Consider the following 72,089-nt stretch of genomic DNA (forward strand, 5'->3'; position numbering starts at 1 on the left):
TGGTGCGAATTTGTTAGTGATGGACTCCAAAGGGATAGAAATCATATTGGGAACGAATTGGCTCACTAAGAACGAGGCAGTCATGGATTGTGCTCAGTGGACTATCACCCTTAATGGTTTATCCGGGACCGAGCTCATTTGAAGATTGAAGACGTTGATCCTTTTCTTTATGCGCTAAAGGTCGTCACCACCACAGATCTCATGAATATCCTAGTGGTGTGTAAATTTCCTAATATCTTTCCAAATGAGTTGTCTGGGATGCCACCCGACCAAGCGGTGGAATTCTCGATTGATCTTTTGCCTAGAATGGCCCCGATTTTGAAGAGGTCTTACAAGAAGCCGCCAAATGAATTGGCGGAACTGAAGAAGCAGTCAAAGGAGTTGCTAGAGAAGGGGTTTATTCATCTGAGCTCCTCACCTTGGGGATGCTTAATATTATTTGTGAAAAAGAAGGATGGTACCCTACGGATGTGTGTTAATTACCGCCCGCTGAATGAGGTCACTATCAAGAATAAGTATCTGCTTCCCAGGATCGATATTTTGTTCGATCAGTTGATCAACGCCCAGGTTTTCTCAAAGATTGACTTGAGACTGGGCTATCATCAAATCAAGGTTCGATCGGAGGATATTCCAAATATGGCTTTCTCGACTCGTAATGGTCTTTATGAGTTTACCGTCATGTCCTTTGGCTTGACGAATGCCCCGTTGTTCTTCATGTACTTGATGAACACTGTGTTCATGGAGCAACTTGACAAGTTTGTCATGATTTTCATTGATGACATTCTTATATACTCTAATACTAAGGAAGAGCATGCAAATCATCTCTGTGTTGTTCTTGGCCACCTTAGAGATCATCAACGATATGCCAAGTTCAACAAGTGCGAGTTCTAGCTTAAGGAGGTTGCTTTTCTGGGACATGTATTGTCTGAAAATGGTGTCGCAGTTGACCCGAGCAAGGTGCAAGATGTGCTAAATTGGGTGCAGCCCAAGAATGTCACCGACATTCGGAGTTTTCTTGGACTTGCGGGTTATTACCGCCGGTTCATTGAAAACTTTTCTAAGATTGCTAAGCCCATGACTGAGTTGTTGAAGTAGGGAAGTGTATTCGAGTGGTCACGTGAATGTGAGTCATCTTTCTAGACCTTGAGGACACTGCTCATGACTGCTCCCATTCTCGCTCAGCCTGATGTGGGCAATGGTTTCGGCGTCTATTGATTCTTCCTGCTTAGGCCTCAGATGTGTCCTCATGCAGGAGGGCAGGTTCTTGGTTATGCCTCATGACAGTTGAAGCACCATGAAGAGAACTATCCAACTCATGACTTAGAGCTTGCGGTGGTTGTGCATGCTCTGAAGATTTGGCACCATTATCTGCTAGGGAATCTATGTCGTATCTATACGGATCACAAAAGCCTCAAGTATATATTTACTCAGGCAGATCTAAACATGAGGTAGCAAAGATGGCTCAAATTGGTCAAAGACTACGAGCTGAAAGTTCATTATCATCCTAGCAAGGTGAATGTGGTCATCAATGCCTTAAGCCGAAAGGCTAGACATAATTGCCTTGTGGTCAAGCCTGGAAATGTCACACTTTGTGACGAATTCCACCGACTTGGACTTGAAATGGTTCCGGATGGTTTTCTTGCTCACCTGGAGATAAAGTCCACCCTTCTGGATGAAATCAAGCAAGCTCATAATGGGATTAGGGCATGGCCTGAATTAGAGACAAGATGAAGGAAGGCAAGGCCATGTGCTTTTCTAAAGATGGCTAGGGTGTTATGTGGTTTGGGAACCGGCTAGTGGTTCTAAAGGTCGAAGCATTAAGGAAGAAGATTCTTGATGAAGCTCATTACTCGTTGTTGTCCATTCATCCGGGGAGCAAGAAAATGTATCAAGTCCTCAAGCCACGGTTTTGGTGGACTCGCATGAAGCAAAAAATCACTCAATATGTTGCTGAGTACGACGTTTGCCGAAGAGTCAAGGCTGAGCATCTCAAGCCGGCTAGTATGCTCCAGCCTTTGCCAATCCCCTCTTGGAAATGGGAGGAAATCAACATGAATTTCACTACTGGTTTGCCGAAGACTTCTCAAGGGTATGACTCGATTTGGGTCATCATTGACCGTCTTACCAAGTCAGCACATTTCCTTTCGATGAAAACTCGGTACGGTGCCAAGGACTATGTCAAGTTGTATCTCACTAGAATTGTTTGCCTCCATGGGATTCTAAAGAACATCATTTTTGATCGAGGGACGTAGTTCAGTTCCTGTTTTTGGAGAAGCCTTCATGAAGCATTGGAAACCAAGCTCTTCCACAGCACTGCTTACCACCCTTAGACCAATGGTCAAACATAACGGGTAAATTAAATCCTAGAGGATATGTTGTGAGCTTGTGTTCTTACCTATGGAAAGAGGTGGGGCATTTGCTTGACATTTTCTGAGTTCTCCTACAACAACAGCTACCAAGTGAGCATTGAAATGTCGTTGTTTGAGCCTCTTTATGGTGGAAGATGCCGAATGCCATTGAATTGGTCCAAATCTGGCGAACGGGCTTTTCTAGGCTTGGATTTGGTCAAAGAGGCTGAAGAGCATATTCTTTTTATTCAGAAGTGTCTTCTCATGACACAATCATGACAAAAAAGCTATGTGGATCACCGCCACCGAGACCTCGAGTTTGCAATTGGAGATTTTGTGTATCTCAAAGTGTCTCCTCTCAAAGGTGTTCAACGCTTTCAAGTCCAAGGCAAGCTAGCACCTCGATATGTGGGCCCTTTCCAAATTGTTGCTTAGTGTGGGGAGGTGGCTTATCAATTGGACTTGCCCCCGTCCCTCTCTGCGGTGCACAACGTGTTCCATGTGTCTCAGCTAAAGAAATGTCTGCGAGTCCCAACCGATGTGGTCAAAGTTTCAAACCAAGAGTTATAGCCGGATCTTATATATTGTGAGTAACCGATCCGGATATTGGATGTAGAGGAATGCAAAACTTGGCATCATTCAATAAAATTCATCAAAGTCCAATTGAGCAACCACACCAAAGATGAGGTGACTTAGGAGCATGTGGATAAACCCCTCCGAATGTCCCAAACTCTTTGATAATTTTTTAATACCATTGTAATATTTGCACATTGGAACCTCACATGTATATGTTCATCACTATGTTGAATGGAAATTGTGATTCCAAGGTGTTGCACTTGGAAACCTTTCAACCAGGAGAGTCTGATCTTGGCAGTCTGAACATTGTGGATCTACCAGTCTGACCACAAGAGGCGCTAAGACTTACAAAGCTCTATGTTGGCTCACGGTCTGACCGGTGCCTCAGCCGGTCTGACCATTGGTGGGCGGTCTGACCGCCATGAGACTTGCGGTCCCACCGCCAGAGCCCAAAACTCTCTATATAGATTTTGGTCTAACTACCATTTTTGTAGTCCAACCAAGCTATGGTCTGATCGAGCCTAGCTCCGGTCGGACCGCCGGTTCACATGAGGGCCCGATGGCGATCTTTTCATTTCCATCGATGAAGGTTGATGCGATTCTTTCCCATCTGCAGAGAATTCTTTCCCAGTCTGTCCCTGTTACCTTCTCCCAAGGATTTTCGAATCTTAAGAGGGGGTGGGGGGGGAAGATTTGCCACGTCCCAAAAATGACAAACCATAATTAAGCATCGCTTAACCATTATCGCATGTGTTATCACATGTGTTGTTACGTAATTGTCCAACAAGTTTAGTTCAAAGGTGTTTCAAACAACCTAGAGATGGTTTAAAGCTCCTTAGAAAAGCCCTAGATCCTTTGGAGAAGAAAAGGAAGGGAAAGCAGGAATATTTAGAAAGATTCAGCACAAAACCCCTCTCGTGGTCTGACCGGGATCACATGCAATCTGACTGCCAGGTGGTAGCCACATGGGCTTGCCACGTGTGCTTATTGCGGTCTGACCGGCACCCTACGCGGTCTGACCACCAGCACACAGAGGCTCGACTTAAGGTGGTTGTTGCCTCTCTCACTCTGTCATTTGCTCTCTCTCTCTCACTCTCTCCACCCAAAACTAGAAGGGAGAGGGATTCCTTTGTCATCACGTTCAAGGGTCATAGATCGGAGGAGGGGACTCTCACGAGCTCCCGAAGGACTTCCCCAAGCGTCTTGCCCTCTTCTCCCTTGCCGGAGACCCATCGTTCACCTAAAGCTGCACCACCACCGCGGGAGCTGATTCGCAAATTGAAGGCTTCCTGAAGTAAACCCATCCGCTAGAAAGCTTCCATGAACTAAGGTGATGCTTCCCCTACCATTTTTCCGTTATTTATAAGCTTGATTCAACCCCTCGTGTCGTTTATGCCCAAAAATCAACCTAGCCTAGGTGCAATCCATGTTGCATTTTGAGTTTACCTCGGTGAATGTAGTCCAAGTCACTTTAGAAACACTCCACTAGTCCCATAGAGCATTTAGGTACCCTTCATGGTCGAGAGTCTCGCCGGAGCTCTTGCCGACAACCCCACAAGGGTGTTGCTGGCAAGGCTAGGTGGTCTGATTGCCGCTAGGGCCGGTCTGACCGCTAGTTGGGACCAGAAGGTCTAATGTGACTGCTCTATATAGGGGTCAGACCACCGCTAGGGTTGGTTTGACCATTCGTGGCCGGATTTATTGCCGGATCAATGTTGGTTCGACTGCCAGCCCCCAAAACTCTTTGCAAGCCACCGGTCTGACTGCCACCCCAGGGTCGGTCTGACCGCCAACCACTGAAGGCTTGGTGCACTTTAAGTTGGCTTATCCGGGGTTTCACTCATTGAAGCCCTACTCCATTAGCGGTCTTTTGCGAATGTTTTCGAGTCTCATTGCTGCACTATTACTTGAGCATGCATTTTATGCATCCTTTTTGCATTGTTCATTTATTTATGCATTGCACCCATGTTTCTTTTAGAGAGTGTCGATCCAACAGTTCAAGCGAGCGAGGGCGACACTTCTGTGAATTATGTGCAGGTAGCATCAAGCAACTGGCAGAGTAGCAAGTTAAGCATCTAAGCATATTGAACCCTTGTGTTGTATTGAATGAAGTCAAAATTTGATAAATTATGCTTATGTATGTTTGCATCAGTAGCGAGCTGATGTCGGGAAAAAATGGGTAGAACCTATGTTTTATTGCATATCCTCTACCATGAATTGTTGATTATCCTCATCCTTGTCACCTCAATAATATTGTTGATGTCTAGCCTAAGAGTTATTCGATATGCTTAGCAATGCATAGGTCCTTGGTAAAGTTGAGTGACGGTGATGCTGTTGTTTGAGAGCTTAGAGCTTACTTAATGTTTCACACTATTGATTATGTTGTTGAGATGGTTGAGATGTGAGAATGAGATGAGATGTGGGCGGTGTTAGGGGTATTATTTTCCCGGGAGGAGGTTCCGATGGTAGTTCAGAAAGGGAGTCCGATACTGTAGACCGCCTTGCATTGGTTAAGCGTTGACTGCTGGTGCCCTTGGCTTTGGCACTTACCATACTCACCACATGCTGATCTAATGGTAAGGTAAGCCGAATGCCTCTGTAGCTATTGTGAGGAACCGTCCAATCAGTATTCAAATTAATCATCCGGAGGATCATTATTCATAATCCAACCTCGATGATTAACCCAAATACCATTCCGATAGTCCCGGCATGTGTTTTGTGCCCAAGGATCGGAACACATGCCTCCAACATAGTACATCACAACATAGCTTAATAAAGAGCAAGTAATAAACATTTATATTACAAATATTAAGCATGCAACTAATTCGAACAATTTATAACAAAAGCGAGCTAGGAGGAGACAAAAACCCCTCAACTCCTAACTACCCAAAGATCTACGCAGCGGAAGAAAACTATACAACAAAAGGATATGGAGCCACATGCCCTTAGGCTCCATACCAAAACACTGAGTTCGGAGTAGAGTGTGCTACTCCTGCCCGCCACCCTGATTGGCAGGCACAAAGTAGCCAAACACCACCTCTTCCTCGCCGACCTTTGAACCTGCATCAACTTAAGGGCAGTACACTGAGTACGAAGGTACTCGCAAGTCTTACACAATATAGAGCACATATACATAACTCGACTCCAAGGATCATGCATTAGCTGGTAGCAAGGATTAAACATGCAGTTAAGTGAATTAAAGCGGTAAGCAACCTAGACATATGTGTGTGCAACTAACTTGACCAACATATATGAAACTACCCTGCATCATCAACTGAACATAAGTAATTGTAATCAACATGTGTATCAAAAGTATAACAAGTACCATCTCTAGGCTACAAGGAAATTACTTAAACAATTGACCAAGGTAGAAAGATGCAATCGGCATAGGTTCTACCCAAGAGTACCCGACACATGCATACATACATAAGCATATTCATCAATTGAGACTTCCAAATTTGACATGGGTGAAATATGTTAGTTGCTTGCCTTGATGCACTGGCTCACAAAGGTGGGATGCCTCCAGATCGCCCTCGCTTGTCGGGATCGTCGGTTCGGTGATCTCTAAAAAGGATCAACGCATGGAATGCAACGAGTACGAATAAAGTGCAAATATATGCCACAATATGCATATAATAGATGAAATTATTTTTCCTAGATAGAACAAGCCATAATAAGACTAGCAAAATTGGTTTGATCCATTTTGGACTTGTAAAGAATTAATGGTGAATTAATGAAGCTTTAACCTAATTAATTAATCTCAGAAATTCAATTCATTATTTCATAGCTGAAGATATTTTTAATAGGTAGAGTAGGTTATTATGAAACCAAAAAAATTTGTTTCATAATTTTTGGAGCTACAAAGAATTTATTATGAATTTTACAAGTTTCAGTAAGCAGTAACTATGTTGTCTGGGTATACAGCGGTCAGACCGTAGGTATACTGGCGGTCAGATCGCCAAAAGTCGCGATCAGACCACCGGAAACGCGGTCAGACTGCCCCCATGCAGAGGGTTTTGGCCCCTGCCGGTCTGACCGACCTTTGGGTGGCGGTCAGACCGCTGGGAGTTGCCGGGGGCACTTTGGGAACTTACCGGCGACGATTCTGGCGACATTTGGAGTGGGGACTTGGACCTAGAGCATCACATTGACTTCCTCTACCGCATAGGACAACATGCATATGCCGAAATCGACCTAAACTCGGCTATTGCTTCTAATTCATCAAGAACTCATGAACTTCAAACCCGTAGCTCAAAATTCAAAATCCAACCATCCAAAAGGTGGATTCTTTCCATGGGAGTTTAGGGGACTTACCCAATGGCCTTTTACCGAGATTGTGGACCATCGATTGAAGGAGGAAAGCGGAGACGGATAGGTACAGGAGTAGTCCTTCGCCGGGGAGGGGCATCGCAAGTGTTTCGAGATGGGAAAGGTGTGCCTTTAGGGCCTCGAATGCCGCTTGGCAGTTCGGCGTCCAGCTAAATGGCATGGAGCCCCTCAGCATTTTAAAGAAAGGGAGGTTGTGCTCAGCAGATTTTGCGAGGAAACAGCTGAGCGCCACGTGGTGGCTGGCTAGGCGTTGTACTTCTTTCGGATTGGCGGGAGGCAACATTTTTGCGATGGCACGAATCTTGCCCGGATTGGCCTCGATGCCTCTTCGGGAGACGAGATATCCTAGCATCTTTCCACCCCTAGCGCCAAATACGCATTTTTCTGGAGAATACACTTCCTTGCTTCAATAGCTTAGGCATTGGCTTGGCAATCTTGGAGAACTTCTCGTTGAACCGGCAGTAATAACCTGCAAGTCCAAGAAAACTCCAAATGCTAGTGACATTCTTGGGTTCAGCTCAATTGAGGACTTCTTGCACTTTTCTTAGATCAACGACAACACCATTCCTGGATAGAACATGACCCAGAAAAAGTGATTTCATTGAGCCAGAACTCACCCTTGCTGAACTTGGCATAGAGTTGATGATCTTGAAGTCGGCCAAGAACAATACAAAGGTGCTTTGCATGCTCTTCCTAAATCTTGGAGTATATGAGAATATCATCGATAAAAACCACAACAAATTTGTCAAGTTCCTCCATTAAGATTGTGTCCATCAAGTACATGAAGAACACTGGTGCGTTGGTAAGGTCGAAGGACACGACGGTGAATTCATAAAGCTCGTAATGGGTAGAGAAAGCCATCTTTCAAATATCCTTTGGTCGAACCCTTATCTGGTGATAGCCGAACCTCAAGTCAATCTTGGAGAAAACCCAGGCAGCACTCAGTTGATTGAACAAAATATCAATCTAAAGAATTAGATATTTGTTCTTGATAGTGACCTCATTCAACAAATGGTAATCAACACACATCCAAAGAGTTTGGTTCTTCTTCTAAACAAAGAGCGTCGAGCATCCCCAGGGTCAGGAGCTCGGGTGAATGATACCCTTTGAGAGCAACTCCTAAATCTGCTTCTTCAACTTCACTAATTTATTTGGAGGCATCTTGTGAGGAACCGTCCAAATAGTATTCTAATTAATTATCAGGAGGATCATTATTCATAATCACAACCTCGACGATTAACCAGAATACCATTCCGGTAGTCCCGGCACGTGTTTTGTGCCCAGGATCGGAACACATGCCTTCCAACTCAAATATCACAACACAGTTTAATAGAGAGCAAATAATTAAACTGGGTTACCACCATTATTAAACATGCAACTACTTCCACAATTTACAACAAAAGAGGAACAACAACAACTATGCAGCGGAAGAAAAACCTATACAATAAAAGAGTATGGAGCCGTATGCCCTTAGGCTCCATACCAAAAGTGCCGGAGTTCGGAGTAGAAGGTGCTACTCCTGCCCGCCACCCTGATCGGCAGGCACAAAGTAGCCGAACACAGCCTCTTCCTCGCCAACCTGCGAACCTGAAAGCAACTTAAGGGCAGCACCCCTTAGTACAAAGGTACTAGCAAGTCTTACACAGTATGAGTATATATATTCTCGACTCCAAGGATCATGCATTTAAAGCTGTAGCAAGGATTAAGACATGTTTAAGTTCATTAAGCGGTAAGCAACCTAGACTCTAGGTGTAAGCAACTGACTTAACCAACCACCGACTCAAACCCTGCCAACAAACTGATCAGAACAGATATATGAACAACAAGTGTATAAAAGCAAACCATTCCCACCAAACCACCAACCACATACCGACCAAACCACCCCAATCCAACCATGCCACAACCCACATCGAAACTCTACGACCAAAACATGGTCGCTTGGTGGAGATAAGAGATAGCGATGCTCATGACCGAGAGCGCGGCAGTTCGAACTGATTATACACCCTGCAGGGGGATACTCCTAGACCCACACGACACAGGGACCATACGGCTTGTGCCACCCGCTAAGATGCACACAAGGGGGTACCTGTGACAACCTTTCCCAACCAGGCCCAACCATGTGGATCAACCATAGCTCGGCACGGCGGTATTAGAACTACTCCCCGAGCAAACTAATACCGCTAAAAGCCCGGACACAAACCGGACTCACACCGTCTATGACGAGGCCCACATGACCACGTCTGCGAAGGTAATCGGCTCGCCTACCATTATATCAGCATGTGGTGAGTAAGGTATGTGCTAAAGCCGACTACACTGACGGTCGGTGCTTAACCGGTGCAAGCGGTCTACGGTGTCCGGGTTCCCTCCCCGAACTGCCTGAGGACTCCTCGTGAGCAGATGACACCCCTAACACCGCCCACACCTCGTCTCAACTCACCACTCACCAAACCGACTCATCATCAATACAACCATAAGTGTGAACAAGTAATAAGCCCTAGGCTCGCGACAACGGTGGACGCCGTCGTCGACTTCTACCGCAAAGCCTAAGTACCACTAAGCATAGCGAACTATAATTAGACCTCGACGACACCACTAGGCTCCAAGGAATAACACATGACACGTGACCGAAATGGAGAATGCATCGGCATAGGTTCTACCCAACTCGGTACCCGACACATGCAATGTATACATAAGCGTAGATAACATATTAAATTTTCAAGTAGATACGGTGCAATATGAACGATGCTTGCCTTGCTGCCCTGGATCAGAAAGGTGGGACGCCTCACGATCGCCCACGGCCTCCGGGATCGACGGATCGGCGTTCACTATAGAGAGCAACGTGTGCAATGTAATGAGCATGTATGAAATGCGACCATATAAGAAAAATATGTTCCACAATACATGACAATATTTTTCCTAGATCACACTATGCAAAATAAGAGTTTTCCCAGTGGTCTCACGACTTTTGAACATGGCATTGACTATTTGTGCTTTAACTAAGCTGAAACACATTTAATCAATACATAAATTCTCAGAACGTATTTAATGAGTTTCAACATTTTTAACATGTAGTTCATATTCCGAAACGAAGCCAACGCAACTGGTCTCATGAAGTTTGGAGTTCGTACGAATTAACTATGAATTTTACCAGCTACCAGCTTCAAAGAAAGCCTGATAACCGCCCTGCGACCACTGCTATAGTGCTCGGGGTACCGGGGTGATCAGTGCTCGGGGTACCCGGGATGAACCGTGCTCGGGTCCTCGGGGGTGAACAGTACCCGAAAGTACTCGGGATGAACAGTGCTCGAGTGCTCGGTGAACAGTACCCGTGGAGTGCTCGGAGTGAACCGTGTTCGGGTGGTCGGTGAACAGTACCCGTGGAGTGCTCGGGGCGACTGTGCTCCTGTGCTCGGGGGTGAACAGTACCCGGGGTGCTACAGTAAAAATCAGCCCCGTGCTGCTCCAGAACAGCAGCCATTACGAAGGGAAAAACTAGGCTAAACTAACCTGGGAGTCTCTCTAAATCAAAAGTAAAAATACCTAGAAGGATGTACAGGGTCTAGACTTTGCTCAACCGCCTAGCAACATGATTCCTAACTCAAATCCACATAAATCCTCATTTGTTCCCAGACTGAAGAACTTTAAGAACTTTGCCACCCTAGTTCCAGATTCAAGGTCTATCCAACCAAAAATGAGCATACTTGCTATGGGAGCCTAGCAGACTCACCCAAGGTCCTTTGCTGAGGTTGGTGACTGCCAGTTGAAGGAGGAAACGACGGAAAGTGGCTCGGAGAAGAGAGGAAAAACTGCTGCTTCCTTGCTTCTCCCAAAGAACACCAAACAAGTTTAGAACCAGCTCGAATTCCTTCGGGGAAATTGAAAACGAATTGGATGGACAAGTAATCCTTGAGCTGGTGGTCACGTGAGTACCACATACGTACCTTGATCTTGCTCCCAGAGGTAGGGATCCAAAGGGGGGAAAAGGGAGCCTAAGAGAGAGAGTGAGAGACAGTCAACTCCAACTTGCTTCCTCAAAAAGCCTTATCTGGTGGAGTGGGTGAGTAGTACGTATGGGCGAGCTTTTTAGGGGGAGAGAGAGTGTTGTTTCCCACCTATAGAGAGATATTTTCTACCCAAGTGGGCCCCATTTACCTAGAGGAAACTCCAGACTTGCTTCTAGCTCCTTTATTTCTCTTAGTTTTTCCTTCTCCCACCTCATTGATTCAAAGTGAGGTGCTCCAGTGACCCAAACTGGAACATGAAGCTGAAATTGCATGTTTTAGGATTAAAACACACAATTACGGATTTCAGGACGTGACAAACCTCCCCCCCCCCCTAAAAAGAATCTTGTCCCGAGATTCAGTACGAGTCGGGGAGAGAACGATGAGCACACTCATGTGAGAGATTCCAAATATGCCATATTACGACATCTTTCATAAGTCCTCAAAGAACTCAGGATACTCGGAGCGGAGCTTATCTTCCCGCTCCCATGTCGCTTCGGCTTCTGTATGGTTGCTCCATTGGACTTTCAGGAATTTGATAGAATGGCGCCGTGTCTTGCGCTCGGCTTCATCCAAGATACAAATTGGTCGCTCACAATATGTCAAATCCGGTTGCAACTCTTGGGGTGCAACATCAACAACTTCCATCGGGACTCGGAGACACTTCTTCAATTGTGACACATGGAACACATTGTGTACGGCGGAGAGAGACGGAGGCAAGTCCAACTGGTACGCGACCTCTCCACGCCGAGCAAGAATCTGAAATGGGCCAACATACCGAGGCGCCAATTTGCCTCGGACTTGGAATCGACGAACGCCTTTGAGAGGTGAGACCTTCAGGTACACGTGATCCCCCACCTCAAATGTGAGCTCTCGGCGACGTCGATCCGCATAGCTCTTCTGCCTAGACTGGGCCGTGAGAATACTCTTGCGGATATTCTGGACATGGTCTTCTGCCTCCTTGACCAAATCCGGACCCAGAAAAGCCCGCTCACCGGATTCAGACCAATTCAGCAGTGTACGGCACCTCCGACCATAAAGGGCCTCGAATGGCGCCATCTCAATACTAGCCTGGAAACTGTTGTTATACAAAAATTCCGCGAACGGCAGGCATATGTCCCACTTCTTCCCATAAGTGAGCACACAAGCACGGAGCATATCTTCGAGAATCTGATTTACCCTCTCTGTCTGACCATCCGTCTGCGGGTGATACGCCGTGCTGTGGAACAACTCAGTTTCCATAGCCTCCTGGAAACTTCTCCAGAAATGAGAAGTAAACTGTGTACCCCGATCAGAAACGATCTTCTTCGGCACTCCATGGAGACAAACAATTCTAGTGAGGTACAACTCCGCATACTGCTTAGCAGAATAAGTGGTCCTGATAGGAAGGAAATGCGCGGACTTTGTCAACCGGTCCACGATGACCCAAATAGAGTCATACCCACTCGAAGTCTTCGGTAAGCCGGTAATGAAATCCATCCCAACTTCTTCCCACTTCCAAGATGGAATGGGCAAAGGCTGGAGTGTGCCGGCAGGCTTGATGTGTTCAGCCTTCACCCTTCGGCAGACGTCGCACTCAGACACATACCTAGCAATCTCCCGCTTCATGCGAGTCCACCAAAAACAGGGTTTCAAATCCTGATACATCTTCGTACTGCCAGGGTGAATGGAAAGCAACGAATCATGAGCCTCATCAAGGATCTTCTTCCTCAGCGCCTCGACCCTCGGAACCACTAGACGGTCCCCAAACCAGATAACGCCTTGATCATCTTCAGTAAAGCACAAGGCCTGCCCGTTCTTCCTCTTCTCTCGAATTCGGGCCATACCCTTATCATTCCTCTGTGCAGCCTCAATCTCATCAATGAGCGTGGACTTGATTTCGAGATTGGCAATAAAACCATCCGGCACCATATCAAGCCCAAGACGCCGGAAATCGTCGCATAACGTGGAATCCATCGGCGAGGCTACAAGACAGTGACAATGAGCCCTTCGACTCAAAGCATCGGCGACCACATTCGCCTTGCTAGGATGGTAGTGAACCTCCAGTTCGTAGTCTTTGATCAACTCAAGCCACCTCAAATCTGACTACGTGAAGATGTACTTCAGGCTCTTGTGATCCATGTAGATACGGCACAAGTTGCCCATCAAGTAGTGGCGCCACATCTTCAGAGCGTGCACGACAGCTACAAGTTCAAGATCATGTGTCGGATAGTTCTCCTCGTGACGCTTCAGCTGTCGGGATGCATATGCAACGACTCGGTCCTCCTGCATCAAAACACAGCCGAGACCGATGCCGGACGCATCGCAATACACATCAAACCCTCTGGTCACATCAGGCTGAGCAAGCACTGGAGCGGTCGTGAGCAGCTTCTTCAATGTCTGGAAGGCAGACTCATAGGCATCTGACCACTCAAACACGCTGCCTTGCTTCAACAACTTAGTCATCGGCTTCGCAACCTTGGAGAAGTTCTCGATGAACCGACGGTAATAGCCTGCAAGTCCAAGAAAACTCCGGATCTCACTGACATTCTGGGGCTGAACCCAGTCGAGCACATCCTGCACCTTGCTCGGGTCAACTGCCACCCCGTTCTCTGATAGAACATGTCCCAGAAAAGCCACCTCCCTGAGCCAGAACTAACACTTGCTGAACTTGGCATACAGCTGATGCTCTCGGAGCCTGCCCAGAACAATACGGAGGTGCCCAATGTGCTCTTGTTCAGTCTTGGAGTATATCAGAATGTCGTCGATGAAAACAATGACAAACTTGTCCAACTCCTCCATGAATACCGAGTTCATGAGGTACATAAAGAAAGCCGGCGCATTAGTCAAGCCAAACGACATAACAGTGAACTCATACAAGCCGTATCGAGTAGAGAACGCTGTCTTTGGAATATCCTCTGGTCGGACCTTGATCTGGTGATAGCCCAGCCTCAAGTCAATCTTTGAGAAGACTCGGGCTCCAGTCAACTGATCAAACAAGATGTCAATCCTAGGAAGCGGATACACATTCTTCACCGTGACTGCATTCAGCGGACGATAATCAACACACATCCGAAGAGTGTCGTCCTTCTTCTTCACGAATAGAGCCGAGCATCCCCAAGGTGAGGAACTAGGACGAATGAAACCCTTCACCAGCAGCTCCTGGATCTGCTTCTTCAGCTCAACTAGCTCAACTGGCGACATCTTGTACATCTTCTTCGAAACCGGGGCCGCACCGGGCACGAGATCAATAGAGAACTCCACTGCCCTACCAGGCGGCATTCCAGGCAACTCATCCGGAAAGACATCCGGAAATTCCCACACCACAGGAATGGTCTCCATAATCCTGGTGGGGATAGCCTTTACGGCGAACAGGCAGGATTTGACATCCTCTAGCTTTAACTGGACCCGAGTACCTGACAGACCATTGAGGGTGACGGTCCACCGAGCACAGTCCAACACAGCCTTGTTCTTGGAGAGCCAATTCATTCCCAGAATAACATCAATTCCCTTCGAGTTCATCACTAACAGATTGACAAAGAAGGGAACTCCGTTGACAATTACCGCCGCTTTATTCACACACTGGTTGATTAAAACTTTGGCCCCTGGGGCGTCTATAAGGTATGGCGTGTGGGTAGCACTGACTCTCAACCCACTTTTCCAAACATAATCCGAAGATATAAAGGAGTGAGAGGCTCCTGAATCAAACAAAACCACTGCAGAAAAGATGTCAGAGTTGAAACTCATATCCAACGTACCCATTAGGACGGTGTCACCCTCCTGAACCTCGTCGGCGGTAGTGCATGGCCAGAAAGCCAGACCACCACGCACCCGCCGGGCCCTGAAGCTGATGGGCAGCGAAGAGCGCCTTCTCGTGATCCTCACAACGAAGAAGGGCGAGCTTCTGCTCGATCGTCCGGAGCCAGTGATCAGCATCGAGAGGATCCTCAGCTCGCGAGAAGACCGGCGGCTGAGTCCGCAAAAAGTCCGAGAAGTCGTCTCGGCGCACGGCCCTACCTCCTCCATGAGGAGCCGCGTTGCGCACGAGAGCCTCCAGGAGCGCTTGGTTCGTCTGGAGGAGAGCGTGATTCGCTTGGCGGTTCTGCTCGATTTGCATGAGCACATCCGCCATGGTCGGCGATGGAGGAGGGTTGTTCTGACCGGAACCCTCCGGAACCTCCCCACCACGCCGAGTGACAACCATTCTGAAATGTAAAACTAAAAGGGGAAACGTCAAATTCCGACTCAGCACAATGCATTCACCGGATATATTGTTAGAATCCCGTAATACATGTATAAACATGAATGCATGCATGAATGCCATGAAATGATGCATGCTCGAACCTAGCTATCGCTTCTTTCTCAAAATAAGAACCGCACCTGCAAGCATCCAAATCACAGGCAGTTTATAACATCCAGAACGTACCCTTCACGCTAGAAAGAGTAAGAGCGCGAACGGCCCTTGTACCACATGCTGTACAAGCGACAATCCATACGTCGACAACGACGTATTCACTTCCCGTAGACCCTACGGGACATCTCGTGTAAATGCCACACGAGTAGACGACCATGTCTCCCATCGCATGGTGGATGTTCATACGCTATTGCTAGCGTATTCACTTCCCGTACGGATCACCGTACGGAACATGCCGGGCCCCTGCCTCGCATCCGGCTGAGCCCTCGGTGATTAACCGCCACGGAGCGTCATACCTTACCTTCCGACGACGCAAAGCCGAAGATGTAATGCTCAACAAGAATCAATGCAGGGTCGAAAGCAAAACAATGTGGTATAAGACATATAAACGTCACTCATAATACGCATTTTAACTTAGGGGCATAAACGATAGCAGTTTAATACATATTAAACATGAAGAGGCATAAACATAAATTATGGGTTGTTTAGGTGAAGTTATCGACTTACTAAACAACGCACTAATTATGTTTAGGCTACTAAATTAAACCAGGCTCTGATACCAAGCTGTGAGGAACCGTCCAAATAGTATTCTAATTAATCATCAGGAGGATCATTATTCATAATCACAATCTCGACGATTAACCAGAATACCATTCCGGTAGTCCCGGCACGTGTTTTGTGCCCAGGATCGGAACACATGCCTTCCAACTCAAATATCACAACACAGTTTAATAGAGAGCAAATAATTAAACTGGGTTACCACCATTATTAAACATGCAACTGCTTCCACAATTTACAACAAAAGAGAAACAACAACAACTATGCAGCGGAAGAAAAACCTATACAACAAAAGAGTATGGAGCCGTATGCCCTTAGGCTCCATACCAAAAGCGCCGGAGTTCGGAGTAGAAGGTGCTACTCCTGCCTGCCACCCTGATCGGCAGGCACAAAGTAGCCGAACACAGCCTCTTCCTCGCCAACCTGCGAACCTGAAAGCAACTTAAGGGCAGCACCCCTTAGTACGAAGGTACTAGCAAGTCTTACACAGTATGAGTATATATATTCTCGACTCCAAGGATCATGCATTTAAAGCTGTAGCAAGGATTAAGACATGTTTAAGTTCATTAAGCGGTAAGCAACCTAGACTCTAGGTGTAAGCAACTGACTTAACCAACCACCGACTCAAACCCTGCCAACAAACTGATCAGAACAGATATATGAACAACAAGTGTATAAAAGCAAACCATTCCCACCAAACCACCAACCACATACCGACCAAACCACCCAATCCAACCATGCCACAACCCACATCGAAACTCTACGACCAAAACATGGTCGCTCGGTGGAGATAAGCGATAGCGATGCTCATGACCGAGAGCGCAGCAGTTCGAACTAATTATACACCCTGCAGGGGGATACTCCTGGACCCACACGACACAGGGACCATACGGCTTGTGCCACCCGCTAAGATGCACACAAGGGGGTACCTGTGACAACCTTTCCCAACCAGGCCCAACCATGTGGATCAACCATAGCTCGGCACGGCGGTATTAGAACTACTCCCCGAGCAAACTAATACCGCTAAAAGCCCGGACACAAACCGGACTCACACCGTCTATGACGAGGCCCACATGACCACGTCTGCGAAGGTAATCGGCTCGCCTACCATTATATCAGCATGTGGTGAGTAAGGTATGTGCTAAAGCCGACTACACCGACGGTCGGTGCTTAACCGGTGCAAGCGGTCTACGGTGTCCGGGTTCCCTCCCCGTACTGCCTGAGGACTCCTCGTGAGCAGATGACACCCCTAACACCGCCCACACCTCGTCTCAACTCACCACTCACCAAACCGACTCATCATCAATACAACCATAAGTGTGAACAAGTAATAAGCCCTAGGCTCGCGACAACGGTGGACGCCGTCGTCGACTTCTACCGCAAAGCCTAAGTACCACTAAGCATAGCGAACTATAATTAGACCTCGACGACACCACTAGGCTCCAAGGAATAACACATGACACGTGACCGAAATGGGAGAATGCATCGGCATAGGTTCTACCCAACTCGGTACCCGACACATGCAATGTATACATAAGCGTAGATAACATATTAAATTTTCAAGTAGACACGGTGCAATATGAACGATGCTTGCCTTGCTGCCCTGGATCAGAAAGGTGGGACACCTCACGATCGCCCACGGCCTCCGGGATCGACGGATCGGCGTTCACTATAGAGAGCAACGTGTGCAATGTAATGAGCATGTATGAAATGCGACCATATAAGAAAAATATGTTCCACAATACATGACAATATTTTTCCTAGATCACACTATGCAAAATAAGAGTTTTCCCAGTGGTCTCACGACTTTTGAACATGGCATTGACTATTTGTGCTTTAACTAAGCTGAAACACATTTAATCAATAGATAAATTCTCAGAACGTATTTAATGAGTTTCAACATTTTTAACATGTAGTTCATATTCCGAAACGAAGCCAACGCAACTGGTCTCATGAAGTTTGGAGTTCGTACGAATTAACTATGAATTTTACCAGCTACCAGCTTCAAGGAAAGCCTGATAACCGCCCTGCGACCACTGCTACAGTGCTCAGGGTACCGGGGTGATCAGTGCTCGGGGTACCCGGGATGAACCGTGCTCGGGTCCTCGGGGTGAACAGTACCCGGGAGTACTCGGGATGAACAGTGCTCGGGTGCTCGGTGAACAGTACCCGGGAGTGCTCGGGGTGAACCGTGCTCGGGTTGAACCGTGAACAGTACCTTAGGCTCCACCAAAAAGCATGCCACACGAGTTGGTTGCACTACTCATTCCTGCCACCTACATCGGTAGGTGTGAAGTAGCCAAACACGAGCTCCTCCTCACCAGTAGAACCTAAAAGAGCAACGTGAGTACGAAGGTACTCGCAAGATTTAATCCATAATAGGCACATATAAATAATCCGACTCCAAGGATTATGCATTCAGTCATTAGCAAGGAATAGGCCACAATGTTAAGTAAATTCACATGCGTAAACAACCTTAACACATATGTGTGAGCACCTATACTTAACCACATATACTTTTCTACTCTATAACCCTCGACTTGCATATAAACGTAAATGGAACCATCTCATGAACATAATTGTAAATCGAACCATCTCAAACTCATCCCTTCTAACCATACTACACATCCAACATTTGTAACTCTATGACTACTACAAATGGACAGAAGTATGCTCATAACCAAGAGCATGGCAATTCAAATTGTTCTTACACCCTGCAAGGGGTATAACTTTACCCACACGACTCGAGGACCATTCAGCTTGAGTGGCCACACAGACCCACACAAGGCGGTACTCATGTTAACCTTTCTCATACTCAGAACTACACACTTGCATATGCCCCTATGGCACCGGGGTTACCCCGAGCGTGTCTCGGACACATCTGGCTCCCTGCCACCTTGATTCTTCTTTTCTTTTTTCTCTTACACGTCATAAGGATGCATGGCAAGCGTCAGCATAGAGTATGGTAATCGGCTTTTCTTACCATTAAATCAACATATGGTTAGTAGGGAAAGTGCTAGAACCAATTGCCACAACTGACAATGCTTAAATGATGCAAGCGGTTTATGGCATCTTGGTTTCTCTCCTGATCTACATTGAGGAACTCCTCCTAGTGAAGAAGATAACCCTAGCACTGCCCACATCCTGCCTCATACTCACAACTCATACAACCCACATCATTATCATTGCGTTGTGAACAATAAGTGAGCCCTAAGCTTGCAAACAATGTTGCACCATCGCTTGACTTCTATCAGGGACCTAAGCATTTTGAATAACTCTTAAGTTAGGCATTGATAACATTAACAAGGCTACAAGGATATTTATAATCAACAACTCAATGTAGAGGTAATGCAATTCAATATAGGTTATACCCATATGAAGCCAACATCGACTAGCTAACCATGCAAAGGTACATAAGCGACAACTTATCAATTTAGACTCCATTCAATTCAAACAAAAGTGCAACATGCTTAGATGCTTTCCTTGTTGCTTTGGTGTTTGACTGATACTCTCGGTGCAACGCTCACAAAACTTGGGTAGATTGGTATCGCCTTCACTCGCGTACCGTCGATTCAACGCTCTCTAAACAAATCTAGAACGCATTGCCTAAACAAATGAATGATGGAAAAATGTGTAAATGATGCATGCTTGGATAATAAAAGAGCGTTGTGTTTCAAAAATATTTGCAAAAGACCACCAAAAGATTAAGGTTCTGAAGTTTGAAACACAGGATGAGATAACCTAAGTGCACAAAGCCTTAAAGAGCTAGCGGTCAGACCGACGTGTAACTGGCGGTCATACTGTGAGCGTGTAGAGAGTTTAGGGCCCTAATGGTTATACCAAAGGCATGGTGGTGGTCAGACCATCGACCAATGGTCAGATGGGTCCTAACGGCGGTCTGACTCCTACATTCAAATATTTTGAATCGACCTACCAGCAGCCAGACCAGCCCAAGAGGCGGTCAGACCACCAGACCGTGCTGGTAGCACCTTCGCGGGGTCACCGGTGAGGACTTCAGTGAAACCTTCAATGATGAAGGGCACCAAAATACTCTATAGGACTAGGGGAACATATTCTATGATTGTTCGGACGACATGCACAGTCTGAACACATAAAACCCAAAAAATGAGATCTAGACCCAATATTCACCAGGGTTTCACGGCAATCAAAACAGCAATTGGCTAGGGGCTAGGAAACGATGGGAAAAATGGTAGGGGGTTGTTTACCTCGGCATAAAGGAACTTTGTATTGCATCAGAGTCCTCTAGTAAAGTTTCGATTCACCGATTGGACACCTGAAGGGTGAATGAACTTGCGGAGTTAGAAATAGTGAGGAAACCCCTCCGATAGGGAGGAAACGGGGAAGACATTCGGGGAAGTCATCTGAAAGCTTGTGGGAGTCCTCTTCTCCGATCTCCAGCCATCGACACATCGATTTCGGGCTCTCTCTCTGTCTCTAGGGTTTATTGGAGTGAGAGAGTAAGAGAGTGAATGAGAGGGAGAGAAGGAGTGAGAGAGGTGATTGACCACTTAAGAGAGCCTATGTGCGCTGGCAGTCAGACTGCAAGAAGGGTCGGTCAGACTATGCGAAGCCCACATTGCAAGCCTACGTGGTTGTTCACCTGGCGGTCAGACCACGGTTGAGCTCGGTCAGACCGCGAGAAGGGTTTTTGATGAATTTTGTTCTAATTTCCCCCTCTTTTCTTTCTTCTTTCTTTTCTTCTTTTCTCTAAGGTATTTAGGGTCTTCCTATCTATTACTATACAATTTTCACTCCCGAAATATCCAAAATAATAACTAATCGCATAAAACATACCACCATGATGATTATGCATGCTTAGTCCCGTAATTAGTGTTTTGGGATGTGACAAGAAGTGAACTATGATGGTGCCCATGAATGTGTGTGTTAATAAAGAAAGTTGGCGAGACACTAAGATAAAAAGACTATATTTATGATGCCAATATTACCTCAGAAATATGAAAATTTTAAAGCAAAGTCACCGAGAATGGATAGGAGGCTAATGTTAAACCTATTGGAAGTTTTCCATCGGTACTAAATTATGCTTTAACCCTCCATTCTAATGATGTGGTTCACGTTCCTATCATTAGTAGTAAGTTTACTTGTATTACTTTATGATATGGATAATTTGGGGAGCATTAAGCATGTTGCCAACTCGATTGACTTCACTTAGAGTGAAATGTTTATGAGAGTTCATTGAAATTGTGGCATTGATGCTTCTACTACATTTCAAGGGGAGGAATGAAACATCTCATTGAGAAAGAAGTTCTTCATTATGTGAGACATACTCATGACTAAATTTATTTAGTGTATTGTCTCAACCTCTAGTGAACTTGCACACTTATGTTAACACTCCCGTTTGCCAATGAGTTTTATGGATGGAAGTATTAAGCACAACTGTGCATACATTTAGTCAGTATCCCAACAAATCAATATCAACATCATATGTTCTGAGAAAATATAGAGCTTAATATACTTATGTGCATGGGATTGACAAGCTTCCATCCAGACTAAAGGGTGCTATTATTATTGTCTAAGCCATACTACTGAGTTTGTAGAAATGTTGATTCCAATGGGAGCTCTGAGGCAAGGAAAACTCTATTTGAGGACTACTGGTCTTATATTCCAATACTGAAAGTCTGAGAGATTAGCAATCGTTCGTCTCCAAAAGTTTTTCTTCCAGTTGATTCAAGAGTTTATAAATAATGGAAGCCTCACATAAAGATATCTTAAGATGAATGGGAGTAAGTTTAACCAGTAAGTTAATCTCTTAGCTGTTTATATCGACGATATCTTGTTGACTGTCAGCAATATGAATATTAATATTTAAGACCCAACGTATTCTTTTCTCTTTTGGGTATTAAGATTGTCTTGATGATGTCTATCATATTTTGACTATTAAGATTCATCAAGATAGGTCCAATATTAAGGGAGTTTACTCCGATTATTGAGTGCGATAAAAGTTTTTCTTACGCTATCACTGTCATGAACATTATGTATACTTAAGTTTTTATATGCCCTTAATTAATGTTTGTAACTGGGACACTTGGCAGATATTGGTCCAGGACTGAACCACCGAAAAATTACTAAAGATAGCTCTACGTTATACGTAGGATACTAATAATTGCATGCTCACATATAAGAGTTCTCATAACCACAAAGTTGTGTGTTATTTAGATGTCAATTGTGCAAGGTGTTTTGATATTAAAAAATCCATATCAAGTCAAATCTTCACCCTTGCAAGAAGAGCTATATCGTGGAATGGCTCTAACTAATCTTTTAATGCATCATTAATAATGCAAGCTGATTTGTTTCATGTTATAAAGCTATTAGATAATAAATCCACAATAGGCTGTTGTGATTTAAGAATAAGAAAATTTTCTTTTGGATTAAGATTCTATCCCCGAAATTTATGATGCAAGAGTGCAATTTCGTTTCGAGTAACATGTCAAGTGGTGTTGCCAAACACATGGCATTGTGAAAGATGTAATCAAGAATCAAAATTACTGATGTTTAGCTTATAAGAATTAATTATCATGTTCAACATATAAGTTTATGCATCATGTTCAACTTAATGATTCTCTAGTAAAGGCTTGTCCCAAAATTAGTTTGGCATAAGACTTATTGATAGTCTATACTTCTGGGACAAATTGAGATCTCAAATTTTGATTCTGGATCTACAAAGTTTTTTTTCACCTTTTTAATGTGCACATAATGACAAATGAAAACAAACTACACAGAAGGACCATAAGTATATAAGCCATCTTCCAAATAAGTATAAGTAACTATCCTATCAAGATAGAATAGTACACTATAGATGATGAGGTTTCGGCAGTATCCTATTAACTATTGTAACACTATATCCTGATGTGTTGTCTTTATTGAGTGTGGAAACTTATGGTGTCAGTCATTCGATCAACTAGGAGAATGTTGGTGTAGTGATCTCGGCTAGTCAAAGTGACCGAGTCTTCAGGAGACTAACCACCCACCCATGCATGTTGATCGGGAGTGCGCCTAACGCTACACCACCCAACGGTTTTGGTCCCAATTGCACAACACTATAGTAAACAAGGGAGTTAGGTACCTACGGTGTGGCCTAAGTGATGTCACTACCCTAATTCAATCATTAGATGTGCTGCTGGAAGTCGAAGGCCATCACCACCGTCGGTCACCGTCAGTGCTGACGTCACCCCGACGACATCGACTATCTACATCAACATCGGTAATAATCTTACACTGACAACACATGCCTGCAACAAGTATGCACGAGGTCTTCACGGCCCTTAGAGGCATCTTCAATTCGGTTAGTCACGATTCCATAATACGATTAGGTATTCATGTTCATTAGGCTATTGGATTCTATGGGATTTCAATGTATTAGGCCTAACACTAACGCCGCACTGCAATGAAATCTCTTCTATATTTTTGAATCATCACATTACAGTATAAGGCGCTAGAGCCTGAACTCTTCTAGGCGGGAGAAAGAATCTTCATGTTCTCCCACTTTTTCTGATTTCTAGTTACTAAGCAAATGCTCACCCTCATTTTTTGTAAGTTTCTGAACTCTGCCTTTTCTGATTTCTGAACTTTCATTTTTGGTAAGAATGTATCATCATGAAGTTGCTGTCTTGTCTGAATGAACTGAAAGACTTGTGGTGTTACTAGTGTTATAAGTTTCAGTTCTGAAAATGATTGCAAGGTCCTGGAGTCTGATGCAATCTTCATGCCTCTGCGTTTCTCTGTTTTACTGCCTTTTCCAGGTTTTGGCCTGCCGTAGTGCACTGGTATTTCGGAGGAATTTTGTCGTACTTTGGTCAACTTTCACTCAGTTTTGGTCAAAAATCAGTCCAATATTTCAAAATTTGTGAAATTTCATCCAAAATTCAGAATGATAAAACTGAAATTCCAAATTTCTTTCAGTCTGTTGACGAACAGGAAGAAAAGTCGTGATCTGGAATATGAATCCCTGGTAAATCAGTTAACCTTGGAGGGGTGGGGGGGGGGGAGCTGATTGTGAAGTCTAGAATTTTTTTTCTTTAAGGAGAGGAAGACTGTATCTGGAGCCTCCATTTATAATCCAATGGTCTGGAAACATTCAAGTGAAGCCATCAAAATTTGAAGACTAGTGACATTCAGCCGGAAGCATAAGAGCTATGCTGTATTACAGCTGTACAGTAATTAGAAGAACCTCATGAAAAAAATATGGATACCTATACATGTATAAGCCCACTCAGTGTTGCCCGCGTGACAGCTGTTCTACATGGTCCCATTACGTAATAGGATATTGCCTTGTGTTTTGTAAGGTGCAAAATATCACTTCATCATCTCTGCAATACAACATTCTCATCGGTGGTCCATTTTTCAGGTATAAAAGATATCCATCCCAATGGTAACAATGCAGCCAAACTTTGCAGCAAAATACCAAAAGGCAAGCTTGAGTAATCCACAGAAGACACCCCAATTAGAGTGGACATTCCGACTCCGAAGACTCCACTTAGTATTGCTGAAAACACCAATCCAGATGTGAAGAAGGCGAACAGAGAACCTTCGCAGTCAGGCGGGCAGAGACTTGACAACAGAACCGAGAACGGCAGGACCTTGAACTGAGTGATTGCTTCAGCTAGAGCTGAGAAACAAAGCACATGGATCTCATTTGATATCCCTAGCATAAGGTTTATTTGTTTCACAAGGACCAAATCTGACAGAACCGCCAAAGCATACGTTATCTGAACTCCAGTAATAAGGCGCCTCAGCGGGAATCTTTTAAGATATCGATTATAGAGGACAGTTAGAGAAAGGACCATGAGCTGTCCCATGACTTTTGACAGACCGATAATCGATGGATCCAGCTTCAGATACTGTGTTTGATAGCAGAACATCGTGCCAGAAAGGATAGGCACAACAGCAATCGATGTCATGATCCATGTAAGAGGGTACAAGATCCTCTCCTTGGTGACTGCCGTGATCAAGTTTGAGAATTGCTTGCGAAGATTGGTTGCCAAAGAGCTACTGACAAGACGACTGCTGGAGTTTCGTGGAGAGCTTGGCAATGTCTCTTTTGTACTTAGGGATAGTGCTAGTTGGAAGCCAAGGAGGAGTGAGAATGCCGTGAACATGATCTTTGGTTCCTGTGTTTTGAGCAGAACGTAACCACCAGACAGGTTGCCCAGTAGGGATCCTGCAGCTAGGGCTATGAATGCGTATGACTGTAGTACACCAACCTTCTGTGTTCTACTGAACTCCGTGACAACAGCATCACTTACAACTTCTGTGACAGATGCTCCCAAATTTCCAATGAGAATGCATGCCATTTGTGTTGGAAATGTGTCACCTGTAGCTGGAATGATAGCAAGTGTTCCCCAAGCAATAAGCTGCAGTAATGCTGAAAGTAGCCAACATTAGTTGAAGTCAGTTGAACAACATATCGCTTCGACAATCATTCAGTTTACCAATATAAACTGCAGGACAAACACAATCATCATAAATTAATTATCTTAATAATTCTTTGTGTCATAATTGCCATCGAATGATTAAAGCTGATCTTAGCTTGGTAGAGAACTCCTGAAGCAGCGGGTTTGCACTTTTTTATTGTAGAAATTAGTCCATTGGACCACTGATTGTTTCATAGTTTCCATTGAATGACTAACACTGATATTAGCAACATGAAATAGTTGGCACTTTTTGATTGTACCAATCATTAGTTCCTTGAAGCAAAAAATGAAAAACTGAAGTGGCATGCAAAATTGAAATTATCATGATATCGAGACAATGAAACACAAACAAGAACAGCAAATAAATGACGGACATGTCCAGAAAGTCTAGTTAATATGGGCAAAGAATATAACAGTATTTCACTTGGATTGCCATCTTTTGTGTTAGGAGATGCATCTCAAAAAGCTGCTCATATCATAGTATGGCAAGGACAATATCCTGATGTACAAATTCCAAATGGGTTGGGTAGTGTTGATGGGACACCCAAGGTAAATGTAAGGTATGTAGCTTTCAGTTATTAGTGGTCCTGAAGATAGTCCCATCTGCATATTCTCATAGGAACCACAGAATAACAATATGAAAGTAGAAATTTACCAAAGCTCATATTGTGCGACAAGCAATATGAGCAAAGGACACGCCATTGCATCACGCACCAAAGAATAAGGGTAACCTGTGGGATCAACCAACTTGGCAGGGCTTGAAATGTGTGACTAGCAACAAAAGCGGAGCACGCATCAGGCAGGAAAGTGTACTTCTCGATCCCCCAGATGCACATGGCACTTCGCAAAACGCAGCTTTTACTAGAATAGGTGCAACAGCAAGTAAAGGCGCTGGGCATGATGCCATTGCCGATCGAACACGGAAGCCATGTTTATGTACTATAAATACTGAAGTCTCTTAAGACAGCAGTAGCTTGCAATTGCTTCAAATCGCCATCTGATAATCAGCTGGCTAGAGCCACAGCGGCATTCCAATGAGAAATTGGCTGCAGTTATCGAACTCCAATGTCCTGGACGTTTCAAATTCCAGAAAGAGACGTACAATAGTTGTCGCTCTAAAAATATTTGAGTGGCTCCGAATTTTTCAATTTTCATAGCTAATTCTTACTTTCTTAGAACATATCAAGGGAACACTGGATTATGAAGTACGATAAACATACATACGAGGAAAGCAGCCATATTTCCTATTTTCGTCCCTCAACGAGATTGCAATTATTCTTGTTAATTCAGATTTTAACACCGATGGAGATTCAGAAAATTATATCCCATTAAGAAAAGGAATGAACACAAGTTCACAAGAACGCATCACTCACATAACAGAATAAGAACTATCAACAAGTACAAACATTGTTCGTGCCGCAAGAACACCAATGAAAAAATAAACGAAATGAACGCTAGAACGAAGAAGAACGACTGATCAGCTTTGTACCTCCGACGGAAATGTATGGGAGGCGGTGCGCGCGGCCGATGTAGACGGCGTCGGAAAGGACCCCGAAGAGCGGCTTGGCGACGAGCGGGAGGTTTCCGGCGTTCTGCACTAGCTGCAGCGCGGTGGGGCTGAGCCCCATGCCCCGGGCGAGGTGGAAGTTGAGCGCCAGCCACGGGAAGCAGCGGAACCCCTGCACCCAGTACCCGACCCCGCACACCCACCACACCCGCCGCATCTCCCGCAGCGACCCGCGCCGCTCGGCCGCCGGCGTCATCGGCCGCTCCGGAACGGGCACCTGCACCGGCACGGGGGCGGGGGCAGGCGTCTTCAGGGCCGGCGCCGCCGAGGTGTCCTGGATGGCCAGCCGCCGCAGCCGCAGCCGCGTCCGCCCCTCCTCCGGCATCCTTGGCATACCGAGGCACAGCGTTACGCCGCACGCGTTCTTGGCGGCGGTGCCTGGCATAAGCGGTCGATGGTGGTGGAGGTGCGGCGCGCACGGCGAGAGGCAGAGCATTCTGCTAGCTCCCGTCCCTGCGGCGGCGGTTGGGAGGGAATGCGGAAGCGAGGAGAGCGGAGGTGCGTGCAGTACGGAGCAAGATTAAGGTGGTGGAGCCGTGGAGTGAAGCAGGGGGCGGGAGGGGCGGAGAGCGTTCTGGAAGGGGAAGAAGCAGACGAGAGTCGGAGCGAGGCTGCGCCCGACGCTTCGGTGGCTTCTTCGCGTCCCATCTGCTCCGACGCGGAATTTATTACATATATTACAGAACTACGAATCGAAATACAACTAAAGATCAAATTAATAAAGCTATGTACATAAATATATATACATATGTATACATATGTATAATATTATTTTTATAAATATATGTATATGTATAATATAATTTCCACTTTCAAAAAATTCTAGAAAATTTTCAAAATAAATATCAGTTATATTGATAAATTAGCTAAAATAATCTAAAATGCAAAGAAAAATATACAAAACTCAAAAAAATATGAAACAAATTTTTAGGTTCGTATTACTGTCATCTACATATTAAAACTATGTGCGTGTATGAAAGTACTATTGTTTCTCTTATAATTAAATGAATGTGTTAAATATTGATATAAATAAATATTAAGATATCCAAAAATAGTAAACCCAATTTTTCAGTTCTTTTATCATACTCTGTGAAAAAAAAATAGGCACAACGTAGGCCCACTAATCCGCCTAATTTTACATGGATTTTCATCAATATCTGGTTTATTCTCTCTGGGAGTAATTGTAATAGCCGTTGTAGTTAGGTTCTATCTCCAAAATTTTACTTTAAATAGTTTTATTTAAATAAAGTTAAATTGCCAGGAGTCTGCAACTCCAGGAGAGTCCTGGTTGATGTGCCCTGACAGGGTCCTGAAGGCTACTCCTTGCAAAGGCAGGCCCGTGCGGGTCTTCAAGATAATACTGCTCTTATAAATCTCCTTGATCTAATGGTTACCTGGTGACACTGGATCCTCAGACTTAGAAGACAAAAGTCACCCGTGACTGTAGCTGTGACTTACCTATGATACAGTATTGCTACTGTAGAGGGAACAGATCTGCTGTAGTTCTTTTGTTATAGTAAGGTCAGTATATTAATTTATGAACAGTAACTACGCTACAATATGGCTATATTGTTTTACGGTAGATTATTGAATTTATTCTTTCACGAATTACAGTTTATTCTACCGTTTATGGATAACTTTTCTCTATAAGTCAGAGGATCAATGTGAGAAATACTATAAATAGTGTAATAGATAATAAGGGTCATGATCGTTCTTTGTATATGGCCATGCATATGCATATAAATACTCCGTATAACCTTCACATTGGGGAACTTATTCTCTCAAAATATAGTATATTCACAAGGGCAACCTTTAGAGCATACTTTGACGTAGGGTGCTCACGGCTTTGAACCAGTATAAATCATATGTCTTACTTCAACTCTCAGACATAAGCCCGTCAAACGACTAACCGTCTTCCGTGACTCATGTTTGTTTCCTAGTGTCAGCTTAACAACGCTTCCTAGCCGCTAGCTCGAATTGGACGCATCCCAAACGATGCATGTCCTAGCGGATTGACGGAGGGGCTGTCATCTGAAAAAGCTGAGGCAGGCAAGTTGGCCGCTTTGGAGCTTTCGTGCTAAAGAAATGTGCGTTCGCGAGCAGAAGACGGGAGCGGAGAGCTTTCTTCTGCCTTCTTTGGTCCGTTGCGATGCCTTTCTTGCGCTAGGGGCTCTCCAACTGCATCCGCTCATTCACCGGTTGAGGCGCTGCGAGAAGGATCCGGGCGGGCATGCGTTGTGCGCTGCGAGAAGGATCCGGGCCTCTGTCGACTAGTACGATTGTTGCGTCGCTGGTCCATTCGATGTCCTGTCCGTGGCATGTGGGCTCCGCTGTCAGTGGCACGGCGGTACTCCGGGCGCACAACGTTGTCGCCAATCGACGACGATGGCGGTCGAATCTTGCAATTGGGCCAGAACTAGAAAGAAGCGTAGGGAGCATGAAGTAAAAGTAGAAATAGGAACAAATAGGGTAGAGATGGGAATTTCCATTTCTCTTCGATAGACTGGATGGTAGATTAATGATTTCGAATAAACCCTCGCTATTACACTATCCTCAATTACAGTGCATTTTAAGCCGCTCACACAACCTGGCCCACATGTAAATCGTACACGCATTTCTATTCATTTCCCGCCAAGGTCGAGCTGTGTTTGCGAGAGAGCTGTGTAGCACCTGGGCATGGATGCGGGTCTAGATTTACAAAACCGTATGAGCACGAAAATCGAGATCTGGCGGTAATCGAAAAATCGTAGTTATCGTGATAACTGCTTGAAATTCGGTGAGAATTCACTCAAAATTCACTCGGTCAAATTTAAAATTCGGTGAGAATTCAGACCGAACGGTAACCGCTCGGTTTGCACCGGCTACAGAGCGGTTTCGCCGATTATCAAGCGTATTTTCCGTATTTTAGGTAACCGTTTGGTTTTGTCGCTAACCGTTCGGTTTTAACGATTTATCAAGCAGTTTTCTCGATTTTCAGTGATGTTCAACCAAAAAAAAATAGCTCAACATTGTAAAATCAATAACTAATTTATTTGAGCCTCAAATCAAGTGAAACAAAAAAATTTTCCTTGTAACATGGTCTACAAGATCAAAGTATTTATACTCATAAAAAAGTTAAATATTTTCTGTGAAAAAATGTATTTGCTAAACCAAGTTAAATGCATAGTTTACTCTTTGCTAATCGAAAAATCATAATACTAATTTTGTTAATCTTCTTACATGATCTTATGTCTTTTAAAAATACCTGAACTCATAAAATAGTTATTGTAACATGCAGGATTGTATAAATGTGTTGTAACTAGATTAATTCCTAACTAACCTATCACACCTCCAAAATTAGTGAAGCCACTTTTATTAGTCTTTATATAGGTAAAATAATGGTAGACATGAAAAAGTTAATTACAGTGATGTTTCTTAACATATTCACTTTATGTTTCTGAACTTTCTAAAAATAATGTAGAAATTAATAAAACTCTAACTGAAGTGAAACCAATTTTAAATATTCTCTTAAGATACACCCTAGATAATAAAAATTTGTGTTTGTATGTTAAGATTTTTCTTGACATGAGTTAATAAATGAGCTGCACGCTTCAAGTTTTTTCTTTTTTTTAAATTCCTCCCTATAGAATATGATACAAACAATATTATTTTTGATTTGTTTTCACAGAAGTTCATAGAATTGTATCTACTTTGTTTTAAGATTTTTTATTTTCTTATTTTTTAGTTTTTGAATTTTTTTAATTCAAATTCGGTAACCGATCGGTTTATATTTTTTAGCGGAGCGGTAAGGTCGGTTACCGTGAATTTTGAGCGGTAACCAATGAATTTGTTAACCCTAATGTGGGTAGGGGTGTAAACAGGATGGATATTTTCCAATCGTCTAACTGTTTGAATGGGTTCGAGTCAAATATGGGATGACTGGTATCATTGTTCTAACTATTTGTATTCAACTCTGGATCAAGAAAAAAATATATAATATGATGCAGGATGATTGGTATTTGTCCGAAGTATTGAATATTAGGTGTTACGAGAAAATCTATTGTGATTTCACTTTAAAAGCTTGATAATACATAGGTAGGTTATCACACATCCGTAGACAAATAATAATAAATGCTCTTATTTTCACATCTCACCAATCACTCTCTGTGTGCTTATTTTGATTGCACCCCTATATTGTTTAATATGTTGTGTGGGGATGCAAATAAAGTGAATATTTTCCATCTATCCGACTTACCGACATCTATCCGACTATCTGCTCTGACTCTGACTCCGAGAAAAAATGTAGGATATGATACATAATGAAGAAATAATTATCTAGTATTATCCGTGTTTGATTTCGACTCTAAGAAAAAATATAGGATATGATAAAGAATGAGCTATACCTATATGTATCCAATCTAATTACACCTCTTGATGCGAGTGAGATCCCCTTAATATAACCTACTTTTTAGAGTGTGTTACTGTTATAGGACATAGTTGTAGTAACATGAGCATGTGTTACTGTAGATCAACAAATGTGTGTTACTAGATATTCTAGTAGTATATCTTGTTAGTGTTCTTAAAGGCTATATTACTAAGATGAGATCTATTAGAACATAAAATATGTGTTCTAGTATATTGAAAAAACTGTTACTACTCTGTAACATAATTATTTATATAATAGAATATTTATCATGCGTTACATAGATTCTAGTGTTACTACTCTATAACATAATTATTTATCTCTCAGGTGATAGAAGAGAAGGAGAAGGTGGACACCGTGTTGGACAACGGATGAAGGGTGAACCTCCAATATCCCAACAAGTTGCATATTCTCCTTTGCCTTCCTAACATATCGCCATGCAAAACTTTTCACAGCCCGAGAAGTTGTCTCTCATGAAGAGGCCCAAATGTTAGCCGCCTACAAATAGCTTACCCCGGCGCTCAACGTCCTCCAGGAAATACCCCAGGGTCATAATCCAGACAGAAGCTATGGACGGAGAGGATGCTCCCGAGCTCACTATTTGAGCTACCAAGCTTACTAAGGTGTTCAGTAGGGTCCAAGAAGCGGTCACCGAGCACCTCTCGAACTAGTCCCGACAGAACGCAGAGCTAACACTCGTCCATGTGGTGGCTACCGTGAATACCCACAAACTAGAGTTCAATGACAACATTATCCTGGAAGGATTTAGGGACAAGTCAGAAAATCTTCAGCCAACAAGGTCGAGGAAGTGATCGGAGTGGCCAAGGTCTTCATTGACTTGTTGTACTTCTTGCCCTCAGCATAGTCTCTTTTCTTTTATTTTACCTTTAACTTGCAGTTTTGTAAGAAAACTTGGTAGATTTTGTTAGTTTAAATTGGGAACTTAAATTTTTCTCCATGCCTGATGGGAGTATTCGTGCTGGACTCTTTTGATAGCATATTGTGATCTCTTTATAGATTCTTCCTCCAATTAGTTCAGGACACGTTGATTAGTAGCTTGAGCACTTATTATGACCAGCCTTTGGTCCGCTTGAGTGTAGCCCCCAGTCACCTGTGGAATGCAAAAAAGCAGCCTTTTTGCAACCCCGAGTTCATAACGCAATGGTTCTTCCCTTCTCATTAGAATCTTCTTTCAGGGAACACACAATATGTTGTCTTTGTTTCAGTTTCCAGCGCCTAGTACTTATTAAGCCTCCAATTATCTAGTCAGAAACAAAAATTCCTTGTGGGCAGTTGAGATAGTAAAAAATATCTTTAAAGTAGAAGGAACTCATATTGCCTTTAGGTCAAGATAAACTTTTCTCTTTCTTGGGTGTGTGTTTAGGATGCAGGACCCGAGAGGCGACTTACCCCATTTGTTAGGCATGACGATGCACGAAAAGACAAGTAAGGTAGAAAAAGAAAATCAATTGACTTCGTAGGCAATATGATCTTTATTAGTATGATAAGTTACTTGAAGGACTTACACTTAGAACTTAGATAGAATTCTAGACGACCATCGAGCTATGTAGACCCATCATCTTAAACCTAAATGACACAGACTAAATTAAGTGGACAAGTAGTGACCCTTATTGTTTCGGGGGTAGCATAGACGCTATTTAGTGTGCTTCGTATGAATCATGAAGCCGAGCCCCCGAATATTTTGGATGTGTGTCTCGAGGCACTGTGATCGCGGTACTTATCCACCTTGATCCTTGAGCTGTTGGGTTCCTCGCTGTAGGAAACATGCTTGGTTGTGTTATGCTCTTTACATTTGGTATCATTTATTATTTACCACTTTATTTGGTTGTGTTGTCATCAATCACCAAAAAGGGGGAGGTTGTAGGAAATATGCCCTTAGGGAGATTGTATTTACTTTAGGGCATGCATGTTATTTTGGTGGTTAATGATAACATAGTCAATGGGACTAACATGTGTGTCAAGTATATGTTTTAGTTGGTCTTATGGATGCAATGAATGAAGAAGCCACAAAAGGTAGGATAAAGTTTTGTTGAATTAGAGAAGACCTAGAGAAAATAACCTCACCGGATAGTCCAACACTGGACAAATTTTTACACGCTAGAGCTTTGTGTACAGATATAGTTGACCTCACCGAATAGTACAGTGTTAAACAAGTTCAACACACAAAACATTGAACATTGCAATTATAAAGTAGAAGACCCCACCGGATGGTCCGGTGCTTTGGAATTGTGCTTACCGGAGCATTTCTGACAGAGGGAGAGGATCACTTCACCGGATGGTCCGGTACTCATTGTATCGTACATGCAGGAGCATTTCCAGAGGAATGAAGAGAAGAAGCCATACGCCGGATGGTCTGGTGTGAAGAGGTGTGAACACTAGAGGCTTACACTGGAGTATTTCCTGCAGAGAAGTTTTCAATAGTTGAAGATAGATCACCTCACCGGATGGTCCGGTGTTCTATGTAATGAACACCAGAGGCTTACACTGGAGTATTTTATGCATAGAGGCAAGACGTGTCTCTAATGGCAGTAGTATGCACGCCTGATGGTCTGGCGATGAGAAGAAGAATGCACCAGCCAATCCAGTGTTTATAGAGGTTTTGAGTGGGGGTTCCAACAGCTAGTTTTCTAGGTTTACACACTAGATGTTCCAGTGAGTGTACCATTGTTAACGCTGGAACATTCGGTGTAAATAGTTTTTATGAGCCACTGGGGCAACAACTAGTCCATGGGGTTGAGGCTATAAATACCCCTCCACTCGGTGATTTAAGGAGGTTGGAGTCTAGAAAGCCCTTATACAACTAAGAAGCATCCAAGCCATCAAAGTGCTAAAAGTGTTCATCTAAGGTAATTAACCACAAGATTAGTGAGTGATTAGTGCTTATAGGTCTAGAGAGAAGAGTTTCTAGGTGTTGCTAACTAGAGAGTGGATCAAGGAGTGATCTAACCTTGTATCTCGTTGTACGCCAGCACCTTGGAGTCTTGGTGACTCACCTATACCTTGAGACAGAATTGCTCAAGCTTATTGACCCTCTGACTTGGTGTGGAGCGGCGATAAGATGCTTGTATTGGGACGCGAAGACCCTTGCCTTGGTGTCTCAAGCTTCGAAGTGAAGATGGCGACAAGTGACTAGGAAAGAGGCTAGTGATGAGACCTTGTCTTTGTGGGTTAGTGGTTCATCCGGGTTGACACCTTGTCTTTGTGACTTGGTGGCTTAAGAGCCTTGGTGAAGCTCCAACATAGACTAGGGGTGGTATTTATGCTATTGATATCACGAGATAAAAATCCTTGTACCGAGTTTTCTCTCTCTACCTTACTTACATTTCCGCATTTACAAACATATAATTTACCTTCCTAGATAGGTTGCAAGCTTTTTGATCGATAGAGTAGACACACTAGATAAATCTAGAGTGCATTTAGATAGAAATTGATATAGGTTTATCTTGTGTAGTTTTTGGAGCAAAATATATTTTAAGTGTCCTAATTAACCCCCCTCTTAGAACATCACCGATTACTACAACATGGTATCAGAGCTAGAGCTTACATTAGCTCCTTAATTGGTCTTAGAGGTTCACACTTTTCATAAGATTTCGCTAATTCAAGTGGCATTGGAGCATTAGTCTAACTGTGATCTATTAGGCTTCACCGTCTAGTGAGTGATGACATTCGAGGTTGGGATAGATTCCTATAATGCTCTACTTTTCGATGGCACATGTTTCCCACGTTGAAAAGTTCTAATGACTTGTTATTTGCAAGCTCGAGGTTTAGATGTTTGGAGAATCACCGAGAAAGGGATGAGACCTCATATCATAAATAAGGAGAGGTAATCTGATGCTATGTCGAAGAGTATCCTTTTATCATCTCTATGCATTGATGCGTTTAATTGTATTTATTCTCTCACCAATACACATGATATTTGAACTAGTCTTATTGAAATACATGAAGGCACAAAGGATGTGTGCAATGAAAAATATCATGTGCTAGTAACCAAGCTCAATGGCATCAAACAACTAACCCATGAAAATACTAATGACATGTACTCACGTTTGAATATTCTCAAGAGAATGATGAGCTCAAGAAAGAAGTGGAGAAGCTGAAGAAGGACTTGGCGAGATTAAAGGGCAAAGAACGTGTCCAACCTCCTCAAGATAACCTTGCAACCATGGTGAAGAAGCTTGCGGATGGGTCAACCATGATATGTTTCAAGTGCCATCAAGAATGCCATAAGTCCTTCCAATGCAAACAGGTCAAGAAGGAGGCTAAGGAGAAGAAGAAGATGATGAACCTCTACACTAAGTCAGATTACAAGATCAAGATCAAGAGAAACCACTACAAGCTCAAGAAGAATGATAATGGCAATGTGGTTGCACATATGGTTGAGAGAAAGGACCATAGGTGGAACCAACCCATTTGGGTGTCTAAAGAAGTCATCACCAACATGAAGGGGCTCTAATCGGTTTGGGTTACAAAGAAGACTTGAAACCCGAGGTGGCTATGGGGATTTATAGACTTGGCTTACAAAATGCAGTGAAAGTTCAAGCAAAGAAGCCAAGTGTACAAGATTAGGCGCTTTGATGAAGATCATGATCATCATATACCTAAGTTCACATCCAATGGTAAAAAGAGTTAATGGTAGCCAAATTCTTATTCATGCATTTTTTTTGCATCTACCTCATTAGCCTTGTCTAGGATTGCATATGCATATTTCAATTTATTGCAATACGTAGTGTAGGTTTTCATATAGTAGGTTGCTTGTGTTTTTCTCTAACCTATGAACAACCTACATGGCTTATTAGTGGTAGGTCCCTTACATGACATATCTCTCATTTGATATATTTTATGTGCCATGACTCCAATCTATAGGATAAATCCCCATTGTTATCAATAACAAGTACATATATCTCACAAGTATTCAACACTTGTATGCACCCATTTAGGGGGAGTATATCGTATAAGTTGTGATTTTGAGACTAACATATGTTTCAAATAATATCTTTTATAGTTTCATGGAGTAATCGATAAGTCCCCTAAGGTATGCAATGCTAAAGGCTTCAATTTGTATCTTTGTCAAATCTTTTGTTCATGTAATCTACCTCCATATATAATATGGCTTAAACTTCCTATCTTGACATATTGTCTAGTTGTGCATATATTTCTTTCTCATCATATGTATGCACATTTATAGGGGGAGTTTAGACTATATTATGTGATTTTAATGATTTGTGATCTATGTTCTTTCATCTCAATTGATATTCACATATCGTTTAAATTGAATCCCTACAAGTGGTATCACTTTATTGGATCATAGTTTATGAAGCTCTGTCCCACATGCTATAATATTTTTCCCTTGAGTTCAACATATGTTTATAGCCTTTTTGGGAGATTTTTGACAAAGGGGGAGAATCTCTTGCATAGGTCGATCAAGGGAGATAGTGGTGTTGGAGAAATAGGGAGCCACAACAAAGGGGGACTAAGTGGTAAGAACAAGCTTCCAAATAATGTGGTAAGACTTTGTGCTCTTTACATTTGGTACCATTTATTATTTGCCACTTGATTTGGTTGTTTTGTCATCAATCACCAAAAAAGGGGAGATTGTAGGAAACATGCCCTTAAGGAGACAGTAGCATTTACTTTAGGGCATGTATGTGATTTTGGTGATTAATGACAACATAGTCGATGGGACTAACATGTGTGTCAAGTATATGCTTTAGTAGGTCTCATGGATGCAATACATGAAGAAGCCACCGAAGTTAGGACAAAGTTTGGTTGAATTGGAGAAGGCCCAGAGAAATAATATCACCGGATGGTCCGGTGCTGGACAAGTTTGTACATGCTAGAGCTTTGTGTCCATATCCATTTGACCTCATCGGATAGTCTAGTGTTAAGAAAGTTCAAACACATTGGACAATGAGCAGTACAAAGAGAAAGCTGAAGAACCCACCAGATGGTCCAGGGCTTAGGAAGACAGAGGGTGAGGATCATTGTTGGGGCAAGAGATTGTCTTGCCCTGGCAAGTACGGTGAGAGTTTCATCTAAGGAGGAGACTCAAGCTTAGAGACGAAGTTTGAGAGGAAGGAACACCACAAATATACTGATAGTAGAAAAATTGATAGGTCTAGGGAGAGTATCACAGCGCGTGACTTTGTGTTTGTGCACTTCTGTGTCCTGTGTGTTGCCCTCTTCTCTCCCAGACGACCATGGCCTCCTATTTACAGGGTTGTACGTAGTTTAGCGTACAAGTTATCGCTATGTGCAAAATATCCAGGACCCGACCGAGTTACATGACCTTATCCTGGATAACTACTTTTTACCCTACATAGAAGATAAATATCCACCATGGTAACTATTGTGGTGCGTGCACCCTAAGGGGTGAGCCGGTCGCTAATTGCGGCCTAACGCCATGTTGCCAGGGGTGTCAGGATAACCTCATTGCACTGGGGTGTCAGGACGGTGTCCACTAGCCTAGGTATTTAATGCCCGTCACTTCCTTGCAGGCAAAGGATAACCGGCGTTCCCCTTCTGACAGATCTTTCTTGAGGCTTGATGACTCCCTCCGTAGCCTTTGGGAAGCCTACCCGAGCTCCGAAGACAGGGGCTCTAGGGGGCATGGCTCCGGGAGGTGGAAGCTTCGGGAGGCATGGCTTCGAGAGATGGAGGCTTCAGGAGGCATGGTTCCGGGAGATGGAGGCTTCGGGAGGCATGGCTCCGGGAGATGGAGGCTTCGGGAGGCATGTCTACGGGACATGGTTACTCCGAAGCCCGAAAGTCCAAAAGCGTCCTTTGGGAGGTGTGGGTCCATGGGCATGGGCTAGCTGAGCCAAGGGGCTATCAAGGGGCCTTAATAATGACCCCCAACACTAGCCCCTCAAGAGGGTGGCCAGCAGAGCAATCGGGCCCACGGTTCTTTTGGAGCAGGGCCTCTGACGGTCCTTGGCTTTTCTGTTTGATGGTTCATGGTCCCTAGTATCGCTTGGATTTCCTTGGAAGCTTCGATCCACTTAATTTGAACTGTCCGTTTGATGACATTGGTGATAAGGGGTATTCAATGCACCCTGTGAAAAAGGCACGATCACGCCTTGTCAGGCGGATGTGGGACGCATGGCGTCTTGTGGTTGGGGGGTCGTGGGGGGCGGTTCCACTCCCCCATGATGGTCGCCTGGTAGGTGATGGGACAGGGCATGCAACCGTTTTTCTAGGGGAGGTAATCTCTCCCTTATCTTTATAAGGAGAGGGATTACCCTGAGCGGCCTTCTCTCTTGTGCCTTCTTCTTGTCTACCCTTTACCTCCAGTTGTTCTTACTTTGTGTATGCGTCCATCGATTGCTGCTCTTCTTTCTTTCTTGTCGTCCAACACCTTCCTCCATCCTCTTGTGATCCGTATGGCTAGCTCGAGTGCCTGGGTGGAGCTGGAACTCAGGCGGCGAGCGAAGCCACCGGTGCGGCCGTGGCGGGGGGCCCTTAGGTTGCGACAGTTCCTCCGTTGTTGATGGGGCTACCGCCAGGGCTGGAGCTCCATCGTGCCAGCAGAAGTCATCCCCAGTGGACCACCGTGCTGGGGGTGTCTGCCATCGATGACGAGGAGCTTGACTAGATGATTAGGGAGGGGAAGATTCCCTTTAGAACCGTTGCTCGGTCTTTGCTGGATGAGGAGGTCCCGAAGCCTCTACCCCATAGGGTCATGGTGTTCGAGGATTTCTTCAAAACAGGCCTGGTCTTTTTGTCGGTGCCGCTACTCTAGGAGGTGCTTTGCCACTACTACGTGGAGCTTCTGCAGCTCCATGCCAATGCCATCACCTGCCTGCCCACCTTCGAGTGGGCCATGCGAGCAGAGGGGTGTGAAGGGAGGGCGGATTTCTTCGCAGCCCTACACTTTGCTAACTGCCAGCCTAAGATGATCAAGGGCAATGGGACGAAGAGGCCCCTCAGCTTCGGCAGTGTTAACTTCCAAATACGGTCACAGTATCGCGATGCCTTCCTTGTGAAGACTATTAACGGTCGGTGGTATACCGCCTGGTTGCAGCGATGGTTTTACTACAACGTCGGCCTCGCATCCCCCCTTCGCTCCATAAACTGGGATATCGTGTATGTCCCGGATCTGGAGACAGGGATCATGGACGACCAGTTTGCTTCGCAGCCGGCCCTTCTCCGAAGGGTGGCTGAAAAGATGAGCATGCATTACCTCATGGAGGAGTTCACCATGTTGCGCATTCAGACCCTTCAGATGGGTTGGGACTGCGCCTTCGAGCAGGGTGCGGAAGAGTGGCCAAAGGTGTGCTCCAATCCCCCGTTAGTTCTGGTGATTCCTTTTTGTTGTCTGGTTTTTGATCCACAGATGTGAGCCACCTTTTTCTTTCAGAGAGCTACCTTTCGCTGGAGCGTGTGGAGGAGATCGCGGAGGTGATCATGGGCCCACCTACTCACGTGAAGTGGGAGCGGCTGGTGTCTCTGACACAGAGCTGTGAGAGGTACAACTGCGTCAGCTTTCATCTTGGAGTGGGGGCTCCGGCGTGGCAGGATCCACCGGACCCTAAGGCTGCTGGGAAACGAGCGCGCACCGCTCCTGCAATCCGCGTGAAGCCACTCGGCGGCATTCTGTCTTGGAAGGTTTGCATACCAGCTTGATGGCTGAGTCGTCTGAGGTGTCGCTGGTCCATAGGAAACTTCAGAGGCGGGTCGGTAGTGCGGGTGACCCGTTCAGAGGTGAGGGTCAGCTCGGTGGTGGTTACCGGGGGAAGGTCCAAGCCTCACCGGATATTTTCGGTAATGGCCAGAGCCGGAGAGGAGGCGTGGCCTCCATGGAATATGATTTTGGGTTCGCCGGTTTGGATGTTGATGACGTTACGGGCCCTTCTATGAGAGGGTTTGAGGGACTTGGTGAGGCATCATTGCATCGTTAGCTATATCCTACTTTGGTCGTGCACCAGGATCTTGATTTGTGTTTATTGATATTTTGCAGCAACCACCGAGGTGGATGTGTCTTCGACTCCTCCTCCAGAGGCTTCAAAGCCCCGGCAGGGGTCGAGGACTCCTCCAGAGGTGTCCCTGAAGGCTACCTTGTGGGACGCAACCTCGTCTGCACGAAGCCCCAAGCCAGTTGGTGACTTGGCCCTAACGGCCGGCGTTGGGGGCACTGTGCCCTCCGCCAGGGCTCCCTTCACGACGGCCGAGGGGGGGCCTGGCCTTATGGTCTTTACTCTGGATGACTTCATGCTGCGCCTAAAAGCGTCAAGAGCCTTCGTCGCAGCCTCCTCTCTTCTCTGAAGTGGAGAGGTCGAGCGATCGTTGGCCCAGCGTCCTTTGGAGGAAGTGAAGGTGTGTGGTAGCGGCGGCCCTGTAGGTTAGTAGTTTAGTCATGAGTTGCTGAGTCCAGTATCTGGTTTTGAGTAGCTCATTTTGTCCTTTTTTGTCTTCTGTTGTGCCTCATAGCAAGTAATTTTGATGAGGGCACTAGGAGATGGGGGCGCTAGGTCTTTGCTGCGGCCCGTGATGAGGTTGAAGACCTTCGTCAGGCCTTGAAGATGGCCCGAAAATAGGTGGAGTCTTCGGAGGGTTGTCTTCAGGAGGAGATGCCGCTCTGCGAGCGTGAGGAGGGTCTCCATCGGGAGGAGGTGTTGAAGCGGTAGCGCATGGAGACTGAAGCACACAAGGCTGCCAAAGACCTCCGGGAGGCGAGGGAGTTCGCCGACGCGGCCAACACAGCCCGTGTGTTGGCCAAAGGTGATGTTGAGACCCTTCGGGCTGCGGTGAGCAAGGTGCAATGAGAGCTGAAGGAGGCTCAGGCATCAGAAGGGGTACTGCGCTCGGAGTGCTAGTAGTTAGCTTCACTTGCGTTGGAGGTTGCCCGGATCACCTCTGATGCCATGAGCGGCCTTGGGGCCAGGTGTCCACCACTACCCTTTAACTCGAAGGCCAAGTTATGCAGCTCTTATGGCTTTGGTCTACTGTGAAGGTCATGGTTAGAGCTGCGAAGACCTACACGAGGTACAGTCCATGCATGGCCGTGGTGCTCCAGCTAACCCTCTGCACCAAGCGGGGGTTGGTCCCCTCGAAGTACTGGAGTAGCAGGTGTTAGACTCCGTGATCGAGGGATTTCGGCCAGAGGCACGTTCGGTGGAGATTCGCGCGGCTCTGGAGAACTTCCGCCATAACTTATGGGTGAGGCATGCCCGGAGCATGACGCTGCGCTACATGGCAGGTTAGGTGACTCTAGGTGACTTGGGGGTTCTTCGCCCGGTTTCTTCGTCGGGAGGTTCGACCCTTCATCTAGAGCCTGTAGGTGCACCACAACCCTTTGGAGGCTTTTCGCTTCACACTGTTGCGCGACAGGAGAAGTCTTCGCGTGTGGACACCCCTGAGGTGTAGCTCTGTCGTAGGCTGTCTGTTTTTTGCTTTCTTTTCTTTCCGATGGGGGTAAAAGTCTTAGTATGTTGACAAACCCCTTCTGGTTCATGTATTTGAGCTTTTTCTTATCTAATAGAGTCATATCTGTCTTCTTATGGTTTGCCTGTGTTGTTCTAGAATGTTTGTGGCTTTGAGGCTAACTGGAGTTCGATCTGTGTATATAGGTGCAGCGGCCCGAAGCCAGAGGGGGCCTCGCTCGTATCTAGGATGGTGCCTCGGGGGAGGGATCAAGTGCATCCGGAGCGTCTAGGGCCACTCCATCCATCCAACGGTGGAGTCGCTTCGTTATGCTCCGCTACTCTAATGGGCACATGGATCCGAAGGTGGCCGCCGATGTCTTGGTTAAGGTTGAGCTGGAGGACCCCCTTCTGTCTGCTTCAGAAGTATATTTTGTTGCCAAGGATGACTGGTGTGTAGCCCGAATAGCCCGGGTGGTTGCTAGCTCATGCTTCTTTCAACGCTTCATCCTCCCCCGGGATTCTAATGGAAGGGTGCCTTCGGAAATCCTTAAGCCTATTCTGGCTGAGGTGAAGGTGGAGGAGGTATAGGCTGCGGAGTCCCCACCGGAGGAGCATGAGGAGGAAGAGCTGGATTTCTCAGCCTTCTCCTCGTATTATTTCCCAGTGGATCCTTCATCTTCCTGAGGTCGAGGGGGCTCCATCTTAGGTAGTAGTTCCCTTCGTGGAGGGGATTCACATCGACCCCTTGTGCGCAGTTATCGGGGTCAATTCTCCAGGTTCCGCAGTATTTCTAGGAGGCATGGCAGTCAAGCGCCCTCGTCCTCCCTTAGTATTTCAGGGAGGCAAGTTTGGTAGGCATAGATTCGATGTACAGTGGTTAACTAAATGCATACTCTTTGTATGTCATTTATGAATAAACTTGAGTTGTGTTAGGTTTGTTTGTTGGCATTTATAATTTATTGCATCAACGGTTTGTTATTGTATCAACGCTTCACCTGTGCCCCCTATCCCAGCCCCTTCGGATTCCGGGGCTATACTGGGCCGCAGGGTGTGAGATCCGAGGGTTACTGCGTTGCGTTAGGTGTGAGCAGGTAAGAACATATCGTTTATTAACGTTTCGATGTCGATGCCTTGTAGTACGGAGGCTAGGCCTTCAAGATGCTAGGGAGGTTATCCCTCTGTCACGTAGGTCAGCCAGGCCTTAAAGATTAGAGAGGGTCTCTTGCCTGTCCGACACTATAACACCCTGATTTTTAGATTTCTCAAATTTCTAGAATTTTCCAACATTATAGAATAGCTTCACCAGTAGAATAGGTTTAAAACCTATTTTCTTAATCAATCAATCAATATAGGTTATTATTTTGTGTGCATTGCATACTGAGTTTTGCTAGGAGCTAGGTAAATACATTAGAGTTCTTTTTTTCTCTTTGGCATTTTGAATGAAAAATATTTTGCAAAAGTTTTTACAAAACTCAGTAGTGAATAAGTTAAGGATCTTAATGGTTGGAATTCAAAATATTGGAATTCATCATCTATTCAGTCCTTGATCATACCTGATCCTTCTCTAGGTCAATTCAAATCTTTTCCAAATCCTTGTTTAAAGCAAATCTCTTCTCTTTATCAAATTTTACCCAAATCCAAATTCAAATTCCTTATCTAGTCTAATTCTTGTTCAACCTCATTTTTCATTTCACTTAAATTCACTCCAAACTCAATTCAAATTCAAACCCTATTCAAATTTCTCTGCAAAAGTTTCTTATCTAAACCCTACATATACCTAAAGTGTCTTTGGGCTCAATCTTGCTCAAGTCCAAACCCTTAGCCATGTCTTCTAGATGGCCCAACAAAGGATCCATAAAATCTGTAAATTTTTGTGGAGTCCTAGACAGCCTCATCTTTCCATGAAGTTTCGGAGTTGAAAACGGCCTCAAATGCAAATTATGACAATACCAAAGTTGTAGGTCTCGTCGAGTGCTTCAATTTCAACCTATGGAAGTCCCCTTTTGGATAATGGAGCTAGGAGTTATGACTCCCGTAATCAGTGCTGTGCATATAAGTCTGAGCTCAAACAGTTTATCTTGTAGTGCATTTTGGAAATTAAGATGGTGTTTTCAGAAGTTTCAATGAATACCAAAGTTGTAGATAGTTTTGAGTAGTACAATTTGGTGTCAAGAAATTCCCAATTTAGAGCCCGGACAATGGAGATACCATCCTCGGAATAGAGAGCTGCGAAAAAGGAAACCGTAACCGACTCGAACTTGAATCTGATTCGTGTTCGGCTTGAACTCCACCTCAACCAGCCACCCCTAGTCCTATAAATATAAGTTTTACACCCTCTCCTACCCCTATTTCATGCCACCAAACCCTAGAAGTCGCTACTGCCCTGTCCGTGCGCCGTCGCCGTCGCCCGTGATGCGCTACCTCGTCGTCTTGTCCGCGAATCCTCCTTCCCCGACCATCAAAGAAAGGTGAGGACCCCTTATTCTCCTACCTTACTACTGTTTTAGCATCATACTAAGTCCTTACCCAAGCCCTAGCCTTGGCCAAAGCCCGATCTACGCCGCCATGATCATCACCGTCGCGGACAGCTGCGCTGTAGCCGATTGGCATCGATGTTCCCGGCCAACTAGTACACCGTTTGCCATGCCCTTTCACCGGTGCATGTACCATGATGTTCCCCACGCCCTCACCAACCAGATCAGCTAGTAGAGTAGCCAAACCACCGTAATCAAGGTCGACATACCTGCTGTCCGGTTTCTGGACGCATTCTGCGCGCGCACCCGATTTGCATTCGCATTCCCCGTCAATCCCAAAGCTGTATGGATGCACCAACCACGTCACGACATGTCCCATCGAGTCTTCTATGTTACCCTAGGAACCCATCCCCATTTGTGCAGTGACACGACCAGGACACCATTGCCAACCACAGCATGTTGCAGCCATCACCCGTCTCATCTCTGTTGATCATTCTTCCTCTCAGTTGATGATCTACCCAGAACTATGCCATAGAATTGTGTTTCCGGGATATATGAACATCTTTGTTCAAATGTTTTCTCAAATGTCATAGCCAATCTCCTGGAACGCGAGCATCTTCATTGCTGCATCTGTTCGCGGTCACCACCAAACCTAGCAGTAGTCATCACTATTTTGCCGCTTCCTTGGATGACCCTTTCCAAATCCAACCATACCGCTGAGTTATTCTTTCCGCGTTCTATGCTATGCTTCCCTTGTTTCACTAAAACACCACTGAAGCTTGACATCGATGTCTGTGGCCACGAGCCCGATCGCTATCTTCGATGAAACCCGAACCACCACCGCTACATAGAGTCACCCGTAGTATCCTTAACCTAGAAGCAAAATCCCAACCATTTGATCATGGGTGGTCGATACTAGATCTCAGCGTATCCCTTCTTTAATCCAAGATGGTACTTGCATAGCACGCCACATCGTTCTCCTTAGCCTAGTCAACGAAGTCTGGTCTGTCCTAGACTTCTTGAATCTTATGCAATGATGTTATTAAGCCTCACGCAGTGATTGTGCAATAAGGCCTTTCCCATAGGAAGATAGTTCCGGAAAATCAACATTTCCTTTTCAGTCTATTCCATCTTCTGAAAGCTCATTCTTTTTTCATCTTAACTCCGATTTAGGTGATTCTTGTGTCTAAATGTTTCTAAAATCATGCATGTCCAACCATAGTGTTTGTAAAGTGTTTCGATAATGTTTGGTATGTTGTTCTTAGTGTTTTCCTTTGTGTTGTTTGTCGGTAGTTCTCGCGATTAGTCGATAACATTCTGGAGCAGTTCGAGGGACTTCAAGACCAAGATTTCGACAACACTGAGCAGCATTGGGAAAAAGGCAAGTGTCCTTGATCATCTTGAGCCTATGTTTTGAAATATTTTGTTTTACAAAATTGCATGCAGTGTGTGTCAAGATGATGGGTAGTCACCTATGTAAGGGTTTTCCCTAGATTTTCCCTTATCATCCCTTGGAACATAGATGGTTTATGGTTAGGTATTTTTGGTGTATAGATTGCTTAACCATGCTTTTGGGATATTGGGAAGTGTCATAATCTTGATTAATGAACTTATGCAACAATGGTGGTTAACTTGTTAATGGTATAGCAACATGGAACCTTAGGCCTTGAGCAAAGTGGTTTTGGTGGTTGTCATGGTCATGATGTTGGTTTAGTGTTTGCTCAAGTAACCTAACTAAGGACCAATTCATGGAGCGACAGCCCAAGAAATATCGTACCAACCACGAGACCTAGTATGGGACAGACCTGGCCTATTAATTAGTGGATTTCAGTTTTTGTGTGTGCCAAACGGAAGAGTGGATGTGTGGGGATGGCAAAGGCTAGAACTATTTGGTTAGTGGTATGAGATGTGTAGTGGAAGGGAAGAGTGAAATCTTTCTGGAGCTACAAGGCACAAAAGGGGGCTTCTGGGTGGTGTGAATGCCACTTTGACAGCGGTGAAACCTAGTGGGCATGCACATACTCGATGAAACTTTGTAATAGCTTTGAAGTGACTTTCCGGGTGACACACCACTAGCGTGTGTTAAGTGTCTAGCTAACACGGCAACATGGGAATCACGACTTGTGGGGAAAGCTGGACAACCACTGAAGAGTGTAAAAACTATTATAACAGCCGTGCTCATGGTTATGAGAGACTTGGATCCTCACATAATTAGTGGGTTGTGATTAATGGGTTGTGGTTATGTATTTGGTTGTGGATTTGGTTATAGTACAGAGAGTACTAGACAGTTATGGTATGCAAGGTGGGGAGCCTTGTATGCTGGATGTTGGACTGTATGGGTTACATTCACTTAATAATTGTTTAATGCTTTTTGAGTCCAAATATGTTTTCATTACTCGCATTTACACAAATATATCATGTGTTAGCCTATTCTTGAAATAAGCCTGCATATCATTACCTTTCCCACACTTGTTGAGCACATCATGTGCTCACGCTTGATATTTTCCCTATGCCATGTGACATGTGTGCTGCTGCTCAGTGAGTGAAGATGTTGAAGACTATCAAGACGAGGTTGTGATGTTCTAGGCGCGTGTTTCCCGATCGGTTGCCTGCCGTGTTGTTGGGCACAAATGCTTCTGTTCCGCTGCAGATATTTTCATAGAAGATAATATATGTCAATTTCTATAAGATTTTAACGTTTATTCTATAAAAGTATTGCTTTTGTTACTTCACTTGTGACGTCCTTATATGTGTTGAACATCCTGGGCACACATAAGCCGTATCGGGTTTTGGCCGTTAAAACCGGGTGTGATAGACACGGAGGCAATGCCTTCAAGATGCCAGAGCGGTCTTTGCCTCTCCGCCACGTAGGTTAGCTAGAACTTAAAGATGGTGGAGGGATATATGCCTATCTATCACGGAGGCTAAGCCTTCAAGATGCTGTAGCGGTCTTTGCCTCTTCGCCACGTAGGCCAGCCAGGCCTTAAAGATGGCAGAGGGATATAATTCCCCAGCACGGAGGCACTGCCTTCAAGATGCCAGAGGGTTTTTGTTCTCTGGCACGGAGGCAGTGCCTTCAAGATGTCAGAGGTTTTTACCTCTCCGGCATGGAGGTGTCTTCAAGATGCCGAAGGGTCTTCGTATGCTTTGTGTGGGATTGTTGTGGGGTAAGGGATTTTTTGGGAGGTAATACCTCTAGGTTTGGTGGCTATTTATGGGTGTGTAAACCTATGGTTTTTTATTGTCCTGGACCTTGGTGAGGACTGAGCCTGAGGTCCCCTACACATAGTATTGCGGAGGGTCTCCTCATTCCAACTATGTTCGAGGGGGTCCCTTCTGTATCGGCCAGGCGGTAGGAGCCGGGCCTGTTAGACCTAAGGACTAGGTATGGGCCTTCTTATTTGTTGCACAGTTTTCCCGGAGCTAGGGCACATTGAAGTACTTGGTCGCTGAGCTCGAAGTTTCGTGGTGCAACCATAGGATCGTATCAGGCCTTGGTTTTCTTGATGTAGTGATCGAGATTCTAGATGGCATGGAGCCATGTGCCTTCGATGAGATTGAGGGAGAGCTCTCTTTCTCTGGTAGTTTGTGGAAGTTGCACCCTGAGCAAGCATCCCTTGACCTCGGTGGGGGTCATGGCCTCGTCACCATATAGGAGGTGGAAGGGGGTAAATCCAGTGGCTCGCATGACAGTGGTGCGGATGTCGAACTGCCGCAAAGCATAATTCGATGCCGAGGTCATCACAGAATTGTCTGAAAGGCCCGAAGTCGAATTGTGTGCTGTTATCGACCGTGAGCTATCGTGGGACACCGAAGTGGCAGATTATGTCCTTCCAGAATTTATGGACATTCTTTGATGTGATCGTCATGAGGAGCTCGGTCTCGACCCATTTAGAGAAGTACTCCAATGCTACCACCGCGTACTGAAGGTTGCCTTTGGCATGGGGGAATGGTCCGATAAGGTCCATGCCCCAACGAGCCAGGGGTTAGACGGGAGCGATTGGTTGTAGGGGAGCCAGGTGCCGGTGGCATCAGCGTTGAATCCATTGGCATCCTTAGCAGGTGTGGATGAGGTCTTCTGCATCAGACATGATTGTAGGCCAATGGAGCCCTTGGTGAAGTGCCTTGCCAGCTAGGGCATGAGGCACCAAATGGTTGCAGCGGTTCGACCATCGCAGACCACCGCGCCGGAGACGGGACGGAGGGAAGACGGCGCGCGCATAAGGTATACAAGAACATGGGGAAGCTCACCATGCAGCGGGTTGGGCCGGTGAGGCTGTAGAATAGCGGGGCAACGGAGAGGGGCGGAGAGGAGGCTGCCGGCGTTGAGGGAGAAGACTCGGCCGAGCTCAATCCGCACGGGAAACGCCGGGAAAGGAGGGGAAACGGCGGGGAAGAGCTTCGGCGACCCTCCTCTGTGCTTCTCTTGGCCCGGGCTCGGTGGAGGCCATCGATGGTGTGGTGATTTGGCCGGCGGCCAGTGCGTGTGTGTGTGTGCTCTGCGCTCTGCTTTCCGGCCGCGTGAGAGGAGCAGAGAGAGAGAGAGAGAAAGCAGAGGGCGGGGAGGGGAGGATAAGGACACGGCGCCGTGTCCTGGTTTCCGGCGACATGGCCTGGCCACCGAAGTCAACAAGGGCGGCGTCGCGTGATCTGTGAGAGCGGGAGAAGGGGGAGCAGCGAGCTGTGCGTGCGAAGGGGATGACAGGTGGGGTCGTGAACAGTGCCGGCAATGCAAAATATCCCCACTACTTTAGCCATCCATTTGACTACCTTCCCAAGGTTCAAAATTGGTAAAACAAATTTTGTTTGAAACTAAAATTCATAAGGAACCCATTTGAACTTGTTTGACCCAGAATGCTTGAGCCAATTTTGAATAAAAATTGTTCAAAGATGCTATCTTTTCCAACTTGTGATAATTTTTATGCCTTCTAAATATTTCCCAAAAATTTGGGAAAATTCATTTATATTCTTCTCCTGGCATCTACTAATTTCTAAAATTATCACCAGTCCTATGTTCCATAGAAGTTTTGGGAGATGCTTCACAACGCATCAGTTAAACCTGGTTTAACCAAATTCGGTTTAATCCACATTGCATATCTATACTGCTCAAAACAAAAACAAATGATGCTAATGATGCCCATTAGCACTTAATTACATATTTAGAAACTCTGGGCCGTGACACTGCACTCATAGATGTTGTGGTTATCAGTTTGGTGGAAGTCACACCAAGGCTTCCCATCTCGTTCGTCGGAGCCTGGTGTGAAGCTTTTGCCTCAAGAAGAACTGAAGCACTGGTCAGGATGATGAACGTCGGGCATATCTACAAAAACTTCATCAAATTTAGCTTTCTTTCTCTTACCTCCTTTCATGTTCTTCTTGCGCTTGCTATGGACCTTGTTGCCTCCAATATCGGGTTGGGGACGCTTGATGCCCTGAGTCTTCTCTTTAACGTAAAGAAGTGCATCCGCAACCCTAGCAGACATATTGATGGTCTGCATGAGCTCCTTAACCATTTCAAGTTCCTTTATGGCGATGTCCTCAACGCAATGCCGACTCTTAACCCCTTGAGTGAATGCCTGATGACATCATAGTCCCTAATCTTAGGTATGGTGTTCTAGATGTTGCTGAAGTGCCACATGAACTCATGCAAAGTTTTGTTCACCATCTGCTCACAGCGGTGGATATCGTTCTTCATGCTTGGATGAACGTACGTACTCTACAAGTTAGCTCGGAACACGTCACAGAGCTGCTCCCACAAGTAGATTGTCCCTGATGATAGATTGGTCAAGTATGTCTTGGTTGCCCCTTCAAAAGCCATGGGACGTAATTCACCATTACCTTCTCATTCCCTCCAACTGCTTGGATGGTCATGGTATAGATTTAGAGAAACTCAATTGGATTTGTGCTTTCATATAATTTTTTGATCATCCCGAGGCAAAACTGTCGAATACCTAACTATGGGGTATATGCGCATGAGTATATCATACACAGACAGGTATGTACAACACATATTAGGCAGCTCCAGATATCATAGAACTGAATTAGCGGTACCTGATACACCCGAAATCAAGGAAGTACCTACTAGGAAGGTTTAGATTGGTTACCCAACTTGGAACGATCAGTATCCAAAATAAATCTATCTACTTGGACATCAAGGAAGACAACTCCCTATCGACCACAGCTGGATAGGAGTCGGTACCTCACCCCTATATAAGGTGGAAAGGCTAGGGGGTGGAAAGAACAAGAGAGAGAGAGGAAAGCATCAAGACCCTAGCAGAGGAGCTACTCAGCAACTTTAGCCCTAGGTTAATTTAGATCCGATCTACTCCTTATAATAGTCTTAGCCACATTCCTTGTACTCGAGATTATCAATATACAGCAGCAAGACCCCCATAGGACGTAGGGTATTACTCCAATCGAAGGCCTGAACCTGTATACATTGTGTATCTCATCTCGTAATTAATCCCTACACTCGAAGGTACCCAGTTAATTTACGGATACATCGTGTGTCTCGTCTCACGATTAACCCCTGCACTCGAAGGTACCCAGTCATTTTATGGACATATTGCCAAGAACTAATCTTCGATAGTTGGCGCGCCAGGTAGGGGCCTTCTTTTGTTTTGTAGGATTAATCATGCCTCGGGCTCACTTTTGCATTAGATTCTCTGACACCGGCTTCTACAACCACTTCAAGTCGACGGTGGACATCTTCAAGTCCCCTCCCATTGACTCTGAGATCCTCTTCGAAACTATGGTTTTTCATTGGGACGACCAAGGTGGACTGATCCACACCGGTACCCTTGAGTCTAGACCATTGGATGCGTACCGCAAGGTGGGACATCTCGAGTGGGAGCTCGGAGAGCCTAATGTTCTCCACTGCATGGACACCGACAGTGACTAGGGTGGCGATGGTGACTCCAACACTAGCAAGAGTAGCCGAACAAATCAATTCCTGTTTATGGCCAGAGGCGACGACCCCCACCGACTGATCCAATGGTTGTAGATCCAAACATCATGGTCCACAATAGCCACGGAAATTCTTGAAGATCCGCCGATAGCTGTCACTGCCAACGGTACCGACGCTGAGTTACCACCCGAAACATCCGCAGCTGGAGCCTTATATGCACCTGACATGACCCTCCACTGGTGGACCGTAGGAAGGCAGATGCCTCCTGGCCTTTCTGGATGACTTCCGGTGGGTGTGCCTCTTCCCTTGACATCCCACGACTCAAAGGGACAAGCTCCCTCCGAACAGTCACCATGAGACTTCATCGGCTCGACTGCAACCGAGCTTCGACAGCGACATATTCAGTACTCTAGACACTAACGTGCAAGGAGCTCATCTGATTCACAGATCCCTTCCAGAATTGGATCTGGTGAATCCACTAACTCCTGTGGTCAATCAAGTCAAGATCCTACTTGATGTGGCTCAGATCCAAGTTGCTCGAGCAAACAATCCCTGCAACTCTGGGCCCCCTAGTCGATACTATCCCAGCTTGAGGAGCCACGGGCGGGAACGCTCTCAAGTAGAAGAATCTCAAACGGGAAGCTTAGGTGGTCGACTCTGAACACGACACTGTGGGCCAAGCTGTAGCTGCCCTATCCATAGGTGTAGAAATCAGAAAGACCTGAGGAACCATATTCCTCACAACTGGCATGATCTATGTATGGCGATCGAAAACCACCGTGAGGAACACCGTGAAGACGATGGCTGCTACTAGGACTGTAGATCTACAGGACGAGATGGTCGACATGATTCATGCTCTAAAACATAAGCGTGACAATCCCCCCCCCCCACCTCCTCTTGAAGAATTCGATGGGGGCTGCGAGGCTTTCATACACGATCTTCAGTCAATTCGGTGGCCTGAGAAGTTCAAAGCGGGCCCGATCCAGAAGTACGACGAGAACATAATTCCCAATGAGTGGTGTTAGATCTACACCACTATCATTCGAGCAGCTGGTGGTGACAATCGAGTAATGGCGAATTACCTGTTAACCACCCTTGATGAACCTGCAAGGTCTTAGTTGCTAAACTTGTCGCCTAACTCGATTTGTTCGTGGGCAAAATTTAAGGCTCAGTTCATAGCCAATTTCTAAGGCACATTCGAGGCACAGAAAATTGCATGACTTGTGACTTACGACAGCGTGGGGGTTCCTCGGGTGCAATATATATATATATATTCAATTTTTTCTGACCCAAAAAGATCGATTCGACGCCCGACTATCACTGCCAGTTGAAGCCTTCAACCGGCAGTGATAGTCGGGGACTATCACTTCCCGTTGCCCACTGCCAGCTCTAAAACCGGTAGTGAAACCCCTTTATGGGCCGCAGTGAAGGGGTTTTTTGTAGTAGTGATCACAATACCATATTTCTTTTATACATTTTTTGCAAAATTTTATCTGGCTCTGCATCGATCGCATTGAATAGAACCAACAGATGCATGTGTTGGGTCAATGACGACCAACTATACCTTAGGAGGCATAACGGTACAGAGATTGTCAGACATTTGACGCTTAATGGCCAAAAGGGTTCTAAAGTCCTAGTCTGCCTCACGTGTGCTCTCTATCGAGTTCATGTTTGTATGGATTGAATTCGCAAATTCATAAAAGTTCGCAGAAAACTCGATATCCTTTTTTCTTTTCTAGTTTTGTATTAGTCTTTTCCTCATTATTATGGTCTTCTCGAGTATTTGAGGGCCGCACATCTAATGGCTTATCTAGTTAAGATTTTAGGTGTTGACAGATGCATAATCGTATGGTCTTGAGAATGATGACATCATGTTTATCAGTAATTGCATCTGCTTATGCTAATCCTATTTCATCGACAAGGGAATAGTAGATAAAAGCATAATAGACAGGCAAAATGTAGTATGTTGCGGGCATTCTCAGATGATAAAATATGTTTTACAAGTGTCAGAGCAGAATTGATCATCAGTACGAGGGACTCCCCTCACTATCATCACTAGGCAGACTAAGCCTTAACAACTTGACAAAGGCTGAAGCCACCGGCTGAACGCTTTCAACAAGTTTTGCAACCTCCTCGCTAGCACAGTTGAACCCGACTATCACCAATGAGGTATTGAGCGCGGGATTGTAAATCTTGAGGATACATAGCAATGTGGCGGCTCTTGCAGAGGCTACTTGGGACATAAGGTCAAGTATCTGATCCTTCTTCTCCTGAAGAGCAAGGACAACAACATCCCATGGCAGCATCCCATTTAGTCATCATGGACTTCTTTTCAGCTCGTGTGACATTCACTTGATTCTAGTTTCTCCCAATACTTGGCGTCATCGTCAATCTTCTCCATTGCATCAGAAATAAGGTTTTCCTTGTTGTTACAGGAGGACTCAAGGCTTGAAGAAGGTAAACCGGAAAGTAATTTTTGTTAGTCACCCAATAATTGAATCCATAGATTTGCCTTACTTTCCGACGAGCTTATGTTCTATAGATTTGGAGAGAAGGCTAGGCATTCTTTGATGATGCCTTGCTGGGATCCAGAGCCTCTGAGAGTCTTTTCCACGTCAATCAGAGATTGGTTTTGATTTGTTTAATGTCAGGACATCACTCGATTAGATCGATGAGGGGTAGAGAAAGACTCCTCAGAAGCCCTAAGGCTTGTTCGCCAGTTGTTGATGTCTTGACGCAAGTCATTGATCGGTGAACGATGAGGTACAATGGCGATTATTTGCTCGTTTGTCATCCCGGGAAGCCTTGTTCCTAGGGATACGCCTCTCCAAGTCTGATGTGTCTTGTGACGGAGGATTTCCTGCCCTACCCTAGTTAGTAATATTTTTAGCTAGGGCCAGATGAGAGTTCTCGCCCTGGAGCATGTTCTGCTTTCTCAAGTCGACTATCGAGTTCACCCAATCCTTACCGGTTGGGGTAGCCAGATCTGTAGTTGGAGGACGCATGAGAGCCTCTTGTAGAAGGTGGATCCTCTTAGCAGTTGCAGATTTAAAATGGTTAGTCACCTGTTGATGATCATGAGACTGTATAATCAGGGCCCCAATAATGGCTGGAGGTGGTCTGTCCGTGTGAGGTTGACCATTACCTACCGCAGAGATGGAGGACCCCAACTATTTATATGATCATCATCATGATGACTCAGATCATCACCCTCGTTTCCAATAGCAAAAACTTCTTAGGGGTAATCTTCGCTAGAGGAGGTGTCTAGATCATTCATGAGCACTTCATCAGATTATTCTGGATTGGTGTATTGACAATATATGTTGTCAGAAGTTGCCGGCATTGATCCCTGCTTGTTGTGAATCGGACATTCATAGTTGTCTTGGTGCCGTAATCTTTGTTGCATTGATCCATAAAACAACTAACCTCATCACCAAAATCTATCCATCAATTACTGGTTCATCAGGAAGAGAGATAAAGTTGTCGTAGAACCCCTCATCCGAAAAACTAGTTTTCTGCGAAGCTTTAGGTGATGTTGTCAGCATGTTGTGTGTAGAGTCTTCAACGCCTTTTGTCTTGATCCCCACATATGGTAAACCACTGATCTAATAAACTTGTTGAAGAATAGGGGGATTCTTTGATTAGACGAATCACAAGGGAAACACACATGAGTTTTTAGACAAGTTCGAGTCACCCACAGGATAATAACCCTACGTCATATTTATCTTCTATTGATCTGAGCCTGTTACAAGGGGGCGTAGCTAGTCTAGATGGATCTAAGCCTAGTCGGTGATTTCTTCCTCGGCTTATCTTGGCTTGTATTGCTTGAAATGACTTGTGGTGGCTCGTCCTCTGTAGGGCCCCTCAACTCTGTATATATATATATATATATATATATATATATATATATATATATATATATATATATATATATATATATATATATATATATATATATATATATGGGGGTGTCATAAGTCCTCTAGACTCTTCCTTTCTATTCTTGGAGATAGACCTTCCTAATTATGGGATGCCTTGGATTTCCTGTAGGTAGTTTCCTTTCTTCCCAGGATCCCCTTTCTAGGAATAAAGATATGCCCCAAGAATTATGGGAGACCCGAGGTACCCAGATACGGTAACTATCCTTTATTCATTATCACCAATTAACTTGTAGTGGCTCATCGGCCTCACCAATGACTCATTTAAAGTAATGGGATAATTGACACGCACTGTCGAAACCTGGTTTCCTATCTCAACTCCACCAACTTTTGCTTCTGGACTAAAGCTCAAAAGTGTAAAGTTAGACTAAAACATGAAAAATCAACAAAATATCTTTCTTCTAGTGTGCACCACTTGTTGCTGAAATTTACCATGATTAGTTTCATGGAAATTAACCTAATAGAAAGGAAATGTTTAAGTAATATTTCAATACAAAGTTAAAAAACATATATTATTACCATTGTTGGTTCTTTGTTCTGGTGGTGTGTGTCCTATTGTTTACGAGTTGTTTAATAACTTGATCTTGATTTTTCAAATGCTCCTTTAGCTGCTTTATTTCCTATAGCATGTCTGCCTCTACATCTGATGATGATTCATCAATTCTAGCTACATTGAACTGATATGATGTCCAACCATAAATTTGATTAGGAGTTGGAAGCAATCCCAAGCAATGTACTTGTCCAGGTTTCTCTTCCCCCAATACTTACTATAATGCATCACCTTTCCATGCAACTCTTCCTTGGTTGTTTTGTGCCAACTCAGGTTGTTTATCTGTGAGATTTTCTAACTGAACTTTTAAATGAAAACACACACACACATATATATAATATTCTAATTAGTTAAAGTAAAAAACTTGATTTGGAAAATCCTTGTATGTATGTAGCATACCACATACTCAATTAACCCTTTTCCTGTGAGATGCTAATTAAACTTTAGCTCTATGAGGATGCTTTTTTTTAGTAACCTATTGTCTCTAAAAATAGAGAAGATTATTCTATAATATAAGATGACTCACCAGGTCCTCGAACCAACATGCATAGCTCTTTGTACCTGCTATATGTGATGTCTTTTTCATTTCATGATTTATTTTGTTCTTCTCACAAGGGCATATGATAAATTAAATTCTTAAATATGCAATCACACTGGACATATATTTCTTTTACATTGCCATAACTATAACAAAGGGAGAAGAACATAAATAATGTTGCACTTTTCTAACCTTTCCTTCTTTTGACTTCCAATATCTTACAAGGGCAACCCATTGATCTTCATTAACATCATTTGGACAGAGCTTCTACAAAGCAGATCTCTTCTTCTTCGAATTAAATATTGTCTTCTTTTTAATGTTGCCTAGTTTTTCCTCCAACCCCTTCCAATTGATTTCTGTATCAATTTTTTTACATGAACGAGGATACAAGAACTTTATCTAAAACCAAATAGAGAAAATGAATAAATTTAAACAATTAAGCTGCTAATGTATGTAAAATATACAAGAGACTAGTTACAACCAAAACAAGGAACTTTGTTTATAATATCTTACCAAATTTAGCAATCCTATATGAGCAGAAGTATAATTTTAGCATCTTCCTTCTTGACCTTTCTCCAATCTTTTACATCTAGAGGACAATAACCACTTGATTGCCTCATGGCTCCTTTGGATACGATCAATACTGCAAATAATCCTCAAATCATACAAGGTCCAATAACAAGAGCACGTGCACGACAATTAGACCACCAGGTGAACTCGTTTATTGCTATTTATGCTTCCTTATATGGATTACTACTAAATTCGTGTGATGTTTTATTGCTTAGAAACATGGGATAAGCACCACAATCTTAACCGGACATCACCCCTCGAAGGCCAAGTCTACTCGGACTCGAGACTAAGCTCTAGTCGTGGTTGTGGTCATGGTCGAAGTCGTGGTAGTGGTAGTGATTGAGTCTCAGCATAGCACGTCAGTAAAATAGGCATAACTTTCTCATACGAAGTCTGTTTTAGCCGATCTTGGACATTCTGAAAAGATTATGATGAGTCCTTTCCAATGGATATGAGTTCCAGCAAATATTCCTTATAGTTTAATCAAAGTCAAAGAAATAATGTGTTGTGCCACCGTTTTAGATCTAGTTGGGTCTTGTAATCGTGTCAGGATCGGAGTCCAGGTTGTGTACGCCTCTTTCCATGGCTGCATAACCCTAGGTCAACCTCCTCACATCCCCCTATAAATATACAGTAGCTGTCATAGTTTAGGCTCTGGTTTAGCTTAGATTTCTATTTTAGACAGTTTCGTTGTTTATCGGTTTGTTGAACCCCAACTTGAGTACTTCATTGGTAATTAGCAATATTCAGATTGCATTTACCTGTTCTTACTTGTGTTATCGATTCGCTGGCAGGAAAAGCCTTCCTAGTAAGGTCAACCACGTCTTAGCATAGTTGACATTCATGAAGTAGTGGTGTAGTGGTTGCGAGGGTTCTTAATCTATTCTGATCAGAGCCTTTGTATTATCAACATCGAAGCTCCACCAAATTGACTTATCATATTACCTATGAAGGATCAGGCGTACTCGTATCAAGTGGTGTCAGAGCTTCGGTCGTCCGTTAGGTAATCTCAGTTATCCTCTTTGTTTAGTTTTGTTCCATTACCTAGAGTCTAGAAAATTGCCCCACAAAAAGATTTAAATCATAGTTATTCCGCTATCCAAACCACTTTATTCCCTTCGCAATTTTGTTTTTAGTTTTCGCATTGTTGAGTTCGAGTCCATCGTCGGTGTCTTTGTTGCTGGTCAAGTCATCGTGTCCTATTTTTCTAGCATTGAGTCCTTCTATTATAGCCGAGTGGTCACTCCGACCACCCATTCGGGGTTCGACCAGTCACTCCGACCACCCACTCGGCTTCCACCCAGTCACTCCGACCACCCACTCGGGGTACGACCATCTAGTCGCCGTAACTACCCACTCGGGTTCTAACTAGTCACTCTGACCACCCACTCAGGGTCCGACCATCTAGTCGCCGCGACCACTTAGTCGAAGTCGCCCACCTTCTCAGATCCAACCACCATAGCCGAAATAGAGGTAGACAAAGTTCAGAAAGAGAGAGTATCTTTTTATTACCTTTATACCCCTGCTCTCCGGAAAGAGTTTGTGACCCACGTACCTCATTGGTCTTAGAAAAGGCAATAGAAGGGTTTTGAGTTTGTGTCACATTCGAAAAAAAGCGAGAGAGAGAGAGAGAGAATTAAAAAGGGAGAGTATTAAGAAAATAATCAGTGTGCATTGCGAATTTTATTCTATTGTGCTTGTGTCTGTTATAGTTTCCGGCTTGCATGAGCTAGTTCTAGGAACATGTTCGGGCTAGCAAATATGACGAGTACCGTGGACTCTTATTCAGATTTGCTAATCTGATTTCATTTATTGCTATTCTTTGCTACTAAATACTGCCTATCCAAGCTACACCTTCTCTCGCTCAGAACGGTTTCTTCCCTACAACTACCTCACTCGTACTCAATAAGGTATCACGAACCAGCCATCGGTTGTGGCAAATGCTGTGATTGGTAAGAACACTTGCAAGAGCATGGTAAGATGCTTGAGAGTGTTTGACTCCACTTCACTTTCCATCACCTAGTAGTCAATAGGGATAATATCTTTTGTCTCCAATCTTTTACATCTAGAGGACAATAACCACTTGATTACCTCATGGCTCCTTTGGATACGATCAATACGACCAATAATCCTCAAATCATACAAGGTCTAATTACAAGAGTATGTGCACAATAATTAGACCATCAGGTGAACTTTTTCTCACTGTTCATGCTTGCTTGGATAGATTACTACTAAATTTTTGTGATGTTTTATTGCTTAGGAACGTGGGAGAAGCACCACAACCTTACCCAGACGTCACACCTCGAAGATCAAGTCTACTCGGACTCAAAGCTGAGCTCTAGTCATGGTTGTGGTCGTGGTCGAAGTCGTGGTCATGGTCGTGGTTGAGTCTCAGGATAGCATGTCAGTAAAACAAGCATAACTTTCTCATACGAAATCTGTTTTAGGCAATCTTGGATATAAAGGAAAGCTTACGATGAGCCATTTCCAATGGATATAAGCTCGACCAAATATTCCTTATAGTTTAGTCAGAGTCAACAAAATAAGGTGCTACACCCCCATTTTGGACCTAGTTGGGTCTTGTAATCATGTCGAGATTGGATCCTAGGTTCTGTACTCCTCTTTCTATGGCTGCACAACCCTAGGTTGACCAACTCATGTTCCCCTATAAATATACAATAACCATCATAGTTTAGGCTCGGGTTTAGCTTAGATTATTCTATTTGAGATAGTTTCATCGTTTATCAGTTTATTTGAACCCACACTCGAGTTATCAAGGACCCCCGACGACCCCTTGGCTTAATCAGCTGGCCTCCCAAAGGCTCGGCCTCTCGAAGGCTCAGCCTTCTGAAGCCCCAGCCTTTTGGAGCCCTACCTCCCGAAGGCTCAGCCTCCCAAAGGCTCGGTCTCCCGAAGCCTCCGCCTTCTGGAGCCCCTGCCTTCCAGAGCACTGCCTCCCGAAGGCTCAGCCTCCCAAAAGGCTCGGTCCCCCGAGGCCTCAACCTCCCGAAGTCCCAGCCTTCTGGAGTCCCGCCTCTTGGAGGCTTAGCCTCCCAAAGGATTAGTCTCCCGAGGCCTTGACCTCCCGCTGCCCGGGCCAGCTTCCCGGAGGCTACTGGGTGAGCCATCAGGCCTCAGGAAAGATCTGCCAAAAGGGAAGCACCGGTCGTACTTTGCAAGTGAGGAGGTGACCGGTATTAAATACATAGGCTAGTGGATGCCGCTTTGACACCCCGGCATGATGGAGGCTGTCCTGACACCCCTCATAGTGCGATCATGTCCGATGTGGTAGAAGGTAGTTATCCGGGATAAGCCCCAGTAATTTGGTCAGATCTCAGATATTTGTACATTATGATAACTTGTACGCCAAGCTATGCACGACCCTATAAATAAGAGGCCATGGTCCTTTGGGCAGGGGACGGGCAAGACAGCAAAAAAGACACAAAGGTGAAAACACACCAAGTCACGATGTGATACTCCTCCCAGAGCGATCCATTTTTCCTACCATCAAAACATTCGTGGTGTTCCTTCCTCTTAAACTTGGTCTCCAAGCTTGAGTCTCCTCCTTAGAAAAACTCTCACTGTACTTGTTGGGGCAAGACAAACTCTTGCTCCAACAGCATGCTGTCCGTGGGGACTCAAAATCAAAAGTGCTAAGAGAGGTAGGATGCCACCCAAGAAGAAGACCACCAAGGCCGCATCAGCGGTGGCCGACACCCCAATAACGCTTGGCGGCACTCTTGGCCCAGATGGAGGAACTATGAATGGCCCTGCGGGCTGAACAGCAAGATGCCCAAACCTTTGCCGCCACACCCGAGACTAACGGCGCGGTTCCGACCCAAGCTCCATGAACAGACGAACCCCTCAGCGCAAGGACCCGGCCCGTTCGGTCCCTGGAGCCTTGGGACCGGCATCGTGAGGACCCCCTGCAAGACCACGAGTCTCCCCTGTGGGTCGACCTGTAGGCCATGCCGTTCCCGAAGTTGCCTAAATTTAAAGGCGATTTGGACCCCGATGAGTTCGCCCGATCCTACACCCTAGCCATAGAGGACAGCGGGGGCGGACCGGCCATCATGGCTAAATGCTTCCCCCTCGCCCTAGAAGGGGGGGCCATATGCTGGTTCTGGGCACTGGATCCTGGCACCATTCACACCTGGGCCCAACTCTGAGACCTCTTCTGTAGCAACTTCCAGGGCACCTTTATCAAACCAGTAACCTCTGCAGCCTATTCACTATGAAGCAGGGGCCAGACGAAACCCTCCGGGACTACTTTCAAAGGTTCTCCAAGACCAAAGCCCATATTAGGGGCATATCGGACTCTTCGGTCATCGACGCCGCAACTCATGGCTTGGCCAAAGGCCCCCTATACGATCGGCTGAACAGACACCCAACACGCATGGTAGAAGTCCTCATGAGCAAGTTCAAGGAATATGCGCGGGCGGAGGAGGAAAAACTCCGCCGGAGGCGCTCACAAGCTAGTGAGGCTTCCCGTGCCAATTCCAAGAGACCACACTCGTAGGCCGGATCGTCACACGCTCCCGCTCCCCTAGCAAAGAGGAGCTTCAACGAGGCCCTTACCGCCGGGTGCCAAAGGGGGCAGCAACGACAACGCTGAAATGTCAGCAATATCAGCCTAAGCTACGGGGCTCCAAACCAAAGCCACCCCAGGGGACGCGGCCGGGGATGCTCCGGAGGCCTCCCGGAGCGAAGCCATGCCCCAAACCAGCGTTTCGAAGAAGAATCCTGGTGCACTCTACACGGCGCAGGATGAGGACATAATACCGACAACTGCTGAACTCTCACCACCTTCCGAGAGGAATACCTCGAGAGGCAGGTGGCCTTTGCCTCAACTGATGGGGCCCCAAGGGGTGGTCCGAAGATCACAGGCCATCGGCCAACCGACAGGTCGACCATGTGGCCCTGCAGAATCCTCCGCAGCTAGCCCTACCTTCACCACCCCTTTCATCCCTAGAGCAGTACAGTGACGAAGGGGCACGGGGCAAACAGATCGTCCTCGCCATTACCATTGGAGGGAGCTCTAGTTGCACTTCGAAACAACAGCGGCGAGACTACACATGCGGGGTACACCACATCGGAGCGACTAGCATCCATCAACAGGCCCCCGATTGGGCCGACGCCCCCGTGACGTTCATCGTCGACAACTCTGAAGGGGTAAAATTTCCCCACTTCGATGTCCTAGTCATCTCAGCCAACATCGCCGAAGTTGAGGTCCGAAGGATACTGGTCAACGGAGACAGCTCAGCGGACCACCTATTCGTGCATGCCTTCGACCAGCTCTGAATTCCACGAAGCTGGCTCTCACCAAGCAGCAGACCCCTCCAGAGATTCAATGGCCCCCCCCCTCAATGCCCTAGGACAGTTAGAACTACCGATCATCTTTAGCAAAGGCTCTGTATCACGATCCGAGGTCATCACCTTTGACATCGTGGACGTACCATAAGCCTACAATGCCATCCTGGGATGGGGAACTTTGAACAGATTTGGAGCTGCACCCCATCACAATTACCGCTGCCTAAAGATGCCCGAACCCCAGGGGCTACTAATCATCCACGGGGACCAAGACCTGGCTAGACGCATTGAGTATGGGCTCCCTACTCTGCTCGAAGGACCCGTTGCCCTCCATGGCCACAACCGGAGGGGGACATAAAGTTGGTCCCCATACACCAAGACCAACCTGACCAGACCTTCCGAATAGGGGTGGACCTCACCTCCGGGCAAGAAGCCCAACTTCTAGCCGTCTTGTGGGGTAATCTCGACACCTTCGCATGATCCCTGCAGGACCTCCCAGGAGTCGACCGCAGCATCATCGAGCACTCGCTTCAGGTCGACCCGAAGGCAAGGCCCACACGCCAGGGGCTTCGCATGCTCTCTCCAGAGTGGGAAGAAGCCGCAAAGGAAGAAGTCCAGAAGCTACTGAAAGTTGATGTTATCCGAGAGGTCATCCACTCTGATTGGCTCTCCAACACCGTCCTGGTCAAGAAACACATCGGAAAATGGCGTATGTGCATCGATTTCACGTCATTAAACAAAACTATGCCCGCGGGATCCGTACCCCTTCCCCGCAATGACCAGCTGGTATATTCCATAGCCGGCTGCGAAATGCTGAGCTTCCTCGATGCCTACTTTGGGTACCACCAGGTGTGGATGGCAACAAAGGATGAGAACAAGACTAGCTTCATTACCCCCTTTGGAGTGTACTACTACGTCTGGATGCCCTTTGGTCTTCAGAACGCCGGGGCCACCTTCTCTCGCCTAGTACACAAGGTGCTACAAAAGTAGTTGGGCCGCAACATCGAGGCTTACATGGACGATATCGTGGTAAAAAGCCAACTAGAAGCCAACCATGTTGCCAACCTGCAAGAAACATTCAACACCCTCCAGGCCACTGGCGTGCGGCTGAACCCAGAAAAATGCGTATTTGGCACTAGGGGTGGAAAGAAGCTAAGATATCTCGTCTAGAGGCATCGAGGAAAATCCGGGTAAGATTCGTGCCATCATAGAAATGTCACCTCTCATCAATCCGCAAGAAATACAATGCCTGGTCGGCTTCCTAACGGCCCTTAGCCGCTACCTCGCAAAATCTGCTGAGCACAACCTCCCTTTCTATAAAATGCTGAGGGGCTCCAAGCATTTAGATGGACGTCGGACTGCCAGGTGGCATTCGAGGCCCTAAAGGCACACCTTTCCTACCTCGAAACACTTGGGATGCCCCTCCCGGCGAAGGACTACTCCTGTACCTATCCATCTCTGCGTCCACTGTCAGCGCCGCCCTGGTACGGGAGGAAAAAAGTAACTGTCCCTGAACTCAAAGGGCTGTATACTATGTCTCGGAGGCCTTAGCCGGGGCCAATACACGCTACATTGAGCTCAAAAAAATAGCCTACACCCTGCTGATGGCCTCCCGCAAGCTCTGACACTACTTCCTTGCCTATGACATCACTGTCCCAACCTCGTACCCGCTTGGCGACATGTTTCGCAATCGAGAGGTGATGGTGCGCATCAGCAAGTGGGTGATAGAGTTAGCCCCCTTCATGGTAAGGTTTGTGGCCCACACTACTCTCAAATCCCAAATCTTGGAAGACTTCATCGCCAAATGGACCCTGGCACCCACCGAACCCACCACTACACCCACCCAAGACATCTGGATCATCTACACTGACAGAGCATACTGCTCCATGGGCGCCGAAGCCGACGCGGTCCTCATCTCTCCCACAGGCCAGCAGGTCCAATACACTGCTCGCCTGGATTTCAAGATGACCAACAATATAGCCGAATACGAGGCCATCCTCTTAGGCCTCCGAAAGGCCCAAGCCTTGGGAGCAGCCAGAGTCATCATGCGTACTGACTCTTAGATCATCGCTGGTCACATCAACAAGGACTTCCAAGTCTGGCATCCAGACATGACAACATACCTCAAGGCCATTCACAAGGTCAAGGCACACTTCCATGGCATATCAATAAAAACCATACCACGGTTGGACAATAGTCAGGCAGACGCCTTAGCAAAGGCCAGAGCCACAGGTAAAGACCCACCGACAGGCACCTTCCTCGAGACCCTACACCAACCAACCGCAAGAGCTCTTGACGAGATAGCCATCGCCATCCTCCCAATCGAAGCTGCGGACTGGAGGGCCCCCCTCCGATCTTCCTGAGAGGAACAAAAGAATCGGATGACCCAATTGCATTCCGTCGCATCCAGCATCGCGCCAGGAGCTACCATCTCATAAATGGTGCCCTTTACAAGACAGGTATCTACGCTCCCCTCCTTCGATGCATTACTAAACAAGAAGGAGCCGACCACCTCTGAGAAATACACGAAGGCCTTTGCAGCAATCATTTGGCGCCTCATGCCCAAGCCGGTAACGCACTTTGCTAGGGGCTCCATTGGCCCATGATCATATCCAATGTGGAAGAACTCGATCGCACCTGCCAAGGATGCCAATGGATGGGATGCCGAATTCACCAACCTCCAACTCCCTTTAAACCAATCGCCCCTGTCTGGCCCCTGGCTCGTTGGGGTATGGACCTCATCGGTCCATTTCCCTGTGCCAAAGGAAACCTTTAGTACGCAGTGGTAGCATTGGAGTACTTCTCCAAATGGGTTGAGGCCGAACCCTTCATTGCAATCACGTCAAAAAATGCCCATAAATTCTTCTGGAAGAACATAATCTGCCACTTCGGCATCCCATGACAGCTCACGGTGGACAACGGTGCACAATTTGACTTCAAACCTTTTAGACAATTCTGCGATGACCTTGGCATCGAATTATGATTTGTAGCAGTTCGACACCCTCAGTCCAATGGAGCCGTCGAAAGGGCCAATGGCAACATCCTCTTCGGTCTAAATTGCCACCTCGTCGGCTTACCTCGAGGCCTATGGGTCGAGGAACTTCCCAAGGTTATGTGGTCCCTCCGCACCATTGTCACACGGGCCACCGGGTTCACACCCATCCGCTTCCTGTACAGAGATGAGAACATGACCCCCACCGAGGTCAAGCGCTGCTCACTCAGGGTACAACTTCCATAAACTGACAGAGAAAGGGAGCTCTCCCTCGACCTTACCGAAGGCACGTGGCTCCATGCCATTCAGAACCTCGATCACTACATTAAGAAAACTAAGGTCTAGCACGATCCAAGGGTTGCGCCGCGAAACTTCAAACCGGGCAAACTAGTGCTTCGACATGCCCTAGCCCTAGGAAAGCTATGCAACGAATGGGAAGGCCCATACCTAGTCCTCAAGTCTAACAGGCCTGGCTCCTACCACCTAGCCAATATGGAAGGGACCCCCCTCGAACATAGTTGGAATGCAGAGACCCTCCTCAAGTACTATGTATAGAGAACCCTAGGCTCAGTCCTCTCCGAAGATACCAAAAAAAAGCATGAAGACCCCCCAGCATCTTGAAGGCACAAGCCTCCGTGCTGGACGGGCATTCCGTCTGCCATCTTTAAGGTCTTGCCAACCTATGTGGCGGATAGGCAAAGACTGCTCCAGCATCTTGAAGGCATAAGCCTCCGTGCTGGACTGGCATTCCGTCCGCCATCTTTAAGGTCTCTCTAACCAACATGGTGGATAGGCGAGGACCGTTCTAGCATCTTGAAGGCATAAGCCTCCGTGCTGGATAGGCATTTCATCCGCCATCTTTAAGGTCTAGCTAATCTATATGGCGGATAGGCAAAGACCGCTCTAGCATCTTGAAGACGTAAGTCTCCGTGCTAGACATGCATTCCGTCCATCATCCTTTCGGCGTAGCAAACCTAAAATGGCGGATAGACAAAGACCGCTCCGGCATCTTGAAGGTAGTGCCTTCATACCGGACAGGGACAACACCCTCCATCATTTCTAAGGCCTGGCCGACCTAACATGGCGAAGGGATAAACACCCCAACACTGGCACATCTAAAAGTCTCCATGCCAAAATCACTCGACCCTTCTGATATCATGAAAACCTAAAAACTCCGAGCTCCCCACTCCCACCTACTGCAATGCAATGCCCCTCAAAATCTCGCACCCCGTGGCCGCTAAGCTGCCACATGATGCGATGGGGCTGGGATAAGGGGCACAAGTGAAGAGTCGATGCAATCAACCATAGAAAGAGAGAGATAAAGAAAAAAAACAACAAGCTTACACAATGCAAGTTGTACATACATAACATAGAGCCTTCTCATATAGCTAATCGTTGTACATCGAATCTATGCCCAGCAGACAGGCTAGCCTGCTACGCCTCCCTGTACCACTACAGGAAGACGAGGGTGCCCGACCACCACGCCTTCCGGAAGCACCACAGGACCTAGAGAGTCATCCCCGACAACTGCACACAGGAGGCCAATGCGAGCCCCCTCTGCAATAAGAGCTCCTGCCCAAAACAGAGACTCGGCCTCGGGAAGACGAAGCATCCGCCAGTAAAGGATACGAGTCGAAGGCTGAGAAGTCTAGCTCTTCCTCCTCCTGCTCCTCTAGCGAGGCCTCTACGGTCTGCACCTCCTCCATCTTCACCTCGCCCGGGGAAGAACGAAGCATTGTAAGAAGTGTGAGCTGGCAACCTCCTGAGTTGTTCGGGCTGCACACCAGTCATCCCTTACAATAAAATATATGTCCCGAGCAGACACCGGGGGATCCTCCAGCTCGACCTTAACCAAGACATCAGCGGCCACTTGCGCATCAATACGCCCCTCGGAATCGCGAGGCATAACCAAACTACTCCACCGATGAAAGAATGGAGTAGCCCCCGATGCTCTCGACGCACTTGATCCCTCCCCAGAGGCACTATCCAAGGTACGGATGAGGCCTCATCCGGCCTCGGGCCGTCATACCTATACACGCAGATCGAACTCCGCTTAAAACTCAAAGGCACATACATTTGAGAAACAACACAGGCAAACCACAGGAAGACAGTTCGGGTTCCATCAAATAAAGAAAAGACTATATACATGAAGTAGAAGGGGGTAGTCAACATGCTAAAACTGGACCAAAACCCCCCCACCTGGAAAGAAAAGAAAACAAAGATAGCCCACGGCAGAGCTACACCTTCGGGGCATCCATGCTCAGCTCCGATGGGGCAACAGCGCCAGATGAAGAACCTCCAGAGGGCCGCGAAGCGCCCGTAGACTCCGGGTGAGGGACCAGACCTCCCAACAAAGGACTCGGGCGAAGGCCCCCTGAGGCACCCTGAGTCCCCTGACTGGCCATGTAGCGCAACGTCATGCTCCGGCCAAGCTTCACCCATACACCACCACGAAAGCTCTCCAGGGCTGCGCAAATCTCCGCCGGAGGTGCCTCTGGCTGGAAGGCCTCGACCACGGAGTCCGGTACCTGCTGCTCCAGTGCTTCGAGGGGACCAACCCCGCCAATGCAGTAGGGTCAGGTGAAACGCAGCAGCCACATGAGCGCTGGACCTCGCATAGACCTCTAAGGCACAAACCATGATCTTCGTGGTGGACCGAAGCCAGAAGAGCGGCATAACCGACGCCTCTGAGTCCAAGGGCAGTGGCGGGCACCGAGCCCCAAGGCCGCTCAAGGAATCAAAGGTAATTCGAGCCACCTCTGATGCAAGTACCATTAACTGCTGGAACTCCAAACGCAGTGCCCCCTCCGATGCCTGAGCCTCCTCCAGCTCTCGCCGCATATTTACCACTGCCGCCCGAAGGGTGTCAACGTCACCCTCGGCGAACACACGAGCTGCGTTGGCTGCATTGGCAACCTCCCTCGCCTCCAGAAGGTCTTCGGTAGCCTTCCGTGCCTCCGCCTTTGCACGCTTGCGAAGCGCCATCTCCTCCTGAAGATGACCCTCCACAGACTCTGCTCGCTTTTGGGCCACTTCCAAGGCCTGGCGATGGCCCTCAACCTCGTTATGGGCCGTAGCAAAAGCCTAGCGCTCTCCACCTCCCAGCGCCCTTGTCAAAATTACTTGCTACAAGGCACCATGGAAGTTGGAAAAAGACAGAATGAGCTACTCAGGACCCAACATCGGACCCGGTAAATCATAACCAATACTACCTAAAGGGCCGCCACTACCAACTGCGCCTCTAGCTCCTCCAGAGGACGCTGGGCCAACAATCACTCGACCTCTCCACTCTGTAGATGAGAGGAGGCCACAGCAAAGACCCTTGACACCTCCGGGCGCAGCACGAAGTCATCCGAGGTCAATACCTCGAGTCCAGGGCTCCCCTCAACCGCTCCAAAGGGACCCTCAGTGGAGGGAATGGTGCCTCTAGCACCAGCCACCAAGGGCAGGTCACCAGCTGGCCCGGGGCCCCGTAGAAATGATGCCACGTCCCCCGGGATGGCCTTCGGAGACCCCTCCAGAGGAGTCCCCAATCCCTGCTGGGCCTTCGGGGCCTCGGGGGGTGGACTCAAGGACGCATCCACCTCAAGGGTCGCTACAAAAAAGAAACACAAATCAAGATCCTGACGCAAGATCAAAACAGGATATGACTAACGAAGCAAATCACACCTAGTTCCTTTGAACCTCTTACAGGAGGGCCCGTAATAACCTCAACGTCTGAGCTGACGATACCGAAGTTGTAGTCCATGGAGGCCATGCCTCTCCGTTGGCTCTGGCCATGACCCGCATTATCTGGGGAGGCCCGGCCCTTCCCCCGTTCATTGCTGCCACCCTGGCCCTCACCTCTGGACTGGTCGCTCGTGCTCCCAACTCGCCTCAGGTGCTTCTTAGGAACCAGGGGCACCATCGACTACTCGGCCATTGAACCGGTATGCTAGCCTTCAGAGGCGGAAGGCCACCGAGCCTGGAGTGTCCTCGCATGGATTGGGGGGCTTGCACGCGCTCGTTTTCCAGCAGCCCTAGGCTCTAGAGGATCACGCCATGTTGGAGCCCCCACACTAAGGTAAAAGCAGACAAGGTTGTACTGCTCCCAGCTCCGTGCCAAGGCCACCCGCTGCTCCTACTCCACGAGAGTAGGGGGGCCCAGGATCACCTCCGCGATCTCCGCTGTGCGCTCTAGCGTGAGGCAGCTCTCTGGAAGAAAAAGATGGCTCACATCAGCAGATCAAAAACAAAACTACAAAGGGAACTCACCAGCACTGATGGGCAGGCCGAAATACACCTTCGGCCACTCTACTGCACCTTTCTCAAAGAGACAGTTCTAGCCTATTTGAACGAGCCGAACGCGCAACATGGTGAGCTCCTCCACGAGGTCATGCATGCTTATCTTTTCAACCACCCTCCGGAGAAGGGCCAGCCGTGAGGCGAACTGGTCATCTGTAATCCCCGTGTCTGGTTCTGGAACATATGCAATATCCCGGTTCGTGGAATGAAGGGGCGATGCAAGGTCGACGTTGTAGTAGAACCACCACTGCAACCAGCCGGTATACCATCGACCATTAATGGCCTTCGCGGGGAAGGCATCGCGATACTGCGGCTGTATCTCGAAGTTGACTCCCCAAGCTAAGGGGCCTCTTCATCCCCTCGACCTTGATCAGCTTCGGCTGGCAGCTGGCAAAGTGGAGGGCCGCAAAGAAATCCACCCTCCCTTCGCACCCCTCCGCCTGCATGGCCCACTCAAAGGTGGCTAGGCGGGCAATGGCATTTGCGTGGAGCTGCGGAAGCTCCACGTAGAAGTGGTGGAGCACCTCCTCGAGCAACAACACTGAGGGAAAACCCAGGCCCGCCTCGAAGAAGGCCTCAAACACTACGACCTCATGGGCCAGGGGCTCTAGGACCTCCTCGCCCAGCGGAGGCTGAGCAACAGCTCGAGAGGGAATCTTCCCCTCCCTAACCATCCGGTTGAGCTCCTTGTCACCGATGACAGACACCCCCAGTGCAATGTTTTGCTGGTGCGCTGGAGCTCCACTCCTGGTGGTGGCCCCATCAGCGACAGGAAAGCCGGTGCCACCTATGGGTCCCGCTGTAGCTACTCCGGTGATCTCCCCCGTCGCCCCAGTTTCAGCTTCACTCGGGGTACTCAAGCCAGCCATACGAACTGCAGGAGGATTGCGAAAGGCGCTGGATTACAAGAGAGAGAACAGCAGGGATCACAGGATGACTCGCGCAAAGCAGAAGATGCCGAAGACAAAGGCAGATGAGAATGAGGAGTTGGCAAAAAGATCACTCTGAGAAATCCCTCGCCTGCTACAAATAGGGAGCAACTTGCCTGCCAGATGGTGGGCGCACGCGCCGTCCTTGCACCTGCCAAGCCGAAATCATGGGGGAGTGAAACCGACTCCCTTGACCCCCCAACGATAAGACGACACGTGTCCCATGCCTGCCTGTCAGGGCAGGATCGCACCTTTCCCCAGGGCACAATCAATGCTCCCTGTCACCAACGTCATCCAGCATGTCATTCTGTCACCCGTGTAAAACCGTCCCAGACAAGCCAAGCAATACTTGAACCACGGGCCATCAACCACTAGCCAGGGACCGTCGGAGGCCTTGCTCCAAAGGAACCGCGGGCCCGACTGCTTCGCTAGCCACCCTCGTGAGGGGCTACTGTTGGGGGTCGTTATCAAGGACCCTCGACGGCCCTTTGGCTTAATCAGCCTGGCCTCCCAAAGGCTCGGCCTTCCGAAGCCCCAGTCTTTCGGAGCCCTGCCTCCCGAAGGCTCAGCCTCCAAAAGGCTCGGTCTCCCGAGGCCTCGGCCTCCCGCTGCCCGGGCCGACTTCCCGGAGGCTACTGGGTGAGTCATCAGGCCTCAGGAAAGATCTTCCAAAAGGGAAGCACCGGTTGTAGTTTGCCTGTGAGGAGGTGACCAATATTAAATACCTAGGCTAGTGGACACCGCTCTAACACCCCGGTATGATGGAGGCTGTCTTGACACCCCTGACAGTGGACCCCAGCTAGCCCCCTTCAGGGGACAGGCACCACGATAATTACCATGGTGGATATTTATCTCCCCGATAGGGTATAAGGTTGTTATCCGTGATAAGCCCAGTAATTCAGTCAGATCCCGAATATTTGTACATTATGATAACTTGTACGCCAAGCTACGCACAGCCCTATAAATAGGAGGGCATGATCCTTTGGGTAGGGGACAGGCAAGATAGCAAAAAAGACACAAAGGTGAAAACACACCAAGTCACGCTGTAATACTCCTCAGCTTCAATTTTTTCTACCATCAATACATTCATGGTGTTCCTTCCTCTTAAACTTCGTCTCCAAGCTTGAGTCTCCTCCTTAGAAGAAACACTCGCTGTACTTGCTGGGGCAAGACGAACTCTTGCTCCAACAACCACCTTCCTTTCCAATGGGTTTCCCAAGCTAGTTGCATTTTACAATTATCTGTTTTTCGCTGGAAGACCCTAAACATGTGTTAAAAGAGTTGGTCACACTTATTCACTTCATCATCATCACCTATAAAATTAATTTAAAATAGTAGAAATTAATTGAAGGTGCATTCCACATACAATAAATTCTTCCAGATAATTTTCGCTCTATCTAAATACAGTTGTACCTTGCATGTCTACGACGTCATCATCATGCTACTCAACTTCATTGTCATATTGTGCACTGGTTTGTGTTAGATTCAAATGTTTGTTTGTACCTTTTTCTCCTGAGAACATATGTGAAAGTATTTGGAAAAAAATGAAAACATGTTCAAAGTAAATATAATGCATATAAAAATTCTAGCTT

At 46.2% G+C, this 72,089-nt stretch overlaps 1 protein-coding gene across 1 annotated transcript; it reads right to left on the reverse strand.

The window, feature by feature from the left end:
• Positions 1-24,275: 24,275 nt before the first annotated feature.
• LOC133891643 (probable folate-biopterin transporter 9, chloroplastic) lies at positions 24,276-27,861 on the reverse strand. Its single transcript, XM_062332376.1, has 2 exons — positions 27,144-27,861; positions 24,276-25,605 (listed from the first exon to the last, which is right to left on the reverse strand). Exons 1-2 carry the CDS (start codon positions 27,655-27,657, stop codon positions 24,545-24,547), a joined length of 1,575 nt encoding a protein of 524 aa, XP_062188360.1. The 5' UTR covers positions 27,658-27,861; the 3' UTR covers positions 24,276-24,544.
• Positions 27,862-72,089: the final 44,228 nt, after the last annotated feature.

This window comes from Phragmites australis, chromosome 14 (genome assembly GCF_958298935.1).
Source record: "Phragmites australis chromosome 14, lpPhrAust1.1, whole genome shotgun sequence".
NCBI classification, from domain to species: domain Eukaryota; kingdom Viridiplantae; phylum Streptophyta; class Magnoliopsida; order Poales; family Poaceae; genus Phragmites; species Phragmites australis.

Bases quoted from the DNA above. Each gene is read 5' to 3' on its own strand.
- LOC133891643 (XM_062332376.1), bottom strand. From the start codon at position 27,657: ATGCTCTGCCTCTCGCCGTGCGCGCCGCACCTCCACCACCATCGACCG. The intron at 25,606-27,143 runs GTACAAAGCTGA...GGCTACTTTCAG, and splicing joins CCCATACATTTCCGTCGGAG to CATTACTGCAGCTTATTGCT.